General features: G+C 35.8%; 3 protein-coding genes and 1 non-coding gene across 4 annotated transcripts; all 4 read right to left on the bottom strand.

Annotated features, from left to right (window-relative positions):
• Positions 1-39771: 39771 nt before the first annotated feature.
• LOC108462802 (calcium-dependent protein kinase 2-like) lies at positions 39772-44270 on the bottom strand. The gene is made up of 6 exons (XM_017762704.1): positions 44137-44270; positions 41095-41113; positions 40365-40506; positions 40170-40285; positions 40034-40097; positions 39772-39866 (listed from the first exon to the last, which is right to left on the bottom strand). Exons 1-6 carry the CDS (start codon positions 44268-44270, stop codon positions 39772-39774), a joined length of 570 nt encoding a protein of 189 aa, XP_017618193.1.
• Positions 44271-49424: 5154 nt separating this feature from the next.
• LOC108462804 (uncharacterized) lies at positions 49425-49754 on the bottom strand. Its single transcript, XM_017762706.1, has one exon. The coding sequence runs from the start codon at positions 49752-49754 to the stop codon at positions 49425-49427; it is 330 nt and encodes a 109-aa protein (XP_017618195.1).
• Positions 49755-56259: 6505 nt separating this feature from the next.
• On the bottom strand, positions 56260-56366 carry LOC128287557 (small nucleolar RNA R71). The gene has a single exon (XR_008278257.1). It is a non-coding gene; the product is annotated as a small nucleolar RNA R71 (small nucleolar RNA).
• Positions 56367-71118: 14752 nt separating this feature from the next.
• LOC108463616 (protein PELPK1-like) lies at positions 71119-71469 on the bottom strand. The gene has a single exon (XM_017763535.2). The coding sequence runs from the start codon at positions 71467-71469 to the stop codon at positions 71119-71121; it is 351 nt and encodes a 116-aa protein (XP_017619024.2).
• Between the last annotated feature and the right edge of the window lie 620 nt (positions 71470-72089).

Here is a 72089-nt window from a genome sequence, read left to right as displayed (position 1 = left end):
TTTATTTTATTAAATTAGTTAGGCTATTTTTAGTAAATTCTATGTATATAAATAGGGGTATTTTGTTCATTGAAAATCATCTATTACTTTTGTATTCCTACTTCAATTTAGAATTGGATTATTCTTTCTTTTCCTATTTGCATTTGGAATTGAATTATTTTCTTTTCTCTTTCAATTTGACTTGGGAATTTTGTCCAATTCATTTCAATTTCTTTGTTTTTTTCTAAATTCGTCCAATTGCTTTCCAAGCCCTTTTATCCCCCAATTTATTCCATTATAACACAAATTCAATCACTTTCCACAACTTACAAGCATGAATAAATTCATGCTTCAATAAATTTTATCTTAGCTTTAGGCCGGTGTTCTTTCTGGTCGGGAATCATGAGATACGAATTCGTGCTAAAATCCGTCCAATCGGTATTCATTCTTTTCCTAAGTATCGGGATTGACAACTCATCCCTTAAGGTTAACTCCATTATAAGTCAAAAAGTGCACGTTGGGTTGGAGTCGTGTTAGCTGACAGTTGGAGGAACAAGTCAGCTGTGCTATATTCGGATCTTTGAGAACAAATCGAGGAAAAAGTGATCGGATTTAAATGACCCACGTGGTTGAGGCTATTAATTCGAGTTGGGTTCTTCAGAATGCAAGGCTGCAGAAATCTTGAATCGAAACGCGTGTATCTTAGTTAGATAATCGATAAGGGCTGGTTTGCAGGTCATATCAGAACCAACTACTTGAGGAAGAATTGGTGGTTAGGACATTCTTAACTCCTATAACCAGCTTATCATTTGGAGGAGAAGATTAATTTTTGAGGACTAATTCTTGATACAAAATTTACTAAGTCTAAGGCTAATGCTTATTTTATCTGTTGTAAAATTCTGAATTTATTTTCTAATTTATTTAATTAATTATTTATGCTGTTTCAATTATCTAGTGTCAAAACATTTCAAAAACCCCCGATTTACTTTTATTTCTAATTTTTATAGGTACGGTTGAAGTTGTGGGCATGACTCTTGGCACGACCCTTGACACGATGAATACTCTGTTCATAAGTGAACACGGAAGTTGATTACTACATCCAATCCCTGTGGACTCGACCCTACTACCACTCTTTACTACTATTTAGAGTTATTTTAGTAGGAATTATTTTTGGTCGTTTCGACACCCATCACAGAGTCATTCGACTGGGATGACGCACTATCCCCAGCTATGCTGAGGATATTAGAGAGGGTTGCTGGGCCTAATTCTGGATCTGGAGGCCGAGGGTCAGTAACTGAACGACTTCGGTCTAATGGAGCTGAGTTTTTTAGGGGTGTCACAGGAGTTGCCCCTAACGTGGTCGAGTACTGGATGGAGGCCACTGAGAGAGTTATGGATGATCTGGACTGTACCTCTGAGCAGAAATTAAAGGGTCCAGTTTCTTTGCTTCGCGACGAAGCATACCAGTGGTCGTTAACAGTTAATGAGGGCACTGAACCTGATCGTCTAACTTGGGAATTCTTTAAGATCACATTTCAGAGCAAGTATGTGGGAGCTAGCTATGTAGATACTCGCTGGTGTGAGTTTCTAAATCTCACGCAAGGTGACTGATCTGTGGTTGAGTTTTAGGCTGAATTTTTGAGGTTGAGCCACTACGCTTAAGGCATGGTGGCATCTAAGTACGAGAGATGTGTCCAGTTTGAGGGCGACTTAAGGGGAAATCAGAGGGTACTGATAGCTCCGCAGAGAGAGCGCGAGCTTTTTATTTTGGTTGAGAATGCGAAGATCACCAAATATGTTAAGCGCGCAGAGCGCCAGAATAAAGATAGGGAGAGAGATAAGAACAATAGGGATTCAGAGCCCTCGAGTTCTATGCAGAGGCCTAAGAAAAAGGCCAGATCTGATCGGCCAGTTAGAGTGGGGGCTCTTGTTGCTTCAACTCGGTTGCAACCTTGTGGTGATTATGGTAGGCGCCATCTGGGCGAGTGTTGGAGGAGGATTAGAGCCTGTCTGAGATGTGAATCTTTAGAGCTCTGTATTAGAGACTATCCACAGTGGGCAGATTAGACGCAAGCTCTGAGTTTTGTACAGTCGTAGAGGGCAATTCAGCAGCCATCTAGGGGCCGTGGTCAGGCTAGGGGTAGTAATGGTATGGGACGAGGGAAAAAAGCACTAGGCAAAGGTGCTGGTTAGACAGAGGCAAGGCAACCTACACAAGTTTATGCTGCACGACCCCAAGAGGATAAAGATGCTCCTAACATCATCATCGATACATTCTTTATTTTTGATGTACCATTCACCAATTTCATAAATATAAGGTCTACTCACTCATATATAGCCAGTTTTATTTCTAAAAACATAAGGATTTCCATTGAAAGCACTTCGAGTGGGGTTACTATACGAAGTCCGTTGGGGAAATATGTTCGGGTTAGTAAACTATATAGAGATGTTCCGTTAGTGGTGCAAGGGACTGTTTTCCTGGCTAATTTGATGGAGCTTCAATTTGGGGAGTTCGATTTAATCTTGGATGTGGGCTGGTTGGTCGAGCACCAAGTTAATCTGGATTGTATGACTAAGAGGGTCGTTCTCAAGACTATAGATGATGAAGAGATGGTAATAATTGATGAGCGTTGAGATTGTCTGTCCAATGTGATCTCCACTCTTATGGTTGAGAAACTGGTTCAGAAAGGGTATGAGACGTACTTGGCTTACATAAGTGTTTCTGATTCTGGGGACTCTTTTGTTAGAAATATCACAATAGCAAAGGATTTTCTAGACGTTTTACCTGAGGAGTTATGGGATTACCTCCTAATCGGAAAGTGGAGTTTGTGATTGAGCTTCTACTGGGTATGTCTCTGGTGTCCATTGCTTCCTACCGTATGGCACCGAAAGAGCTTACTAAGCTTAAAACTCAACTGCAAGAGCTTCTGGATTATGGTTTCATCTATTCTAGTGTGTCTCTATTGGAAGCACTAGTTCTGTTTGTTAAGAAGAATGATGATACCATGAGGATGTGCATTGATTATCGGTAGCTGAATAAGTTGACTGTGAAGAATAAGTATCCGTTTCTGAGGATCGACGACCTGTTTGATCAGTTCCGAGGGGCTTCTGTGTTCTCCAAAATTGATCTTCGATGTGGGTATCATTAGTTGAAGGTTAAGGAGACGAATGTTCATAAGACTACATTTAGGACTCATTATGGATATTACAAGTTCTTAGTTATGCCTTTTGGCCTGACGAATCCTCCGGCTGTATTTATGGATCTGATGAACCTAATGTTTCAACCTTATCTAGATCAGTTTGTTGTAGCCTTCATCGATGATATTCTTGTTTACTCTAAGATTGACGATAAACATGATGAGCATTTTAGAGTAGTGCTTTATATTCTGCATGAGAAACAGCTTTACGCTAAGTTAAGCAAGTGTGAGTTCTAGTTGCGTGAAGTAACTTTTCTGAGGCACGTGGTTTCTGCTGAGGGGATTCATGTTGATCCTCAAAAGATTGAGGCTATTCTGGATTGGAAACAACCTAAGAACATATCTAAGATCCGTAGCTTTCTGGGTTTGGCAGGATATTATAGTGGTTTGTCGAGGGGTTTTCTTTGATTATAGCTCATCTTACTAAGCTTTTGCGTAAGGGTGTCCCTTTTGTCTAGACTGATGCACAACAAGAGAGCTTTGAGAAGCTCAAGTTTGTTCTAACTCAAGCTCCTGTTCTGATATAGCATGAATCTGGTAAGGAGTTTGTGGTCTACAGTGATGCTTCACATGTTGGGTTGGGTTGCGTTCTGGTGCAGGATGGTAAGGTTGTGGCTTATGCATCATGTCAGCCTAAGAAACACGAAGGGAACTATCCAACGCATGATCTCAAGTTGGTTGTCGTGGTCTTTGCGTTGAAAATCTGGAGACATTATCTATATGGTGAAAAGTGTGTCATCTACACCAATCATAAGAGCCTCAAATATCTCCTTACTCATAAGGAGTTGAACCTTAGGCAACGACGATAGATTGAGCTACCTAAAGATTATGACTGTACCATTGAGTATCATCCCGGTAAGGCAAATGTAGTGGTCGATGCTCTTAGTCGTAGAGCGATGTTTGCTCGCCTTAGTCTTTTTGATGATGAGAGTTTGTTAGCTGAGTTGCAAGTTAAGCCAACTTGGGTTGATCGAATTTGGGATAAGCAGTTGGGGGATGAGCCTCTGAGCTTGCGGTTTCGACAGATCGAGAGTGGTACTACTGCTGATTTTGGGTTAAACAGTGATGGTGTGTTATGTTTTCGAGGACGAATCTGTGTGCCGAATGATTCTAATCTGAGGCAGTCTATTCTGAGGAAGGCGCATAGTAGCCCTTATGCTACGCACCTTGGCAGTACTAAGATGTATCGGGATCTTTGTAAACTGTATTGGTGGCCGAGTTTGAAGCATGAGGTTACTAATTTTGTGGTTCGATACCTAATGTGTCAGCAAGTTAAAGCTAAGCACCAGTTGCTTTCAGGATTGTTGCAGCCAGTCAAGATTCCCTTATAAAAATAGGAACGAGGTGACAATGGACTTTATTAGTGGCTTGCCTTTGACACCCATTAAGAAAGATTATGTTTGGGTAATTGTGGATCGATTGACCAAGTCTGCTCACTTCATTTTAGTTCGGACCAACTACTCTATACAGAAGTTGGCAAAGCTTTATATCTCCGAGATAGTTAAACTGTATGGGGTTCCTGTGTCGATTATTTCTGATAGGGATCATCACTTCACATCTCGATTTTGGAAAAATTTGTACGAGGCTCTGGGTTCGAGATTGGACTTCAGTACTGCGTTCTATCCTCAGACTGATGGTTAATCTGAGAGGGTGATTCAGATACTGGAGGATATGCTTCGAAGCTGTGTGATTGATTTTCGAGGTAGTTGGGAGGATTATCTACCACTAGCTGAGTTCGCTTATAAAAACAGTTTCCAATCTAGCTTCCAGATGGCACCTTACGAGGCTCTATATGGTCGTAAGTGTCGTACTCCGCTATGTTGGACTGAGTTGGGTGAACATCGGGTTTTGGGTCCTGAATTGGTTTCTAAGACCGATGATAATGTTAGATTGATTTGGGATCGTCTAAAGGCGGCATCTAATATGCAGAAGTCTTATGCAGATCTGAAGAGACATGACATTAAGTATTCTATGAGGGACTTTGTCTTTCTTAAGTTTCTTCGAGAAAGAAGTTTTGAGATTCGGTCGCAAAGGCAAGCTGAGCCTTAGATTTATTAGGCCATATTGGATTCTGAAGTGCGTGGGACCAGTCGCGTATCAGTTGAAGCTACCACCAGAACTGGACCATATACATGATGTTTCCATGTCTCAATACTGAGGCAGTATCAGTCTAATCCATCTCATGTTGTATCGGTTGGGGAGATTGAGGTTAGACTAGATTTGACTTTCAAGGAGGAGTTGGTTCAGTTTCTGGATCGAGATATTAAGGTACTGAGGAAATCCATTTCATTAGTGAAGGTGCTGTGGTTGAATCATAGCACTGAGGAAGCCACGTGGGAACTTGAGGACTCGATGCGTTAGCAAGATCCTCATCTGTTCTGATCAAGTAACTCTCGAGGTCAAAATTTCTTTTAGAAGGTAGAGTTGTAATGCCCCAAAATATTTGTTTAAGTTTCTGTAATTGTTTGACATAAGTGTGTATCTGCTTTAGTGGTTTTGTGTTCTGGGTGTGTGATCTGCTTTAGTGGTTATGTGTTCTGGGTGTGTGTGTGAGGTCCCAAGTTCAAGCCTTACATATGGTAAATTTTGATATTTTTCTGACATAAGCCTTACACTTGCTCAGTGGGCTTATATTAAATTATTTGCAAAACCATATCAGAATAAGCCTGCTGCTTCAAGTGGTAAGGGAGTCAGTGTGTTGGAGGTTCTGTGTTCGAATTCCCACGTTAGCGTAGGTATTTAATTTTGCTCGGTTTTTAGATAGAGTTTTGGTGGAATTAAAATGCTGAAGTGGTTGAGATTAAGGTGATAGTGGGAAGTTGAGGAATATCTAAATTGTTTAATTTAACTTAATTTATTTTTCCTAAAATTCTCTCCTCGTTTTTTACATTCTTGCTTTCCCTTTTCTCATCTTAGATTTTTCTTTCTCTTCTTTAATTCTTCATGGTGCGTAGCACACGGCCGTCTGGCGGTCGGGTGTGGACGTGTAGGGCATATAGGCTAGGCCAAGTTGGGTGTGTGGGCCATATGGGCGTGTGGGCCCAGACGGGTATTTCACACGGTCATGTGGATTTTTGGGCCAGGTTGTGTGGGCCACACTGGCAAGTCTAATCTGGGCATGTAGGCCTACACGGGCGTAGGGGCTCATTTCTCTAAATTTCTCCCTTGGGTTTCACGGGTCGTCCAAAACAACTGTGGGCCTACTATAGGTTCGATAAGGGTTAACTAAACCCTAAACGATATGATGTGGTTAACTGATATCCTATACTGAGCATGATAGTACTATGTATGTCTGATTATTGATCTATATAACTATCTATAATCTTGTTAATAGCCTGTTGAGTATATTAAATTGTATAATTGTTTCTGTATCTGTTACTATTTGGCAGCATGACTGTATTATATCTATTATGTGCCGCATCGGTACGACATGGTGTGTAGGGCTGGTTGGGTGTTTTAAACCTACATGGTGTGTAGGGATGGTTGGAGATGGTGTGTAGAAGATGGGGGTAGGATATCTGGTTTCTGTTTCTGATTTGCACATCAGTATCTATATCTGAGATGGGCTAAGGCCCGAATTTGCATCATATCAGTAATGGGCTTAATCCCGAATCTGTGTCTGACTGATTTTGATTTTTTTTGTACAAGTAATCCACAGTCTTAGGCGGATTGGTGCTGCGAAGCCCCTCGGTGTCCACATGTTTTCGAATTGATTATAGTTACGATTTAATTTTTATATTCTGGTTTATTCTAGTTTCTCTATGTAATTCGAACTTTACGGACAATTTTCATTTTAATTTGGGTTTGACTGCCATTTTATGATTTTATAATTGTAAAACGCGATATAACTCGGATTTTACCAAAAGCAAGGTTTTTTCTAAAATTTTGAACGATTTTCTAAACACAATGATTTTAAAAGCTTCCACTACAAATATGTTTTACCTCTAAACGATTAAATGAATGAGAGCTTTGAAATTGATAATAGCGATAAGGGCTAATGAACTGGTATGGTTTTAACTTAACGACAACAGGTTCCAACATCATTTCATGTGACACTTCCAGATTCGGCCATAATGTCTAGGCCGAGTTTGGGGTGTTACAAGTTTCAAATCTTATATCCCTTAAGTTGCAGTGGAGCAGATTGAAATTACTAATCTCATCTCCCTAAAGTTGTTGTGGAGTAGATTGAAGATACGAGTCTCATCTCCCTAAAGTTGCAGTGGAGCAGATTAAAGCTACAAGTCTAATCACCCTAAAGTTGTAGTGGAATAGATTGAAGCAACAAATCCTATACTTCTGAAGTTGCAGTGGGTTAGAATGAAGCTACTTGAAAACGAGGAGCACCAAAGAGGTTGAGATTCAGCGAGACCAGACGAAATTGGTTATTCTTAAAAGTCTTTACTCCATTCTCATTACACGACAACGAGTAAAGAGGGGCAGCTGTGAAAGCCCAATTTCGTTCGACCCAAGACCCAAAAATAAACAAATATAATACAAAACGAAAAATAAATAAAAAAATCCAAATATTAAAAGTCCATTTACAACAAATTATAGGCCCAAAATTACAACCCCAAATGACCCAAATACAAAAAATCCTAAAGGCCCGATAGGCCCAAATACAAAAAATCCTAAAGGCCCGATAGGCCTAACACCTAAACTATTTCAGAAAAGAAACAAAAACCCTAGCCTAAAGCCGCCGCCGCACCTTAGTGCCTGCATCCTCAACCACCACCTGCAAAAAAGGAAAAAAAGACAAACAAACACGCAAGAAACAGTAGCCAATAGAGATAAAAAGAAAAAAAAAGAGAAAGATTGTAATTTGAAAACGGTTATAAAAGCCGAATCTTTGTAAGATTTTAGGGATGATTTTTTTTTAAAGAAATACAAAAAAAAGAGCAACAAATCTAAAAACAGTGCAGTTACATTTATTTTGAAAAAAAGATATATAAAAAGGGATTTTTTTTTACCTCTTTTTGCTGCACTAACACCACTAGCGGTCTCTATCAGCTTATAAGGCCACCGAATCCCTAGGGATTCATCTAAAGGACGTGCCACAAAGAGAGAAAAATGAAATGTTTTTTTATTTTTTACCGAGTTTGATCGGACTTTTCGGGATTTTGGTCTCCAATCTACGTTCTACAAATGATGGGCTTCAAAAAGGGAAGTTTTGGGAAACTCCAACCGCCAGAGGCGATGGTCTTCATCGTCGATGGCCAGCGGCCACAGCGGAGACTCGCAGTCCTTATGGCTGAACGTAGGGAGCTCCTTTAGAGGAAAAAAAAGAGAATGAAACTTTATTTTTTTAAAAAGGTTAAAAGTGATTTTTTTCTAATTTTTTTTTACTTATATAGGCTTGCTAAACGACGCCGTTTTGGTCGGCGTTCATAATGTAACGCCCCAATTTTCGGGAATCCTGTGAATGTTGGCATAGGTTTAATTATGTTAGTGGGCCTCTAGAAGGCCCAAGCTTAAGATAGAACCCGGTAATTTTAGTTAATTTTTGTTCCATAAGAAAAAGGGAGTGAAATTATAAAATAGGACCTATGTGAAAATGTTTGAAAATGCTATAGGCTAAATTGAAGTGGCCAAATAAATAGGAGTGCAATATAAGAGGATTTGCATGACAAACCTCCCATTTTACATGAAATGGCCAGCCATCATGTTGTTGTAGACAAAATGTGCACTTGATATCCATAATTTATGGTACAAATTGATACAAATTGATAATAGGTTAGGTAAATGTTCCATGATAATGGGTTAGGTAAATGTTTCATGATAAGAATTTCATGTCTTTTGTATTAAAGAATTAAATGGATGAAATATGAAGTTTTATTAAAAGAAAAAGGGGTGAAAAGAACAAAGTTTTGTCCATCTTTGTTCATCCTAGCTGAAAGTTAGAGAAGAGAAAGGAGAGGAGAAAGCTCTTGAGTATTCGGTCATTAGGAGGAGGAAAATTGAAGGTAAGTTCTTGGTACCTTACTTCTATTTTGAGGTTCATGAGTTCTTCTTGATTCTACCTTAACTCTTGAAGTATATTTTGATTTTTAGTTGTGTTGTGAGCATTTGTTCATGAATTAAAATGAAGGAAATGGTTGTTGTTTCATGTTCTTTTGATGAAAAATGGAAGATATGTGAAGTTGAGCCAAACAAATGAGCATGCATGTGCCTTAGATGCTAAAGGGAAAAATCGGCTAACATGTTGTGCTTTAAAATGATGAAATGGAGATTATGCTTAAGTAAAAATCATAGATATGTGATGATTGATTGGTGATATACATGTTTAAATAACATGCATGCAAGATAGGTGTATGAAAGAGTGATTTGGTAATAAATCTGCTTGGGACAGCAGTAGTAACGTGAATTTGGAAAATCACCATAAATTGTGAGAGATGAATTAGAAGCTGAATAAATTATGTAATTAAAGCTTATTTAGTCTAGTTTCTAATGAAATAAACAAGAACATATTTTGAATTCTGTACAATGATAAATTTGATTCGTAATGAAGAGTGGTCAGATTAGTCAAACAGTGAAACATGGGAAACTTTAAGAAAAATCTGGTATTGATTGGCTAAACCAAAAATTCTGAAAATTTTATGGATAGAAGATATATGAGTCTATTTTCAAGGAAAATTAACGGAACTTGATTTGGAGTTTCGTAGCTCCAGTTATAAATGATTTAGTGACTGTTGCTCAAGAAGACAGCTTGCAGTGAAATTATGATTATGTGGTAAACATTGACAAAAATTTGTTAATGAGCTGCTTATTGTTTTCTTATAAGCTTACTATGATCTGTAGGTGTGGTTGGCCGAATATTGTAAGAGTTAATACGTAGTTCGTATTTGAATAGTTAGATTAATGTGTTAGTAATCCAATTGTAGGCAGTTCGTGTGTGGATCTCAAAGATATCGTCAGCAAACAGTGTGTAACTAACACCCTCTTTCTTAGTCTGGATCGGCAAAAGTCGAAAAGTCAAATGCCGAAAGCCGGTATTTTGTAGATTTGCGAGTGTGGGAATGCTTGTAAGGTAAATCGATTAATGTTTTTGGTAAGTTGCAAAATTTGGACTGCAAAGTGCATGATTTCTGTGCCCTCGATATTTTTGGGCTTAATTGGTCAAAATTGGAATGATGGGCCAATCTGCCCAATTCGGTAAGAACCGCTTCGATGCGTGATTCTGTTAGTACATGAAAAGTAGGAATATGCATGAAAAATCCTAAAATAGATAAATTACTGAAATACCTTTAAAAATGGAAAATTTACAGTTTTACCCCTAGGAGATAAATTACCGAAATACCCCTAGGGTTAAATTGACTTAAATGCATGTTTGACTGTTGTTATTTACTGCATGCCATGTTGTTATTTACTGCATGCATGGGATTGGGATATTGACGGAGGAAGTATTGAAAGTGGCTTGTCCACGTCTTGGAGGCTTTGCCTCAATTCTATCGTTAATCGAGCAACAATGTTTAGAATCGTGGAGTGTTAATGGGTGGGTTGAGCTATCCCACATGGAGTGTATGGTGGTACGGGTGGAGTGTAGTGGTTGGTGGGTTGAGTAGTCTCCCCAAATGGGCTTGCATATGTTATTGATGTTGCATGTATTTTGAAATGGGCCTATGGGCCATACTATTATCTGAATAAGGGCTAAGGCCCGGTTATTATGTCTCAAAAGGGCTCGCCCAGACCACTGCATTACTGAATGGGCTTAGGCCCAATGGGCTTGAGTGACTTAGGCTTTGAATGGGTTTTCCTTACACACCGAGTTTCCCCAAACTCACCCTTTTATTTTCATCCACACAGAAATCCCCAACCATAGTGGGTTTGGAGTGTGAGGAATTGAGTGGCCACCGCTTCGAAAGTTTGATTTTCTTCGTGAACTGGACATCCTTTTATTTACGTTTGAAGTTTTGGGCTTTTAAATGTAATAAGGCCGCTTAATTATTTTTGATGGTTTTAATATGTATTACTAAGATAGGTAATACTTATTTTAACTGTTGAAATTGGACGATTTTAGGCGCGTTTTCAAAAAAAATGAATTGATTTCAAAATAACACGAAAACAAGCAAAGCTTCCGCAATGAAGATGTTTTCCAAAATTAATCTTTTTTTTTTCCTAAAATGGACTTAATCAAATTGGTTGCCTGAAAATATACATGACGTTAAGGTGTGGCAATGGCGGTGTGCATGTCTAGGATTGGATCCGAAAGGAGCATGGTACTTAAGTAGTCGGATGGACTCACCTCCTCTTTTCCGGTTTCCTACCTGGTGCACAACTTCCATTCACCTTAACCCTTAATGAATTAATCTTTTGAACATCAAGTACGATTTTTTGGACTTAGAATGGAAATTTTTTTTAACGTTTTTTATGTGGCATGCCGGATCCGGTCATAATGTCTAGGCCGGGTTTGGGGTGCTACATTTAGTGGTATCAGAGCCTAGGTTGCAACAACTCGACTGTGGAATGGGTTTACAAAAACAAAGATTTTTGAAAGCGAAAATTTTATAAAGAATGCGAAAACTTGATTTTCAAAATTTAGATCTTTAGAAGGTGGCATTCAATCTCCTACCAAGTCTCGTAAGTATTCTAAATTTTTCGAATATTTTCCTGAATTATCTGTCTGTACTGAAACCCTATTAGGACACTCTAGATAGGATGATATTGAAACATAGGAAAATCGATAAGAGATTGAAATCGTAGCTAGACTTGATTCTGCGAAAATAAACTCGAACTCTTCGTCGATTCATAAAACATCTGTAATAAACACTGGAATATTAATTGATGCATAAAAATTCGTAATCAAGATAATACGATATGAGTACAAGAGGCCGTGGACGGAGCCAAAGAAGTGCTCGAGTGAGATCTTCGTCTTCGAGACATATGCCGGCGGTGGATGCACCGGTACCACTGACAACAGAGGTAGAGTCTCATGACCGCGGTACCGGGGATGATGCCTTGTCACAGGCGATGCCTTGTCACAGGCAATGCTTCGTGCTCTGGAAAGGGTTACCGGGGCAAGTGTGGACAATGGAGTTCGGGGATCTATTTCTGAACGACTTCGGGCTAATGGAGTGGAGATCTTTAGGGGCGTGTCTGGTATAGCCCCGAATGTGACGGAATATTGGTTGGAGGCCACAGAACGGATTATGGACGACTTGGACTGCTCTGAGGAGATTGTGAGTGGGGTATCTGTACTAAGTCCTTTGGGTCACTTTCGGTTAGGGTAGACAAAGCGTATAGGGATGTACCCTTAGAAACTCAAGGTAAGATTTTCCTGGAGATCGATGGAGTTACTGTTCGGAGTTTGATCTCATTTTGGGAATGGATGGCTTGTTAAGCATAAGCGACTCGGATTGTGCTGCTAAACGAATGGTGTTAAGGACCACAAAGGATGAGGAGGTTATGGTGATAGGTGAGCGAAGGGTTTATTTGTCCAATGTGGTGTCGGCTTTAAGAGCGAAAAGTGGATCGGAAGGTTGTGAGGCCTATTTGGCATTTGTAAGTCGGTCGAAGAGGAGGGACCGACACGGATAAGGTTAGGACCGTAAAAGAGTTCCAAGATGTTTTTCCAGAGGAGCTTCCAGGATTGTCTCCGAACCGAGAAGTTGAGTTTGGAAAAGATTTGTTGCCTGGAACGGCGCCCGTGTCCATCGCACCGTATAGGATGGCATCGAAGGAGTTAGTGGAATTAAAGACTCAAATTCAAGAGTTGTTGGATAGGGGATTCATTAGACCAAGCGTGTCTCCATGGGAAGCACCGGTGCTATTCTTGAAAAAGAAGGATGGTATGATGCGGATGTGCATTGATTATCGCTAGTTGAACAAACTGACGATTAAGAATAAGTATCCACTGCCAAGGATTGACGATCTGTTTGACCAACTTAGAGGAGCTTTTGTATTTTCCAAGATCGACCTTCAATCTGGATATCATCAGTTAAGGGTCAATGAGGCAGATATCCATAAAACAGCATTCAGGACTCGGTATGGTCATTACTAGTTTCGGTTATGCCATTTGACCCATTTAACGCTCTGCTGCACATTTATGGATTTGATGAATCGTGTGTTCCCACCATTTTTTGATCGGTTCGTAGTCGTCTTTATTGACGATATCCTAGTATATTCTGAAACTGAAGCGAAACATGATGAGCATCTCTGTATAGTGTTGCGAGTGTTAAGGGAGACGGAACTCTTTGCGAAGTTCAGCAAGTGTGAATTTTGGTTGAGGGAGGTAACCTTCTTAGGACATGTGGTCTCTGCCGAAGGGATTAAGGTGGACCCTCGAAAAATTGAAGTGGTTTTGGAGTGGAAGCCGCCTAGGTCAGTGTCGAAAATACGGAGTTTCCTAGGACTGGCAAGATACTACAGAAGGTTTGTAGAAGGTTTTTCTGTGATGGTAGCACCTCTGACAAAACTCATAAGGAAAGGAGTACCGTTTGTATGGACTAATAAGCAACAAGAAGCTTTTGAGAAGTTGAAGAAAGTTCTGACTGAAGCACTTGTGTTAATTTAGCCGGAGTCTAGGAATGATTTTATTGTGTACAGTGACGCATCACACGTGGGTTTGGGCTGTGTGTTAATGCAAGAGGGTAAGGTGGTTGCATGTGCATCACGATAGCTTAAGCCTCATGAGGGAAACTATTTGACTCATGATTTAGAGTTAGCAGCAGTGATATTTGCACTTAAGATTTGGAGACATTACTTGTACGGAGAAAGGTGTATTATATACACTGACCATAAGAGTCTTAAGTATTTGTTGACTCAGAAGGAGCTGAACCTTAGGCAAAGGAGATGGATTGAGTTGCTTAAGGATTATGACTGCTTGATCGAGTATCACCCGAGCAAGGCTAATGTGGTAGCCGATGCTCTAAGTCATAGAATCAGATCGATCCGAGAGCAATGTTTGCTCGTCTGAGTCTCAGATGATGATGGAAGTCTGCTGGTGAGTTGCAAGTGAGGCCAACCTAGGTGGATCGATTAAGGAAAAACAGTTGAACGATGAGTCTTTGGTCGCTCGTTTTCAACAAGTTAAGGAAGGAAACTTCGAGTTTGGGAGCGAAGAGACGATGCAACAACAATACCCTCATCTATTTGGATTAGGTAAATTTCGAAATTTCTTTAAGGAGGGTAGAGTTGTAACGCCTCAATTTTCGGAATCTGTGAATGTTGGCATAGGTTTAATTATGTTAGTGGGCCTCTAGAAGGCCCAAGCTTAAGATAGAACCCGTAATTTTAGTTAATTTTTGTTCCATAAGAAAAAGGGAGTGAAATTATGAAATAGGACCTATGTGAAAATGTTTGAAAATGCTATAGGCTAAATTGAAGTGGCCAAATAAATAGGAGTGCAAAATAGGACGATTTGCATGACAAACCTCCCATTTTACATGAAGTGGCCAGCCATCATGTTGTTGGAGACAAAATGTGCACTTGATATCCATAATTTATGGTACAAATTGATACAAATTGATAATAGGTTAGGTAAATGTTCCATGATAATGAGTTAGGTAAATGTTTCATGATAATGGGTTAGGTAAATGTTTCATGATATAAGAATTTCATGTCTTTTGTATTAAAGAATTAAATGGATGAAATATGAAGTTTTATTAAAAGAAAAAGGGGTGAAAAGAACAAAGTTTTGTCCATCTTTGTTCATCATAGCTGAAAGTTAGAGAAGAGAAAGGAGAGGAGAAAGCTCTTGAGTATTCGGTCATTAGGATGAGGAAAATTGAAGGTAAGTTCTTGGTACCTTGCTTCTATTTTGAGGTTCATGAGTTCTTCTTGATTCTACCTTAACTCTTGAAGTATATTTTGATTTTTAGTTGTGTTGTGAGCATTTGGTCATGAATTAAAATGAAGGAAATGGTTGTTGTTTCATGTTCTTTTGATGAAAATGGAAGATATGTGAAGTTGAGCCAAACAAATGAGCATGCATGTGCCTTAGATGCTAAAGGAAAAATCGGCTAACATGTTGTGCTTTAAAATGATGAAATGGAGATTATGCTTAAGTAAAAATCATAGATATGTGATGATTGATTGGTGATATACATGTTTAAATAACATGCATGCAAGATAAGTGTATGAAAGAGTGATTTGGTAATAAATCTGCTTGGGACAGCAGCAGTAACGTGACTTTGGAAAATCACCATAAATTGTGGGAGATGAATTAGAAGCTAAATAAATTATGTAATTAAATCTTATTGAGTCTAGTTTCTAATGAAATAAACAAGAACATATTTTGAATTCTGTACAATGAGAAATTTGATTCGTAATGAAGAGTGGTCAGATTAGTCAAACAGTGAAACATGGGAAACTTTAAGAAAAATCTGGTATTGATTGGCTAAACCAAAAATTCTGAAAATTTTATGGATAGAAGATATATGAGTCTATTTTCAAGGAAAATTAACGTAACTTGATTTGGAGTTTCGTAGCTCCAGTTATAAATGATTTAGTGACTGTTGCTCAGGAAGACAGCTTGCAGTGAAATTATGATTATGTGGTAAACATTGACAAAAATTTGTTAATGAGTTGCTTATTGTTTTCTTATAAGCTTACTATGATCTGTAGGTGTGGTTGGCCGAATATTGTAAGAGTTAATACGTAGTTCGTATTTGAATAGTTAGATTAATGTGTTAGTAATCCAATTGTAGGCAGTTCGTGTGTGGATCTCGTCAAGATATCGTCATAAATGTGTGTAACTAACACCCTCTTTCTTAGTCCGGATTGGCAAAAGTCGAAAAGTCGAAATGCGAAAACCGGTATTTTGTAGATTTGCGAGTGTCTGAATGCTCGTAAGGTAAATCGATTAATGTTTTTGGTAAGCTGCAAAATTTGGACTGCAAAGTGCATGATTTCTGTGCCCTCGATATTTTTAGGCTTAATTGGCCAAAATTGGAATGATGGGCCAACGGCCCAATTCGTAAGAACCCTCGATGCGTGATTCTGTTAGTACATGAAAAGTAGGAATATGCATGAAAAACCCTAAAATAGATAAATTACTGAAATACCTTTAAAATGGAAAATTTACGCTTTACCCCTAGGAGATAAATTATTGAAATACCCCTAGGTTAAATTGACTTAAATGCATGTTTGATCGTTGTTATTTATCGCATACCATGTTGTTATTATCGATGCATGGGATTGGATATTGACGGAGGAAGTACTGAAAGTGGCTTGTCCACGTCTTGGAGGCTTTGCCTCAATTTATCGTTAATCGAGCAGAGAATCTTTTAATCTGTGGAGTGTTGAATGGGTGGGTTGAGCTATCCCACATGGAGTGTATGGTGGTACGGTGGAGTGTAGTGGTTGGTGGGTTGAGTAGTCTCCCAAATGGGCTTGCATATGTTATTGATGTTACATGTATTTTGAAATGGGCCTATGGGCCATCTTATTATCTGAATAAGGGCTAAGGCCCGGTTTATTGTAATCTGAAAGGGCTCGCCCAAGACCATCATTACTGAATGGGCTTAGGCCCAATGGGCTTGAGTGACTTGGGCTTTGAATGGGTTTTCCTTACACATGAGTTTCCCCAAACTCACCCCTTTTATTTTCATCCACGCAGAAATCCCCAACCATAGTGGCCTTGGAGCTGTGAGGGAATTCGGAGTGGCCACCCGTTCTGAAAGTTTGATTTTCTTATGGTGAACTGGACATCCTTTTATTTACGTTTGAAGTTTTTGGACTTTTAAATGTAATAAGGCCGCTTAATTATTTTTGATGGTTTTAATATGTATTATTAAGATAGGTAATACTTATTTTAACTGTTGAAATTGGATAGTTTTAGGGCGCGTTTTCAAAAACAGTAATTGATTTCAAAATAACACGAAAACAAGCAAAGCTTCCGCAATGAAGATGTTTTCCAAAATTAATCTTTTTTTTTTCCTAAAATGGACTTAATCAAATTGGTTGCCTGAAAATATACATGACGTTAAGGTGTGGCAATGGCGGTGTGCATGTCTAGGATTGGATCCGAAAGGAGCATGGTTCTTAAGTAGTCCGATGGACTCACCTCCTCTTTTCCGGTTTCCTACCTGGTGCACAACTTCCATTCACCTTAACCCTTAATGAATTAATCTTTTGAACATCAAGTACGATTTTCTGGACTTAGAATGGAAAATTTTTTTAACGTTTTTGATGTGGCATGCCGAATCCGGCCATAACGTCTGGGCCGGGTTTGGGGTGCTACACATAAGCCCCAAAATGATACCGTTAATCGACCAGCCCGCCTCAGGATCCGCTTTTTTTTTAGAAATGGTCTATTAGCGCCTTTGGTCCTTCCGCTTTTTAATTGTTTTTCAATCCAATCCTATTTTGTTTTTTTCTCTTTTTTTTTTTAAAAATTTACTATTTAATTTTGGTTTTGTTTCATTTTAGTCCCTCATAGAATGGTGCATTCGATGGTCTGGGAATAATTTCCTAGTTGGTCCCTCATCCTTTTCGCGCGTTACAATTTATTCCGTTATTTTTATTTTATCCTGATTTGGACCTAAAATTCCACTTAAGTTTCGATTTAGTCCTTCTTATTTTTATGCATTTATTTTATTATAATTTAGGCTCTTAATTTCATTTCAATTTTGATTTAATCCTTATTTATTTAATTTTGACCCTATAGATTTTATATATATATATATTTATTACCTTTTTATACTTTCAAAATTAGATTATTTATGTGTTTTTACTTGCACCTTTATTGTTCTTGTTATTATTATTATTATTACTTAACTTTCTTCGATTATTTCTATTATTATTAGAATAATAATTATAATACAATAATTGCCATCTTCATTACAAATTGGTGTGTTATCACTATCGTAGTTACATTATTGCCATTCATTGATCCATTTTATACACTACCATTTTATTTTATTTCTTTATAATCACGTCATGAATCATGTTTAGATATATTTATCCATTGTTGTATTATACCCAAATAAGATAAATACACATTGTTTTAAGTGTTACATAATTTTTTACTCAATGCATAAAAAGGAAAATTTTAAAATTAAGGCAATGTTCCGTATTTAGAGATTCGAAAAGTCGTGCCCTAACTTACAAGGTTTGACTTTCTCTTTGAACCTAGATAACCGAGCATTCCTTTTAAAATTAAAACACATGAGATTTAAATAGTAATTAAAATAAAGAGCAAGCTTATTTTCGAGGATTCGAGATGTCGTGTCCTAACTTACGGGATATAACATTTTGGTTACCTTGAGATAAGAGGGCCTTTTACATACGTTTTAATTTATTCAAGTGATTTTAATTAAAAATAACATTATGCAAACTGGGATCGCGTTTTAAATTCTCTTCAAATTTTTTTAATTTTTGATACTAAGACATCGAGTAATCAATTAGATACCAATTTTGGGCGTAATGAGGGTGCTTATCCTTCCTCGTGTGTAACCGACTCCCAAACCATTTTTTGGATTTTGTAGACCAAAAATCATTGTTTTAGTAAATCAAGCCTTTTATTAAAACAATAAAATTACGAGGTATTCCGATCACACCTCATAAAAAAAATTGATAACGACTCTATCTTCGTTTTCAAAATATAAATCGATTTCAAAAAAAAAATTCGTCAATTTGAATCAATAATGATTAGACATAAAAAAATATAGCCTCAAATTTGAATGAGTTGAACCTAAAATAGGACAAATCCAAAAATAAGCTAAACCCTTGTGTGTTTTAAAGAATTACACATATTCCACATCATTTAGATACACCTATTAAATAATGTTTATATAGATTTAGTTTGCTATAAACAAGTAAGACTCAAAATAAGAGAATATGCATGCACCGCTGTTCAATTCCATTCAAATGGGTAAATTTTTCCAATTTTTTCATTGCTTTGATACAAGCTAAATACTGAGAGATACCTAATTCAGATCTCGGTCATTTCGAATTATTTTATTTGTCATTTCAAAATTTTTGTTTGAATCATTTCAAGTCCAAGTCAAAATTAATAAGTCTTTACGAATGTGTATGTTAACACCCAACAATTTTAAGCTCATGGCAAATTTATTTATATAATCAACCTTGGAAATACTAGTATCATAACTAACATGTTAAGTAAACAAATCCTAATTCTGTTAGATATCTGGACAACTAGCGAAAACTTTGCTAACCTGGACGATTGTTTAAGTATACTGTTTAGCTAAGTGGCTGGTTAAACTTCTATGCCAACCACAACAGCATTCCAACTGTTTTAAACTCCAATACCCATGGGAAGTTGACCTACCAAATCCTTCAATATTGACTATGTTTTCTCCATTCCAACCATACATGATCAAACATTTCCAACTCCACTGATCCAAGACCTATATAAACCCCAACACCATGCTTTCTCTCCCTCACTCCACAACTATCAAAACAAGAGCTTTCTTTCGTCTGCTTAATTGGACTCACATCTCTAGGAAAATGGCATCTTTCAATCGCTTTGTTTTAGCATTCGTGATGGTTTTGTCATTTGCCAGCATTGATGTTAGGGTAGCAGCTCGTCACCTTCTGCAGCTGCCTCAATTGCCTCCAATGCCAACTTTGCCTACAACCACACTCCCCCCCACTGCCATCTACCCCTAATCTCCCACAGCCATCCATACCAGCATTGCCACGGCCAGGGGCGCTTCCTCCACTTCCTACCATGCCTGGGTTGCCCACATTGCCAAGTGTACTAAGGGCCACACTGCCTCCTCTACCAAGCATGCCCACAATTCCAGCTGCAATCCCCTCTATTCCTTTCCTTTCTCCACCACCTTCTCCTTCTACTCCTTGAAATGCCCTTTTGTTTATCTGCTGCATACTGGATTTGTTTTAATGTGTTTTCGGTCGTCTTTGTCTCTTGATTTTGAGTATTGTCTGTTCTTTTTTTTCACCACATATATTTGTTTGTATAAATGGGAGTTTCCTAAATCCCATTATTTCTTGTGCTTGAAATTTGTTGTACTTTGATACGTTATTACTTATATGGGATATATATTTGGGTCCCAACTATAAAAAATGTTTTTTTTGGAACTCCTCATCATATTTTAAAATTCGTACAATCTTTCGTAATTCTGTCATAAAATATTCTTGGCCAGCGAAATCCTGAAAAGCAACACCAGTTCTTTCCTCCGCTCATATGTGTCGAAACCTCTGTTTTAAATGGGAGGTATTTTAAAAATGGGAGGCGTTATCAATCTTTTTAAGTGTGATTGGATTATTTTATAAAACATTTTAGTTTACGAAATTGTAAGAAAACGGGTTCGGGAGTCGGTTACGTACGAGGAAGGGTTAGCACTCTCGCAACGCCCAAAATTGGTACCAAATTGAATAGTTTTGTCTTAATGTCAAAATTTTGAAAGAATTTAGAAATAAGATTTCTTTTTAAAATCGTAATAATTTGAGTTGAAAATTAAGATTCCTTTGCTTCGAAAGAGTATGAACATCATATCCAGCATGATTGGACACGATATTCCTAAACTTTCGTAACTGAAATCATCTTGTGATTTACAAAATTTATTTAAAAGGATGCTTTTAGACATTTAGACAAACGGGAAATTGCAACCCAACATGTTAGGGCACTACTTCCCGAATTCCTAAATACCAAAAAAACATTGCCTTACTTTTTAAAATTCTTTTGGATTAAATGAAATATGAATTTTATGACAATGATGTATTTAACATATTACAAGGTATCGATACTAAATAATATAAACTATATGATACATATTTTAACAATTCATGCAAGCATAACATAGAAAATGATAAATAATGACATAGATTTCATAATATGCATTACCATTTCATGCCGATATAATCATAGAAAATAATGAACATAACAATATAAATTACAATACATAACAATATTTTATACAAATATAACTTAAAATAACACAAATAATCAACTTTTATGCAAATATGATAAACAATAAATAACATAAAAATAACAAATAGTTGGTGAAATAACATTAGCATACTAAAACAATATTAAATAAATATAACAAGATACAAAAATAATAAACAAAATATGAACATATAAATCAAAAATAAAGATAAGAACAAATATAGTTTAAAAAAAGATGAAGTGTTTAAAAATAATATTTAAAACAATGTATGAATGATAAAGTAGAGTTTTTAGAGATGATTAATATATATAAAAACACTACATGATATAATAACTTAATATATAAAAATAATAATGTGTTAAATAGTAACAAAATTTTATAGTAAATTTAAAAATATTAAATATTTAATAACAATATATGTATTATTTAATAATAATTTACAAAATTTAAAATTTTACGTAATTAATGAATAGTAAAATAAAATATAATTTATAATAAAATAAAATGAAAGGAATAATATTTATAGTAAAATATATAACATATAATAAAATTTATAAATAAAATGTATAATAATATAAATAATAATGTATAAATAATGTAAAATAATATATAAATATTATTTTTAATATAACTAACGTTTATAAAAATAAATAATACATGTAGTATTTAAAATAAATTAAATATATAAAAGGACTAAAATTGAATTTAATTAAAAATCTAGGGTTAATTACAAATAAATAAAAATTTTGGGCCTAATTGAAATGCTCACTATAATCTGAGGGACTCACTGAGCAATTAGCCCTAATCCCAAAAACGACGTCGTTTTCAGAATAGGCTTTATAATGGCCATTGGGACTAAATTGAAATAAATGTAAAATATTTGGGCCAAATTAAAATAAAAATAAAATGAAATTATAAACAATAAAAAAGCAGAAGGATCAATTGGGAAATTAGCCCTTTAAACAAAAACGTGAGGATCCTACCCGGGTCTCAGGTCAATGCGCGGATCCTAAGCTTTGAAACGACACCGTTTTGGTCGCTAAACGGTCATCCCAAAACGACGTCGTATGGGTCGTTTATAAATACAAAAAAAAACTTGAAAATTCATTTTAGCTCCAGGTTTTAAAAAAACAGAAAAAATCCTCTGAAAAGGAGGAGAGAAGAAACCCTCCGAGCACCAGCCTCCGTCGGGCTAGGCTCCGGTCATCGGGCACATGCGCCCACGTGCAGCCGTCAACCTCGCCGATCACGGTGGCCGGAAGTTGAAAAGCTTCCGTTTTTTAGCGCGAATTCAATCGGTAAATCTCTCTTTTATTTTTAGTGACATTTGTATATATTCACAACAAAAACAAAAAATAAAATAAAAGTAAATCACCTCTGTTTCTTGATTTTTATCGTATATATTTCTGTAAAAAAAACCTCAGCATCCTTGATAAACTGTTGTATTTTATTGTATGTGTGTATGAAAAAACCGTAGTCTTACATCATTCTTGATTCGGGCTTTTATAGCCACTGAAAATACATTTACAATCTTTGATTTTATTTCTTGCTATATTTGCATTTGTTTCTGTTGTTCTTCCTTCTCTTTTTGCAGGTACCAGCGAGAAATCTGGCGGTGAATGCGCTTATTGGCGTTGATTCGTTTTGCGCCGATTACGGCGCGATATGGAGCCGGAGTCAAGGCACCGATGGAGGCGTCGATGAAGGGTCACTGGAACGGCGCTAGACGAAGGGGCATGACGATTGGGGTGTTTGCGGCGCGAAGCTTCTGGAAACCCTAGGGTTTCCTGATTCAGTTTAGGGATTGGGCCTTGCTGGGCTTTACTGATTTGGGTCTAGTTCGGGTAAATGGGCTAAGGGTTTTTTAGGTGTAACCGAGTATAGGGTTAATGGGTATTCTGGTTTAGACTAGTTGGGTTACAAGTATAGCCGAGTTTTGGGCTATCAGGCCTTTAGGCCTGTTTATTGTAAATGGACTGTAAATGAACTTTTATTATTTCCTTAATTTTTATTTTTGTTTTTATTTATTTATTTTATGGGCCCGGGCAAATTTGGGCTATTACAGCTGCCCCTCTTTGCTTATTACTGTGTAATAGGAATAGAACAAAGATTATAAAAGGACCAAATATGCTCGACCTGGCCAAGTCTCGAAATCTTGATCCTCATCTTCCTCAAAGGTATTCTGATAGCTTTAAACTTGCTTCACCGTAACTCAGGAATGTCAAATCTACTATCTTCAACCTGCTCCCTACAAACTCAGGAACACCAAGCCGAAATCTTTGATCTACTCCTTGCCTAATACGGAGAGGCCAAATCTGTCATCTTCAATCTGCTTCAATACAAGCATACAAATGTCAGATCTGCTATCTTCGATCTGCTCTCTGTCAATACAGAAACACCAAATCTGTTATCTTCGATCTGCTCTCTACCAATACAGAGACGCCAAATCTGCTATCTTTGATCTGCTTTCTGTCAATACAGAAATGCCAAGCCAAAATCTTCGATCTGCTCTCTGACAATACAGAGACGCCAAATCTGCTATCTTCGATCTGCTCTCTGACAATACAGAGACGCCAAATCGGCTATCTTCGATCTGCTCTCTGTCAATACAGAGGCGCCAAATCTGTCATCTTCGATCTGTTTTCTGTCAATACAGAGACGCCAAATTTGTCATCTTCGATCTGCTCTCTGTCAATACAGAGACGCCAAATCTGTTATCTTTGATCTGCTCTCTCACAATACAGAAAGCCAAATCTGTCATATTTGATCTGCTCTCTGTCAATACAGAGACACCAAATCTGTTATCTTCGATCTGCTCTCTGATAATACAGAGACGCCAAATCTGCTATCGGTGATCTACATTGTCCCTTAAAGGGCGTAACCTGTAGAATGAATATGTGCTCATGGCCAATGACTAAGGTGACATGATCAAAATAAGTCAAATGCTCCTAAATAGATATATTATGATGCAAAATGTTATGAAAATGATTCCTATTTTGGACGTCTTTACTCATTCATCCATCAAAGTTCCACCTTTATTTTACTCAAAGTATCAATTATACTCTACTCATGTGTTTTGAATCAGATTGATCCTATTGTACTATTCTCCGAACGTTACGACCTGCTGGAGACGATCCTCTCCTAAGATTGAATCATTTGAATTATCCAATTATCCTTTGAACTGAAGAAATTTTTTTTAATACCTCTGACCTTCACTCATGGGAATTCTTCAAACAATTGTTCTGTTTTAGTGTCTTGTATTCTCTAGAGATTTCCAGAGTAATATGGAAAACTTCGTTTGTAAAAATATTTAGTTCATCAATCATTATTTCAATGCAACACACTTTATGAATAATGGAAGACAAATAATTTAATCTTGAGAATAGTTAGATAAATCCTCAGAATACAATAGGAAATTAATCTGAAAACATATCTTTGAGAAGAAAAAGAATCCAAAGATAGTAAACTAGACAAAAATCAGATGTCCAACATATCACAGCTTGGGCTTCTATATACAAATTCCATGAAGACTGTTTTGAGTTTAACATGTGTTTAGAAGATCTAAAGTATTTTGTTGGTGCCCCGGTACGTAACAGACTCCATTTCTTGTCAAATCTTGGTATAGCAAGGTCACTGCATGCTTTTTGAAATTTGAACAGCCCTTTCGAGTTTTCAACTCAAAACCCTTTTGGTCTCAGGGCGCCCTTTACGGGTTTTCACCTTGGCCTCTCCTTTTTTTTTTAGAAAAACTCAAAGCGCCCTTTGCGAGTTTTCACCTTGGTTTCCCTTCTCTTTAGACAAAATACTTCTTGACTGAGTCTGAATTCACTGGATTGGGTAAACTTTTCCCATCCTCTGTCAAAATCAGTGCACCACCAGAGAAAGCCTTCTTCACAACATACGGCCCTTCCCAATTCTGCATCCATTTTCCTCTAAAGTCCTTCTATATAGGAAGAATCTTTTTTAATACCAGGTCCCCTTCATGGAATCCTCTTGGACAAACTTTCTTGTCATAAGCTCGCATCATTCGCTTCTGATACATCTGACCATGACGAATAGCCCTTAGCCTCTTTTCTTCAATAAAGTTTAATTGGTCATACCAAGATTGAATCCATTTTGCTTCATCCAGCTTTATCTCTGACAAAATTCGAAGAGAAGGTATTTCCATTTCAATGGGTAAGACTGCCTCCATCCTATAAACCAATAAGAAAGGAGTTGCCCCAGTAGAGGTTCTGACAGACGTTCGATAGGCAAAGAGTGCAAATGGTAATTTCTCCTGCCAATCTCTGTAGGTCTCAGTCATTTTCCCCACTATCTTCTTGATGTTTTTGTTGGCAGCTTCCACTGCCCCATTCATTTTTGGGTGATATGGAGATGAATTATGATGTTTGATCTTGAATTGGCTATAAATTTCAGCAATCATGCTGTTATTCAAGTTCAACGCATTATCTGATATAATCCTCTCAGGCATTCCATACCGACAAATAATCTCCTTTTTCAAGAATCAACTTACCGCCGACTTGGTAACACTGGTATATGAAGCTGCCTCTACCCATTTCGTAAAGTAGTCGATGACACGAAAATGAAATGATGCCCATTCGAAGCTTTTGGTGATATTGGCCCAATGACATCCATCCCCCACATGGAAAAGGGCCATGGAGAAGTCATAACATGTAAGGTTGAAGGTGGCACATGAATCTTATCCCCATATATCTGACATTTATGACATTTCTTGGCATAGTTGATACAATCTCCTTCCATAGTAGACCAATAGTATCCAAACCTCATGATCTGCCTTGCCATTGTAAAGCCATTGGCATGTGTCCCACAAACGCCTTCATGTACTTTTTCCAAAATTTGTCTAGCTTTCACGGCATCGACGCATCTCAAAAGTACTTGATATTTCCTTCTTTTATAGAAGATGTCCCCATCTAGTACATATTCGCAGGCTGACCTCCTCAAAGTTCTTTTATCATTCTCAGTTGCCTGTTCCAGATATTCACGATTTCTCACATATCGTAATATATCTTGATACCAAGGATGATCATCCTTTTCCTCTTCTTCGATGTTACAGCAATGAGCTGGAACCTCCGAAACACTCATCTGAATTGGTCTAACATCCTCGTTTTTATTTACTTTAATCATGGAAGCCAGTGTTGCTAAAACATCTGCCATCTGATTTTCGTCTCTTGGGAGATAATTGAAGATGATGTTATCAAACTCCTTAAGTAACTCCAAAACCACCTTTCGATAATAATCAATTTGGGGTCCCTTGTCTCCCATTCACCCCTAAGCTGATAAATTACCAACGCAGAGTCCCCATATACTTCCAGGGTTCTAATTTTTCGCTCTTTGGCTGCCCGAATTCCCATAATGCATGCTTCATACTCGGCCATATTGTCCGTGTAGTCAAAATCTAATTTACATGTAAATGGATAATGATCACCATTTGGGGATACTAAGATTGCCCCAATTCCATTTCCTACCGCATTGGACGCGCCGTCAAAGTTCAACTTCCATGGATATTCTTCAATAGTTGCCACATTCATTAACTCCTCATTAGGGAAATCAAAGCTCAATGGATCATAATTTTCTAGAGCTTTGCTAGCCAAAAATTCTGCTATCGCTCTCCCTTTTATAGCCTTTTGACTCACATAGACTATATCAAACTCTGAAAGTAGTATTTGCCACTTTGCCATTCTTTCATTTAGGGCTGTTGACTCCATCATGTACTTTAATGGGTCAATTTTCGAAATTAGCCCAGTCGTATGATATAGCATTTATTGCCTTAACCTTCGAGTCGTCCAGATTAAAGCACAACACAACTTCTCAATTGGCGAATATCTCATCTCACACTCTGTGAATTTCTTGCTGAGGTAATATATCGCCTTCTCTTTTCTTCCTGACTCGTCATGCTGACCAAGCACACATCCCATAGAATTACTAAACACTGATAAGTATAGAATTAATGGTCTATCTGGACTGGACGGAGATAACACTGGAGCGTTTAACAAGTATTGTTTGACTTTATCAAAAGCATTCTGGCATTCCTAATCCCAAGTACCTTGATTGTGTTTTCTAAGGAGGCGAAATATAGGATCACATTTCTCGGTTAATTGTGAAATAAATCGAGCAATATAATTCAGCCTTCCAAGAAAACCCCAAACTTCCTTCTTGGTACGTGGTGGAGGCAATTCTCGTATGGCTCTAACTTTGTCTGAGTCAACTTCTATTCCCTTTTCGCTGACTACAAAGCCCAATAACTTCCCCGACCTAGCTCTGAAGATGCAATTTACCGGATTAAGCTTCAACTAAAATTTCCTCAATCTCAGGAACAACTTCCTCAAGACTTCAATATGCTCTATCTCTGTTCGAGATTTGGCAATCATGTCATCAACATACACCTCAATCTCCTTATGCATCATATTGTGAAATAAGGTCACCATAGCCCTTTGGTATGTTTCCCCTGCATTCTTTAGCCCGAAGGGCATTACCTTGTAACAAAAGGTGACCCACAATGGTATAAAGGTAGTTTTACCCATGTCCTTAGGATGCATATTTATTTGATTGTACCCTGAGAAGCCATCCATGAAAGAAACAACGAATATCCTGCTGTATTATCCACTAAAGTGTCGATGTGTGGTAAAGGAAAGTTGTTCTTTGGGCTAGCTTTATTCAGATCTCTGTAATCAACACACATTCGTACCTTCCAATCCTTCTTAGGGACAGACACAATGTTAGCCAACCATTCTAAATACTTAACCTCTTGTAGGAATCCAGCATCAAATTGCTTCTTGACTTCATCTTTTATTTTCAGCACAATATCAGGCCTTATCCTTCGTAATTTTTGTTGGACTGGCTTGCAATCTTGTCTTATGGGGAGACGATGTACCACGATATCAGCATTCAAACCCGGCATATCCTCATATGACCATGTAAAGATTTCTTTGAATTCACGTAGTAGCTCAACAAGACCCTGTCTCGTTTCCTTTTCAATATGTGTCCCTATTTTCACCTTTTTTCCTTCCTCCAAGACTACATTCTCTATTGCATCTTTCTCACGGGGTAGGATTTGTTTCTCCTCTTGTTTCACCATTCTCAACAGATCTGGAGACACATCACAATTCCCCTCATCTTCAAAATCCTGAAGTTTTTCTACACACATGTCTTGCTCAAAAGAGAATTCAGGATTTGTAGTATCAGTGCTCATGTCATTGATATCTAGGGACCTACGGGGTACGAAAGAATGTACAAAGAAGGAATGAATTTTAAGAATGTTTATTTATGTGTTATGTATGAAAAATTTGAAAGAATTTAAAAAGGTCAAAAGAATATTCACTTGGATTGATAACAAAAGTCATGTTTTATTGAAATGTAAATATCTGAACATGAGCCTATTTTACAAACGAAATCTTATTACTCCTAGGCTCTAGAGCAACAAGAGTGTTCTGAAAATTACTCTGAAAAGTCTTTAAAAACTACAGGAAGTTCTTCTGCAATCCAATTGTTTAAAGAGCTTCCCGGTTCGTAAGGGCGAATGCCCTCAAGGTTTCTTCGTCTAGATTTTTCACTATGTACAGCATTAATGTGATAGCTTCCTTTTTCGAGCAACCCTCTCTCAGGGTGAATTATCCCTCCTGATATAAAAGTTTGGGATATATGAGGGAACGTCATCAATTCCCATTCTACTTCTCTTCCACTGAAACGCGCCTTTCTTCTTTCTTGACGCTTCTCTATTTTTTTCCTCATCTGCTTGTGATCTGACCTGTAACCTAAGCCAAAACGGTCTCTCTTCTCCTTTAATTCTGGAATCTGAATCCTTCCTTGAAGATATCTTCCCAATCCTTTTCCTGGCAAGGCTCATTTACCCATTGTCATCTGTAAACCCATTCTTGTGGTTCTGGATATCCTGGGTATCAGCACCTTATTCTCCTCTGAAATGAATGTTGCATTAACGAATTCTAAGGAACAAAAAGAGCACTCAATGGCCTCCTCATTTGCTTCTACATAGGGTGCGTCACTGGTAACTGTCGCTATGATGTCTTCCTCTGTATTTATGGTGACCAGCAGCCCATCTATTACTAACTTCAATTTCTGGTGCAAAGATGAGGGCACCGCTCCTACGGAATGTATCCAAGGCCTCCCCAACAAGCAATTATAAGATGGCTTGATGTTCATCACTAAAAAGTCTACCTCATATGTGTTTGGCCCAATCATCAAAGGGATATCAATTCTTCCAATGACCTTTCTTTCCGTGCCATCAAATGCTCTCACTACATTATGGCATGTTTTCATGTGAGAACTGTCTATAGGCAATCTGTTCAATGTGGATAATGGCAAGACATTTAAGGCTGATCCATTATTAATAAACACACTCGACAACGTATACCCCTTACAGCGAGTGGTGATGTGTAAAGTTTTAGTCGATCCCATGCCACCAGGTGGGATTTCATCATCATTGAAATAGATAAAATTGTCAGCACTTATGTTACTGACCAATCGATCCAACTTGTTGACGGATATATCATTAGTAACATAAGTCTCATTGAGCACCTTCATTAACGCCTCACGATGTACCTCTAAACTCAGAAGCAAAGCCAATACTGATATACGAGCTGGTTATTTGAGCAATTGCTCAACCACACTGTACTCACTGTGTTTTAGGAATTTTAGAAACTCTCTAGCTTCTTCTTCCTTCACTGGCTCATTAACAAGTACCTCAGCCCTATTCTCCTTCTCAACATCAAAGGCTTTCACTTTCGTAGGCTCAATTCTGATGCCTTTTGCATCATAACGCTTCCCACTACGTGTGTAGGATCCTTCAACTTGAGCCTCTTTAGAAGTATTAGCTACATCTTTTTTTCTCCGGTATTGTCACATTGCAGTCATAATTCCAGGGTACCCTCTTGTTGTCCTTATAAAGAAAGGAAATAAGTTTGTGAATAATGACTTTTGGTGCTGTTGGTGTCTCAACTTCATTATTCCTTGGAATAGAAATAATGATCCTTGGCCGGTTAATTCTTTGATTCTTTGGTTCACCTTCCAATGCACATACATGACCCTCATCTGAGTTAACTTCATAAAATTCCAGCTCCTTATTATTTATAAGGCTTTGTACAAAAGCCTTAAACTCGTCACATTCCTAGATCTCGTGTCCCTTTTCTGCATGGAACTCGCAGTAGTCCCTCGCTCCTTTATTTCCTTCTTTAGAGATTATCATATCTCTTTTCACCATTTCTTCTTAGACTATTTTCATCGGTGTTCTTACCTCAGTCACATCCTCTTTAATCCTTCTTATACTAATGTCCCTAATTGCGTTTACCCCTTGATCACCATGGTTTGGCAACGGGTTCTCTGTACTAGGGGTGTCGTCAAATTTTACGACCCCTATCTTGATTAGTCTTTCTACTGCCTTTTAAAAACCAGTGCAATTTTCGATTCAATGCCCTGATATCCCTACATGGTATTCACATTTGGCATTTACATCATTCTATTTAGGATATGGAGGTTGTAATGGTTTCAAATGAAAAGAAGCTATTGCATATGCATTAAATAAACTTTGATAAAGCTCCCGATACGTCACCGGGATAGGCGTAAATGAGACCTTTTCAGAATTTTGTCTCGAACCAGATCCTTGTTTTTGGGAATCCTGTTGCCCAACTGTAGTTGCTCTGGGCTGACTAACCGCAATTGCCTTTGAATTATAACTATTTGTATTGTTTACCTCATTATCTTTCCTTTTTGAGGCTGATCTTTTAGCCGTTTCCCCCTCTATCTTACCACCATTTATAGCGTTCTCAATTATTTCTCCTGCTATAACTATATCAGCAAAGCTTTTGGTGGTACTTCCGATCATATGAGTAATGAATGGGGCCTTCAAGGTGTTAATGAATAGCATGGCACTCTCTTTCTCTAAAAGCGATGGTTGAACTTGCATGGCAACCTCCCTCCATCTCTGTGCATATTGCCTAAAGCTCTCATTAGGCTTCTTTTCCATGTTCTGCAAGGTGATTTTATCAGGAGTCATGTCGGTCACATGATTATATTGTCGCATAAAGGCTTGTGCTAAGTCTCTCCAAGAACCGATCTTTGTGCGACTCAATTGATTGTACCACCTAGCCGCTACCCCAACCAAACTGTCTTGAAAACAATGGATCAATAATTGATCATTGTTTACATAGCCAGTCATCCGCCTACAGAACATGGTGATATGGGCCTCAGGGCAAGTAGTTCCATTGTACTTCTCAAATTCCGGCATCTTGAATTTATGAGGGGGCACCAAATCTGGGACCAAACTCAAGTCCTTAGCATCAATTCCCTGATGATTATCAGTGTTTTCTAATGCCTTAAATTTCTCCTCTAACCATCTGTAACGTTCCTCTAATTTCCTTGATGATTCGAGTCTCATCTCTTCCTTCTCAGCTACATCTAAATCAGGGATGACTAGATTGGTAGGATTATCTCCTGGGTTAAATCCCGAGCCAGTTTGAAAATTCATGGGTATTCTAGCATCAACCTACCCATGTTGGGACCTTATTGTGATGGACGGCCTTGGGGATATGCCTCAGGTTGAGTTTGCACATGAGGTGGAGTAAAACCCGGAGGATGATCTTCGCTATCCTCTTCAGTGATAGTCATAGGGGCCTTTCCTTTATCCGTTGCCCTTTTCAGCAACTGAGCCATTTCAGCCATCATATTCCTTTAGGCCTCCAACATTTGATCTTTCATTTCTTGCTGGATTTTTACCAATTGTTCCTGCAATTCTTCTTGCATTTCTTTCTGGATCTGCTCAAGTCTTTGATCCATATTCTTTGTCTTAGCGCGTGTACCATAAGGATATGTTACTTTCAGATTTTTTCTTCTCTTACTCTTTCTTTCTCCCTAATAATTTAACTAATTAGGGTCTTTCTATGAATTTGAATGCATCTGATGCGATGAGATGCAAATGCATGAATGCAAAAAGATATCGATTCTGATTCAGTTTCTTTTAGAAAACGTTATTTAAGAAACAAAAATCTTTACACAAAATGGATTACAAATATGCCTTCACTCTCAGGCCCAGAGTTTTAACCTTATCCAATAACAAAGCTAACTCTAGACCTCTATCTGACACTAACTCATACTTTGTGCTTAATACATTAGCTTGTGCTACCAGGTCTTGTAAATGATCAGCAACCTCTCGAATCTGTACTATAGCTTCTCCCATGAGGTAGTCCCTATCTCTGACTTGATCTTGAAAATGATGAGGCTCTCTCTTCCAATGTCCTTCTCTTGCCTCGAGCTGCTCAATTTGTAGCTCACAGTTCTACAATACTGCTTCCAACCCTCTAATATTGTGCTTCATTTCCTCGATCTTATCCAGGCTTGCCTTTAACTCGACCGCAGAGTTACGACTTCAGTGATGATGAAGAGATCGTCCAAGCTCAGTCACCTTAGTTTTTAATCCTTGATTCTCCTTCTCTATGGCCTGATTATGCGCCTGCATTTCTTGGAACTTCTTCTCCCAATACTCGGCTTTGGCTCTTTCTTCTTGAACCTCTTGTTGCCACTGCTCTGAAGACTTCCCCAATCTAGCTCTCTTCATTGATAACTGTATCCTCTTATATTGTGTCTTCAAGTTATCTTGATCTTCCTCAATCTTCCTATTTTCTTTCCTCTCTTTTTCGACCTTAATTCTATGAACGTCGACGTCTAAGCTTAGGTACATCTTCTCCTCCTCAAGCCTTCCTATCTTTCTCCCGAGCTCCAAATTTTTCTTTCAAACTCTTACTTTATGACTTCTAACTCTGATGGAATCACTCGTAAACTCTCCTCCATTGATAGGGCAGCCTCCAAACTCGGCCTAGGGATGTTATCATTGATCCTCTTGCTAAACCACTCTTTGTACCCAAGGGTAGTCGTCAGTCCTTCAGTCAGAATCTTCACACAGTAAATTTTCTTCCAAGCCTCGGAAATCTCTCGCATCTTCTTCTTATAATGATCCCCCTTATATGAGAAATCACTCTGAGCTAACACTTGTGTTGCCAGTATAAACTGCCCCGCTTTGTATTGCCTTAGGACGAGTAATGGTGCATAACCAACGATTCCCCAAATTCTAGGAAGAGGTACCCAATCAAAACTTCCACAACAATAAAGCACTTCATTAGGAGCCATCCAAGGAGCTTTCCACATACATCTTCCTCTCAGAGATTCTGAAGTATTTCCGTCCATCTTTCCTCTGTAATGTTGTCCCTTCTCGGTGTAGCTGCTGCTTCCCTTAAGGGAGAATAATCTTCAAAGAACACTCGGCAAGGAACCTTATCAACCTTCCAAAAGTGACTATGGAACCATACTAACAACAGCTATGCACATCCAATGAATCTACCTTCACCAGCTCTCTGATATGCACTCAAGGATCTAAACGTCTCGGCTAGGATTGCAGGCACAGATGTGTTTTGTTTACTAAGTCGAACGAATAAATCTGCAACTGCCTCATCTATGTGCCCTATAGCTTTTGGGAAAATCACCAAACCATACATATTTAAGGCCAAGACATCAACCCTCTTCTTCACATCTGGGTGTGCCAATATCAAATCCCTCAAACTTGTCCACGGAATGCATTTACTATCACCCTTTTGTTGGATTCGAGCTGCGGCCCACTGTTCACTCACCCCTGTATTCATCATTAATTTCTTCACGAAAGTTGGGAGATTAGCAGCCCTAACATAAGCTTTGTTACCTTGAATTTTTGGACAGCGGAGCAAGGTTGTATACTCTTCCAAAGTAGGTACTAAGTCTACCTCTCCAAATGTAAAACAACTATAAGCAGGGTTCCAAAATTGTACCATAGCTCGAAACAGATGCTTATCCACCTTGATGTCTAGCAAATAGGGAAGATCTCCATAATTCTGGTAGAATAGCTGCTTAGCCTCGTCATCCCATTGGGCCCAAATGTCCTTCAACTCCTGAATCTCATTCTGTGTCGAATTGATACGAGTGAAGTCCCACAACTCTGACGTATATCCTTTGGTAACACTATCTCATTTCTCCAACTGGGTTTTCTCTGACCATGCACAAACAGAAGCGTTGTCCTCCACTTTATCAAGATATTCGTTCCTCATTACAAAACTTTCTAATCTAGAAATCGAACCGTGAATCGATACCTTTAAATGTTGAGTGACATGCAATGATAATAAAATAAAATAAGTCAGTATCATATATAAAAGTATAATAAACAAGCACTTATAAGGGTAGCTTACTAAAGGCTATCACTATATTCCCTAGGGCAAGCACTTAAAGTTTATTATATGCGTTTCAGTTCTAAAGCGAGGGTACCTGAACCAGTAGATTCCTCGGTCCTTACCAATTATAGACTCATATGGACCAAGTTCGGTTCAAGGGAACACATTTCCCTATGGCCATACGGAGATGAAAATCTCACGAAGACATACGTACGGATATATCCCGGAAGCAATCCACTAGCCCATACGGAGGTGAAAACTTCACGAAAGCATAGCTTCTCACTCCCACTTAAGGGTGCGACCACAGCGGTCATGAAAATGAAATGTGTGTGGAAACAAGATAACAAATATATGCAGCAAACACATGTAAAAAGATCAATATATTTAAAATTTTCCAAACTTCCGACATTAAGACAGAAAATAATCAATTTCTTGGCTTGACTCTCTTATTAGTCCCCAGTGGAGTTGCCAAGATGTCGAAACCTTTGTTTTAAAAGGGAGGTATTTTGAAAACGGGAGTCGCCACCAACCTTTTTAACTGTGATTGGATCACCTAATAAAACATTTTGGTCTACGAAATTGTAAGAAAACGAGTTCGGGAGTCAGTTACGTACGAGGAAGGGTTAGCACCCTCGCAACGCCCAAAATTGGTACCAAATTGAATAGTTTTGTCTTAATGTCAAAAGTTTGAAAGAATTTAGAAATAAGATTTCTTTTTAAAACCATAATAATTTGAGTTGAAAATTAAGATTCCTTTGCTTCGAAAGAGTACGAACATCACATCCAGCATGATTGGACACGATATTCCTAAACTTTCGTAACTGAAATCATCTTGTAATTTACAAAATTTATTTAAAAGAATGCTTTTAGACATTTAGACAAACGGGAAATTGCAACCCAGCATGTTAGGGCACTACTTCCCGAATTCCTAAATACCAAAAAAATATTGCCTTACTTTTTAAAATTCTTTTGGATTAAATGAAATATGAATTTTATGACAATGATGTATTTAACATATTACAAGGTATCGATACTAAATAATATAAACTATATGATACATACTTTAACAATTCATGCAAGTATAACATAGAAAATGATAAATAATGACATAGATTTCATAATATGCATTATCATTTCATGCCGATATAATCATAGAAAATAATGAACATAACAATATAAATTACAATACATAACAATATTTTATGCAAATGTAACTTAAAATAACACAAATAATCAACTTTTATGCAAATATGATAAACAATAAATAACATAAAAATAACAAATAGTTGGTGAAATAACATTAGCATACTAAAACAATATTAAATAAATACAACAAGATACAAAAATAATAAACAAAATATGAACATATAAATCAAAAATCAAGATAAGAACAAATATAATTTAAAAAAATGAAGTGTTTAAAAATAATATTTAAAACAATGTATGAATGATAAAGGAGAGTTTTTTAGAGATGATTAATATATATAAAAACACTACATGATATAATAACTTAATATATAAAAATAATAATGTGTTAAATAGTAACAAAATTTTATAGTAAATTTAAAAATATTAAATATTTAATAACGATATATGTATTATTTAATAATAATTTACAAAATTTTAAAATTTTACGTAATTAATGAATAATAAAATAAAATATAATTTATAATAAAATAAAAATGTAAGGAATAATATTTATAGTAAAATATATAACATATAATAAAATTTATAAATAAAATGTATAATAATATAAATAATAATGTATAAATAATGTAAAAATAATATATATTATTTTATTATAACTAACGTTTATAAAACTAAATAATACATGTAGTATTTAAAATAAATTAAATATATAAAAGGACTAAAATTTAATTTAATTAAAAAATCTAGGGTTAATTACAAATAAATAAAAATTTTGGGCCTAATTGAAATGCTCACTATAATCTGAGGGACTCACTGAGCAATTAGCCCTAATCCCAAAAACGACGCCGTTTTCAGAATAGGCTTTATAATGGCCATTGGACTAAATTGAAATAAATGTAAAATATTTGGGCCAAATTAAAATAAAAATAAAATGAAATTATAAACAATAAAAAAACGGAAGGATCAATTGGGAAATTAGCCCTTTAAACAAAAACGCGCGGATCCTACCCGGGTCTCGGGTCAACGCGCGGATCCTAAGCTTTGAAACGACACCATTTTGGTCACTAAACGGTCATCCCACAACGACGTAGTATGGGTCGTTTATAAATACAAAAAAAAAACTTGAAAATTCATTTTAGCTCTAGGTTTTAAAAAAAAAACAGAAATAATCCTCTGAAAATGAGGAGAGAAGAAACCCTCCGAGCACCGGCCTCCGTCAGGCCAGGCTCCGGTCATCGGGCACACGCGCCCAGGCGCCGCCATCGACACCGCCGATCACGGTGGCCGAAAGTTGAAAAGCTTCCGTTTTTTAGCGCGAATTCAATCAGTAAATCTCCTTTCTTTTATTTTTTGTGACATTTGTATATATTCACAACAAAAACAAAAAATAAAATAAAAGTAAATCACCTCTGTTTCTTGATTTTTATCGTATATATTTCTGTAAAAAAAACCTCAGTATCCTTGATAAACTGCTGTATTTTATTGTATGTGTGTATGAAAAAACCGTAGTCTTACATCGTTCTTGATTCGGGCTTTTATAGCCACTGAAAATACATTTACAATCTTTGATTTTATTTCTTGCTATATTTGCATTTGTTTCTGCTATTCTTCCTTCTCTTTTTGCAGGTACCAGCGAGAAATCCGTTGGTGAATGCGCTGGCGTCGATTCGTGCGCTGATTACGGCGCGAGATAGAGCTGGAGTCAAGGTGCCGATGGAGGCATCGATGAAGGGTCACTGAAACGGCGCAAGACGAAGGGGCATGACGATTGGGGTGTTTGCGGTGCGAAGCTTCTAGAAACCCTAGGGTTTCCTAATTCAGTTTAGGGATTGGGCCTTACTGGGCTTTACTGATTTGGGTCTAGTTCGGGTAAATGGGCTAAGGGTTGTTTAGGTGTAACCGGGTATAGGATTAATAGGTATTCTGGTTTAGACCAGTTGGGTTACAAGTATAGCCGAGTTTTGGGCTATTAGGCCTTTAGGCCTGCTTATTGTAAATGGACTGTAAATGAACTTTTATTATTTCCTTAATTTTTATTTTTGTTTTTATTTATTTATTTTACGGGCCCGGGCAAATTTGGGCTATTACAATATGAATCTTGAGAAAAACTGGTTAAAGGCAAAAAAGTTAGAGGCTGGTAGAATGATTTTGTTATCAAACACCCAAAACTACCTTCACCACATTATCACATAAACTCATTCCAACCCAACAATAAAAACCTTATGGAAAGAACGTATCCATTACGAAATATTCGTCAAACAACTGAATGTGAAGTGATAATTAATATGTTTAAATTTTTATTTAAATAATTATTTTATTTTATTCTAATTAATAATTGTAAATTATAACTATAATTATCACATTTTTCCTTATATTTTATATGTAAAGTTCTATTTAAGTAATAACTCTATTTTAAAATTAGCACAACTAAATATATTTAAATGTGTAATTATCACAACTTTTATTAAATTATAATTATTTTAAATATATCACTTCTATTTTATTTCAACTTTTGTAAGTAATAATACTAAATTAAATATTATAATTATTTTTAATTGTGAATTTAATAATATGATAGAAAATAAAAAAATATTCTCATCAATTAAAAGTAAATTTCAAACTGAGTACTTTAATATATATTATAGATTAATAATATGTGAAGTATACTTCGACAAACCTCCATGTTAACAAAGTTTCCCTGAAACTATGTAATCTACACACTTTCTTATAGACCTTTCCTACTATGTCCCCTAATCAATTATATACATATATGTTAGAGTGAATTTATCAAAAATGCTGATTTTTAAAAAAAATTATTAGATTAGGATGATTTTTAAAAAAAAATCATCATTAGGCTGAAAATACGAAAATGCTTCCTACTGAAAATATTTTCAGCGGATTTACAGAAAAACGCTTCCAACTAGACACACTTTTTGTCACATCCACTGAAAACACTTCCAACTGAAGGAGTTTTCCTTCTGGATTTAGGGTTTTTTTAGGGCAAGGGTTTTGGTTTTTGTTAAAGTAGGGTTAGTGTTAGCATTTTGTAGGTCTTAGTGTTTTATAGTTTAGGGGTTTAGGGGTTAAGTTTTTTTTTTTAAAGTTTTTTCTATTTTCTTTATACTTTTATACTTTTTTGAGTTGTAAAGTTAATATTTATTTAATTTGATATTTTCAATAATCGTATATTCAAATAATTCGAATTGTAAAATTTAATTCGATTCAAAATTGAAACTCGAATTACTCTATTCGGTTCACTCTTAGTTTGTAATTTTTTCAAATACAATTGAGATTTGATCATCTATATCTTATGGGAGGTTGAGCTCGATCAGATTTATTCAGAAAATATTATCCCGGGAATCCTAGACATCTGATGGGTGAATGGGAAATTAGAGGAGTTGAAAGTGGTAAAGGGAAAACGCTCTACATAGGACATGTTTTCAATGCATTGTCAGAAAAATGCACATCCAGCACATCTAGCACATCAAATTTAACTCGTAGTCGAATTGCTAAAAAACTAGCAGTACGTTTGGTTCACTATAATGGAATAGGGTTGTAATTGAATAGAGTTGTAATGGAATAAAGCTGTAATCAGTAAGTCAACTGTTTGGTTGAATGGAATGGAATAGAACTGTAATAGTATTCTTGTGTTTGGTTGAATGGAATGATGTTGTAATAGCATAAAGAAAAAAAACTAAAATGACCAAAATACCCTTAGTAGAAATTTTTTTTAGGTAGATGATTATTGGTATTGTTATTAAATTTTAATAAAATTATTATTAAAAATAATTTAATAAAAATAATAAATAATTTAACTATATTTTAACATAATTATTATTAAATATAACTTAATAAAATAATATATAATTTAATAAAATTCTTAATATAATTATTATTATATAAATTAAAAAATCATAATTATTATTATGTTTTTATCCGTTTTTTGTGTCGTTTGTATTTCAATTATTTTTCCTGCCCTCTCTTAACTATGTGTCATTTGATTAGAATTCATATTGTTGCAAGAGTAAGAGAATGTGAATTGTCTAGATTGTAGGAGAACGTGAATTGCATAGAATGTGTTTATCTTTGTATTTAATAGTAAAAAAAGATTATGAATAATTCTATAAGATATATTCACATAATTTATTACTGATAAATCCCAACCAAAATAACTGAAATTGAATTTCAGCAACAACATGGAGGCCATGACAGTTTTGGTCAAATAGTCATAGCCCAAATACAAAATATAATGAACAAATTCACATGCATGTAGAAAGATCATTAGCTACTGGTCAAATACAAAATATAATGACAGCTTTGGTCAAATAGTCATAGCCCAAATATAAAATACAAAATAATACTAATTATCACCATAGAATCTTTAGCAGCAGAAAGATCATTAGCTACTGGACCTTTTTATTTAGCTAAACTTCTAGAATTTGCAATCAGGCCAGAATGCCTCCTGCGTGTAGGATCTGCTAAAGACCAACTAGAAGGTCTGGTCTCTTCACCTGTGGAAAATCTACCATATCATCATGTTGCTCCAGATAGACCATGGGGCATTATCTAAAAATACTATGTGACTGAATATGCATAAATAAAAGAAATAATCAAGAAAAAAATAAACTATCGCAATATATGACCAGACAAAATCAGGAGCAAGAAAAATAGAACATGCCTGACTGACTATCAGCAATTGCACCTGCAGGAGGTAAGTCAGAGCTAGTTCCAGCACCAGGGCCCTGGAAAACATTTAAAAATGCAACATACAATCAATAAAAACTAGTCAAAGGTGGTGCAAAGTGGATTATTACCCTTAGAGCTCTCTTCTTCAGCTTGTTCATTATAGAAAATTGTTTGAGCCTAGCTTTTACAGTATCACCCAACAGAATGTTGAGTGCTTTATTGGCATTTTGTAGCCATGGATGTTCTGCATACAATAGTTGGGATGATTTTTCATGCATAGAAAATATATATCAACATAAATAAAGCATGCAACAGAAGGTTACCAAGGACTTCCTGTATTGTAAGATGCTGCTTTGGATCAGGATTAAGCATTTTCTTTACAAGGTCCTTTGCATTGTCCGAAACCTTAGGCCATGGGTCCCTCTTAAAGTCAATAGCAGAGCGAATAATTGCTTGTGTCACCCCCTACTCAGTTTCTATATGCAAACACTACTAGCCAATTTAGACATAAGAATACCTCTAAAATGGCATGAAATTCTTCCTTGGCTATTCCAATTTTATCAGTGTCACTTGAATCAACAACATAAATTATTGCTTGTGTATTTGGGAAATAGCATCTCCAATATGGCTTGTAAAAGATGTAGATTAAAAAAAAAGTGGAAGACGAGTGTTGGACGATAGTGAAGTCAATCGGCGTGTTCAACAAGCAGCAAATTGCTCGATGAAAGGACTAAAATCATCATAAAGAAAGTAAATTGGCAATGAAAAATTCCAAAAAACAAAACTCCTTCCTGAGTAAAAAAATGAAAAATGATGAATCTTCTTTCATCTCACCTTATTGTCCATCTAAAGAGCAGCCAGAAAAATCCACAAGATATCCCCATATCAGAATTAAATAAATAGAGGAAGTAAAGTAACTTAGAGGTTGCATCTCCATTAGTTAGAAGACACACCACAACAGTTAAAGCTACTTTAACAAATCAATTGAAAATCTCATCTGTACCAAAAGTATTGGGATGTTTCCTTGAGAACACATAGCTTAAAAACAAGTACCTGATGCTTGTCTGACCACCTGCAAAAAAACAAAACTACATTTGATTTAAACTGGAACAAAGAGTTAAATGAATGTTACAACTTTATAGAATCTCACAGCTGATAAGCAAAACGAAGCTACATGTTTAAACACAACAACTGAAACAATTTCTCTGTAAATTCAAGCTACAAAAGTTTCTGCTGATATAATCTTATACAATTCAAACTGTAACTAAAATTCCCAAAGGCCTTGTGGCGAATGACAAAGCAAGCAGGCAACCAGATAACTATAAGATCAAAAATGAAATTCAATGATTCAATTTTAAGTAAAAGAATTAAGGTAAATTTCAATGATTCGATAAATTAAATTGAACTCCATTTGTATAAACTACATTAGGTGCTATTTCAGATTTATTAACTTTAACTTACCTAAATCCCATACTTGAAACTTGATGTTGTTGTATTGTACAGCTCTACATTAAACCTTAAACCCAATCGCTGCAAAAAAAGAGTTAAAAAAAATGGCGCATCGAAGCTATCAGTCATTTAGAAAAAAAAAATGAAGACCCAAAACAAGAATGATAAAGAAGAATTGAGAGAGTAGCCGGCAAAGGCAAACCTACTTGGAATTGTAGAGACTACCTCACCCATCTTAAGTCGATCTGTTGGAAGATGATCAAAATAATAATTAAAAAAATAGAATATGGCATAACCTGAGAGGGCGAATGCGTCGATAAAGCTTCAAATGTGAGGAAGGGAAAAGTTAGTGAAGAGGCTAGAAGGAAATAGGAAAAAGAAAAAAAAAAAAGAGGTTTCAGACGTGAGGAAGGGAGAAGGGTAAAGTTGAAACTGAGACGTGAGGAATGGCTATTCTGTGGGTAGGGTGCCGAATGCTATTCAGCATGTTTAGTGGGAATAGAGGAGGGATTGAATGAGGCTGTAATAGGCATTACAGCCAACCAAACATTGGTTTGGTGGTGGGCCCATTGAATTGGGCTGTAATCTATTCTTATTACACCTAACCAAACATAATGTAACATTCTAAAATCGAAGTTATGTTGAAGAACCTTCGACACCAAACCTTTAAATTAAACTTACTGGCCAATAAATTAAGCTACAAAGGACAAGTCAGACTTGTACAGAATCAGTGTAACGTAACATAACACAAAAAGAAAGGAACTTAAAACGGTGAAACCCTTTCAATAAAGAAGGAAACAAAAAGGTCACGTATATAGACGCTTAACCATTGAACCAGTAGGCTTATTCTTGATATCAATTGACTAAGTTTAACTTATAAACCAACATTCAAAGGTAAGGGTTTAAGCAAAATGAAAAAATTTCCAGAAACATGATTCGAACCCAAAACCTCACACACATACTCAGAACACTTGACCACTGAACCAAACCAATTTACTTGTCAAGAATTTCCAAAGTCTAAACTCAAATCGAGGGATAACCTCTTTTGGTTTTACAACGCGATTTCTTCTAAGTCGGTTTTTGGGATGTTACAGTTCAAACTGTATACCAACCTTTCCGTCTTCATCGTTACGTCTACACTCACGTATAGGTTGTACTCTCAGCCTTTCATCTTCTTCGCCTTTATCCGTGGTTGATTGTAGAGTGCTTATCGATTGCCATCATATATCCTCCGCTCTAGGAATAGGTGGTTGCAAAGATGGGTGTTTGTGACACCACCGGCGTATGTATATAACTATATTGTGTTCCATACACTGATGATAGAATAATCAAACTTTTAGTTGGTGCCCCAAACATAAATAGCCTATATGTCATCGTCGAAATCATCGTCGTTTGAAATGTCGATTGCATCGGTGTGTAATATGTTGAAGATGGAAGTGGTGGTCCAAAAATAAAACCTGGCATCGATGTAGAAATAGACAAATGTGGTGCAAGATGTGGTGCTTGTGTAAAATTGAAGGGGTTAGTGAAGCACTAGAATAAGTCAAACCATATTGATCAGGGGTGGTGCGACCATCAGTGTCAGTTCTTGCGTTGGTATGGATGATGGACCCGCCTTGGAAGCTGTTCCAGACCTTGGATGCCAAGGTACCCATCCTGGCCTCCTTGTATAACGTTGTCTACCCCTCACCTCTTTCACTAGTAGATATGGCTTGCCATGGTGTCTAAACCATGGCATGTACTCCGGATCGCAGGCTAACTTTAGAGCGATAATAGCCTCACGAGTAGGTAAAAAGTCGTATCTATTGTTCCAAAGGTTGATATATTCAGTGTGGAATGTAGGCTAATTTTTATCTGTTCTCCTCCACAAGTCGATATAGTGCAAATCTTTGATGTCTTGGAGTGTCAGCAGAATCGTTTGCCTAAACCCGAACTGTTGCATAAATTTATCTGATTCATGCTTCTTTACCATAGCGTACACTACCAATGGCACCTTCACATGCCAGATGTTGGGATTCACCAAGAATTCGAACGGGATGCATTCAAACTATATTAAAATAAAAAAAAATTAATTATATATAAACTATTAATTTTTAAATAAACTATGTTAATATTATATAATTCAAATTTAAAAAATACATACCTCCGCTTCCTATTGTTGATCTAACAAAAGTCGTATATCTTAAAGCTCCTTCGGTAGTCCCACATAACTTGGCCCATAGTTCCACCTATTAAAATAATATGTTAACACAATAATTTAAATTTTAAATAATTTTATTATGATAAATATATTATCCAATGAATTTTACCTTGTTACGAGTGGGCATGTATAAGGGTAGTCCGCTCAAGGACGTAAAAATGGCAATTGATACTACGCCCATGATTGTAGTAGTAGCATGCAACCATCGATTTTAATTTTCTAAGGTTTCATGGCCTGACACATCTCCCATTATAGGGTCGCCAACATGGCTAACCCCAACTGAGTTCGCCCATTTCTCTAAAGTCCACGAGTTTTAGTAACCACCTTAAATGGAAAAGATTTCGTGATTTATTGGGCATTAGGAGACCCCCGATGATTTATGGTGATTTATGGAGCCCGAGCGTGTTGTTCTCTTTGGACTTCACTGGATTCCACATCGAGCTCACCAAAATTTTCTTTTCAACCAATTCACATCTATCCGGGCTCCATAAATCATGTCTGGAACACTCTCCAGGAGTTGCTCGCATACATCTCTCCAATCTGCTGTGACAACTGACCCAGTCACTACCCACCCACCCATCGATAACTCGAGTTGTAACTGCACATCCTTAAGTGTGATAGTGCACTTGCCGTATGGAAGATGGAATGTGTGCGTCTCGGGTCTCCACCTTTCCACCAACACGCTTACAAGTGTGGGGTCCAATTTAAACCCCTTACCCATACGAGCCACGTGCAAAAATCCTGTATTTCTCAAGTATGGAAGAGCAGGTAGATTACGAATATATGTCTTCAAAATTCAATCTTCTGACTATATATAAAAAAATACAAAATATTAAATTTCAGTATAACAAGAAATTATTTAAATTTAAATTAGATTAAATATAATACATTTGCAATTGATTGACCGAAATGTGCTTGTCATCCAAACGAATTAGAGATTTTTCCATTACTAATTTTGAAAAATACAAAATAATTTGTAATTGAAAAAAACAAATTTAAAAAACATTAATACAATTTTAATAAAAAGAAGAGTTGAGAGAAGAATAAAAATTGAGTGAGAAATTAAGAGGGAATTGAGAGAAATTTGAGAGAGGTTTGAGAATGCGAGAGAGATGACTTGAGATTGAATTGAAGAAAATAAAAGAATTAGGGGTTTATATAGGAAAAAAAATAGTCATTAGTTCAGGGGGTTCAACGGCTATTTAAATAGCTGTTGGGGTGAGGAAACTGTTTTGGGGGGGGGTAAACCGTTGTGGAAAGCGTTCCATCTGGAAAAGTTTTCATCATTTTGGCCTAGTCCCATAATTTTTCCAAAAACTAACCTAATCCAATAATTTTTTTTTTAAAATTTGGCATTTTTAAGTATTTCATCCTATATGTTATTCGTTTTTCTATGTTATATATAATTTGAAATTTCAACTAATTATCTTCTTTTTTTTTTTCTTATGAAAATTACCCAAAATAAATCCTATCAAAAGTTGAATTGGGTTGAGTTGAGTTGGTTAGCCCCTAAATTCGGCCTTGTATACTTATAAATAGAATGAGTTGGGTTGATTTTGGATAGGATGGATATGAATGGTTAAAACTTCAAGAAGCACACTTATTGGAGAATTTTATCTTAAAATGCTCTCAATCTCAGACAAAGAAACATTATGTAGAAACATCAAGATGATAGAATTTGGGTTCCTTAACTCCAATTTGATTTTTATACACGCGTGATTTTATTTATTCTCAAAACCAAAATAAATCCTTAACTTGTTTCATGCGAAAATTTAACATAATGTCTTATCAACAAATTATAAGGGCTCCTTTGGATGTCATTAGAGGTCTGGCCCATTGACATCTTTAGACAAAATTGAACCCCAACTAATTAAAACACAAGCTCATTGGTGAGTGTTTTTAATTTTTCAATCACTAGTCTATTAATTAAAATTTTATTATATTTCACAAATTTATCATAGATAAATATCAAAACTATATATAAATTTTGATTTATTTTATCTGATTTTATACATAAAATTTTAATTTGGTTTAATTTTCTAAAATTACTAACAACATTATTGAATTAGCACCATTTTACGTTGGTTATTACATAAGTAAATAATTACATTAATCTAATATGAAAATAAATATTATTTAAATATATACAATTGAATCAAAATCTAAGTTTCATATATACATATTAACAACAATACAAGTTTTATATGTATAATTGTACCAAATAAAAGATCATGTATCAAATTGCACATTGAAACAAAGTTAATGTATAAATTTGCTATTCATCTCAATTAATTATTATTTTAATGTAATAATGATATTAATTATTATTTAATATAACATTTTAATATATTATTTAACTTAAATATAATAGTGTATTTTATAAATTTAATTTTTAATTATAGTTTTAAATATAACTTGTATATGTATTTTGTTATTTAATGTATTATATATGTCTATACTTCAATTTAATATTTTATAATCATTTTCAATTCTGATGCCATTGCTTTGTGGTGTTGTATCATAATTAATTTATTTTATCTTATATTTATTATTTCATTGCTTTCTTCATTTGCTAAATTCGTATGTTAACAATGTAAAGATTATAAATAAGCAGAAAAACGTATCAAAGTACACCAAATAATGGGAACGCCCATTTTTACAAACAAATCCTATATGTGGTGAAAATAAACAAACAATAGTTCTCAAAAATCAAACATACAAAGATGGCTCAAATCTTGTAAGATCTTCGGAGAGAAAGTAACTGTATATGCTGATTAAAAACTCGAGTCTGTAACTACCACTTTCAACCCTGAATGAGATGAGAACAGTAGTAGCATGTCCCAACTCTGGACTGGGTCCCATAAGCCAAAAGGGATTTTTAAGGGGTAGAAGGAGAAGGTAGTGGAGAAAGGAAAGGAATAGAGGGAATTGTAGGTTGGATTGTGGGGATTGAGGGTATGCTTGGCAGAGGAGGCAGTGTGGCCCTTGGTACACTTGGCAATGTGGGTAACCCAGGCATGGTAGGAAGTGGAGGAAGTGCCCCAGGCCATGGGAAAGATGGTATGGATGGCTGTGGGAGATTAGGGATAGATGGGAGTGGTGGGAGTGTGGTTGTAGGCAATGTTGGCATCGGAGGCAGTTGCTAAAGGTGACGAGCTGCTAGGCCAACGTCAATGCTTGAAAACGACAAAGCCACGAAGAATGCCAAAGCAAAGCAATTGAAAGATGCCATTTCTGTTAAACAGATGAAACAAAGTCTTTTTATCTTAATAGCTACTTTTGAGTGAGGAAGAGAAAGCATGGTGTAAGGGGTTTATATAGGGTCTTGGAGCAGTGGGAATAGGCCACCGAAGTTGGTGATATTTGATCATACATGGTTGAGAAAGGAGAAAGCTTGGTCAATATTAAAGATATTTGGTAGGTCATCTTCTAATGGATATTGGAGTTTAAAACTGATGAAATGCAGTTGTTGTCGTTGGCATGGAAGCGACCTCATGTAATAAGTTAGCCTCTTAAGTAAGCTAAGCCTCTTAAGTAGGCTGATCAAATTAATCCTCCAGGTTACCCCGACATAGGGCTGTTTACTTAACTATGTAAAATATTTTAAAAGATGATTACATGAATTAACTCTTTGGACATTAATCTAGATAACCTTTTAGTTGTACATATTTATTTGATTTTTGGATCAAGTTAATTTAAATCAAGTTAATTAATATTTTAAAATTTTCGAGTTATTTCGAGTTTGGATTAATTTCTAAGTTTAATTTGCTTCAAGTCATTTATGTAAGAGGTTTAGTTTTTAGTTAAGTCATTATAGGTCTGGATTGTTTTGAGTTATGGTCCTTTCAATTTTGAGTTATTCTAAGTTATTTGTTCTATTTATTTCGAGCTCTAATCATTTTAAATTTAAGTTATTTAGAATTAAATTATTTCAAATGTAAATTGTTTTGAATTCAAATCAATTGAAATTTAGGTTGAATAAATTAACATTTGTTAAACTTTTATGGTGAAGTCGGATAGGATCAAAGTCAAAATTGGCATGTTTACCTTCATGTTAAACTTACCATTGGTATTGGGCTGCCTACAAGCCCAAAAAAAAATTTGAAATTTAGAACTCCCAATTGAAGTAGTAGCAGTTGAAAACACAAGTTAAAACTTTGGAACACTTATTACAGAGTTTTTTTTTCTTAAAACTCCCTTAAACCAAAATAATATTAGTTAGAAACAACAAATAAGATAATATTGGTGAGTTTTTATTGGTCTAAGATCCAATTTGATTTTTATATATTCCTGATTTTATCTAACTTTTAATTCATATTTCAAAAGTAAAATAAATTTTAACTTGTTTCTTCCAAAATTTTACTCAATTATTAAATTTGATTTGTCATTATAGATATTTTTATACCAACATTAACAAAATGTATTGATATAGGCTAATCATATATTAACAGATAAGTAAAATATTGGTATAGACTAGTGTTGTTTGAACTGGACTGGCCAATTGGACTAGGAATTGATTTAGAGATCGATCTGGAGAGTGACATTAAACCAGTTAAATCGGGAATCAATACGAACTGATTGAACTAGTTAAAAAATTGGTCAAACCGGAGTTTAAAAAAATTAATTTTAATTTTTAATCAATTTTTAATCGGATTGATTGAACCGATCGAACTGACTAAAATGGTGGTCTAATCGGTTCGATCATCAATCTGATTTAAGAAAACATTGATATAAACCGATTTATACTTATGGAATTAGATCTTTGATAAAAATATGCATTGGTATATGACAATTTATTTATAACGTAATGATTTTCATTATGATTTAATATAATATATTTTCATATATTATTTAATTTAAATACAATATAAGTATTTTATAAATTTAATGTTTAATTATAGTTTAACTCAAATATAATTTTAATTAATTAATTATTTTATATATATATATATTTTAATTTAACATCCTTAATAGTAATTTTCAATTTTAATCTCACTAATAGTGTTTCGTTTGAATTTAAATATATACTATAAGATTAATTTTAATTTCACTACTACAATAATCAATTTCATTCCTGTTATTATTTTTAGTCTTAATGAAACCAAATTCACAGTTGATCTCCATAGACCCACTCTTACAAAAATTGTTAATAAGCTATTGCCTAATGACAAAGCTCCTATAAGCATCAAGGTTCAAATCTAATAAAAAACTCATCCTCTTTAACATTGAAAAATGTAAACTAATTTAATCTCAAATTATAATTTATTTATTGGCCAAATGTTTATCTTCTCAAAATATAATTTAGGTTAGTTTAACCTCGAAAAAATTTGAGTTAGTTTAATATCAAATTGTAGCTTATTAATCAAGTGTTTACTTTCTCCTAGATTAATTTAGATTTGGTTCACCGTTGTAAAAAATATAAACTAATTGCAGGTGAAGCATTAGTAAACTAAAACTTTGTATCATAATTAATTTATTTTGTCTATATTTATTGTTTCATTCTTATCTTACTTTTATAAACTCGTGTTACCAATGGATTCAATAATTAATTAGTTAAAGAAAACAATGTATAATAAATATATAATCCAATAATAAGCAAAATAAGTATCAAAGTACAGCAAATCATGGGAATTGGGGAAACTCCCATTTATACAAATTAAAGCAATGTAAGTGGTGGACAAAAAAATAAGACTTTGGATTGGAATAGCCACCCATCACCTATCGAAAGGGATTTTTAAGGACTAGAAGGAGAAGGTGGTGGAGAGAAGAATGGAATAGAGGGAATTGTAGTTGGGATCGTGGGAATGGAAGGCATGCTTGGTAGAGGGGGCAATGTAGGCAAAGCAGGCATGGTAGGAAGTGGAGGAAGCGCCCCAAGCCTTGGGAAAGATGGTATGGATGGCTGTGGGAGATTAGAGATAGATGGGAGTGGTGGGAGTGTGGTTGTAGGCAATGTTGGCATCGGAGGCAGTTGCTGAAACTGACGAGCTGCTAGGCCAACGTCAATGCTTGAAAACGACAAAGCCACGAAGAATGCCAAAGCAAAGCAATTGAAAGATGCCATTTCTGTTAAGCAGATTAAACAAAGTCTTTTTATCTTAATAGCTACTTTTGAGTGAGGAAGAGAAAGCATGGTGTAAGGGGTTTATATAGGGTCTTGAAGCACTGGGAATAGGCCACTGGAGTTGGTGACATTTGATCGTATATGGTTGAAAAGGAGAAAGCTTGGTCAATATTAAAGGTATTTGGTAGGTCATCTTCTAATGGATATTGGAGTTTAAAACTGGTGAAATGCAGTTGTGGTTGGCATGGAAGCTACCTCATGTAATAAGTTAGCCTCTTAATTAAATTAATGACTTTTTAAGTTAGCTGATCAAATTGATCCTCCAGGTTACCAATGTTTCAGTCAATTGCCTGTTATGTAGTCCGACATAGGTTGTTTACTTAACTATGTAAAATATTTTGAAAGGTGATTACATGAATTAACTTGTTGGACATTAATATAGATGACCTTTTAGTTGTGCATATTTATTTGGTTTTGAATTAGTTTAATTTAAATCAAGTTAATTAAGATTTTAAAATTTTCAAGTTACTTTGGGTTTGGGTCAATTTCAAGTTTAGTTTGCATTAAGTCATTTCAGTAAGAGGCTCAATTTTTTAGTTAAGTCATTCGAAGTCTAGATTGTTTTGAGTTATTCTAAGTTACTTATTCTATTTATTTCTAGCTCTAATCATTTTAAATTTAGGATATTTAGAATTAAATCATTTCAAATTTAGATTGTTTTAAATTCAAATCAATTGAAATTTAAGTTGAAGAAGTTAAAATTATTAAGCTTTTATGGTGAAATCAGATTGGATCAAAGTCAAAATTGGCATGTTTACCTTCATGTTAAACTTACCATTAGTATTGGGCTGCCTACAAGCAATTTATTTTTATTTTTTTGAAAGTTAGAACTCTCAATTGAAGTAGTAGTAGTTGAAAACACAAGTTAAAACTTTGAAACTGTTATGAATATCTTATTAAGTGGATGTCCATCATGATCAAGATAAAGTTTTGATGTACATTAAATTCTAATAGTTATTGATAAACCATAAAAGTAACATGTTTTTAATCCCATTCTTGATGTATTTTTGGATGATTTTTTATGTAAATTAGTGAATTTGATGCTCCCAATCCTTTAAATTCATGTTTCTATACTTAGGTGAGCATAGGAGAGCGAAAGGAGTGAAAAACAAGCCAAAATCGAGCAAAAAGAGCTATTTTTAGCATCCACACTGGCTAGCCACACGCCCATGTGCCAGCCCGTGTCGATTTCGCAACATGCTTCCCTAACAGCGGGAAAAAAAACCCAATTTTTAAGCTTTTTGAGCATTCTAAAGTCTATGAATAACAATTAGAAGAAGACCTAAGGGAGCACGCAGAGAAGATTGAAGAAATTACTTGAAGAACACCATCGGAGCCAACTCAGAAGCGGATCTCCTTCAAGATTGAAGATTTCCTTTTAACTTCTTTTGAAGTTTATTTGAATTTCTTTATGTCTTGTAGTTTTTCTGACTTTGAGATGTTTTCTTTTTAGATTATGAACTAAATTCCTTAGATACCTAGGGAAGATGAAACCTATGATGAATCTTATTATTTGATTGATGAATTACATGATAAATACTTGATTCTTGTTCTCAATTATGTATACTTATTTCATGTTTTAATATTTTAGGGATATTAATTCATGTTTCATGTTCTTATTTCAGTGGAGCAAAAGTCCCTGTTTAAGAGTAGATCTAGCATAATTGAGTGGAGTTGCATGTAATTCTAGAAATAGGATGACATAAATCTACCAAATTAGAGTCAAATCTAATAGGGGAATCCATAGATCAAGTTAATGCGACAATAGGGGTTTTAATTAGAAAGAGATTTCAATTAATCAACCTAGAGTCAGTTGTTCTTACTCTCGAAAGAGATGTTAACATAATTTAGGGATTTCTACGGATCAAGACACAAGTCAATAAATTGTTTAATTTAGATTCAAAATAATAGGTGAAGCCTAGGTGGATTATCTTCTGGGTATTGTCTTTCTCATTAGTTGTCTTTAGTTATTTTTCCCAATTCATTCTCTGTTGCATTCGTAGTTAAATTAGATTAAAAACAATCACTTCAATTTATCGGCTAAATAATAGAAAAACAGTAACTACTATTACTTTTAGCCCTCGTTGATACAATATTCCTTACTCACCATAGCTATTCTATTGCTCAATAGGTGCGCTTGCCTTTGTCATAATTATAGTTAGTTTAGTGATCATTAAGTTTTTGGCGCCGTTGCCAGGGACTAAAATATTAGGAACACTTGATTTTTATTAATTTAGCCATTTATTTTTATTTTTAGTTTAATATTTGTTTTCTAATTTTTCTTTTATTTTCTTCTGGCAGGTTTATTTAGTTTGTGATTAGAAGAAACCCGTTGGGACCATTAGTATTTGATAGTGAGATTGAAAGTACAACTCGCAGAAACCGTAGAGAAGCAAGGTAGAGTAGTGGAAGAGCAAGAGGATGTTATTATTGTTACTGAGGAGATGGTTGATAATTAGAATAATTAGTTACCTCCTGTGGTTGCTGCGGATCCTGTAAATCCGAATCATGCTCCTCGTACTATGTATGATTATGCCAAGCTCACTCTAACTAGGGGTGAATCGAGTATTGCGGACCCACCATTACTGCGAATAATTTCAAACTGAAGCCGAACACCATTCGGATATTCAATAGCTTGTTCAGTTTGATGGTTTGCAAGACAAGATCCAAACACTCATTTGGCTAATTTTCTGGAAGTCTGTGACACTTTCAAGATAAATGACATTTTTTACAATGCCAATCGCCTACGGTTGTTTCCCTTCTCATTGAGGAATAAAGCTAAACAGTGGTTGAACTCTCTACCACGAGGTTCGATCACTATATGTGTAACACCCCCACCCGTATCCATTGCCGAAATAGGTACGAGGCATTACTGGAGTTTACTGAAATTTTCAGATAATTCTGTGTCATTTATTATTCATATTTTGAAGATAATCATAACGTCTCTCTATTGGGCCCTCGAAGCCCCAAACATACATTAAAAACCAACCGGAATTAAATCGGGATCATAAAAAATTTCGCAAAATCTTAAATTTTATTTTCATCTAAGTACTTACCATTTTAATGCTTCTTATAATTAAACATGTTACCATTCAATCAATAGCTTGACACTTGTCTAAGCGTCAAACAACATCATTGTTAGTATACTTGCACATATTTCATATAAATGCAATATTGATATACTTATTTTCTCGACATGTCACACTTGAGTTTAATAATTGTCTTTACTTACATAATTTCCTTGTATCAACATATCAAAGATAATCATATATGTACATGTCATGAAACATATCATTCTCTTACCGTTTCTTCATAAGTATATATCAATCATTTCATTATATCAATATTTCATGCTCCATCATTTTCATATATTTTATGTACATTTATTCCGGTAAAGTTTATATCAAATTTAACATAATTTATATTCCATGTACTTATTCTTATTTCGTTTATCTATCTTCATAATTATTTCATACAACTATTTTGTACATATATTTCCATATGACCATTTCTTGTAAACATTTCACACAACCATTTCATATAACCATTCGTCATCTGATACATATTACCTGAATATCAATTGTTCAATAGATGTCATCGCGTCTCCCATCCACGGTCTTATTTATCTTTGACATGATGGCATAGTGTTTTTCAACTATGGTCTTACTCATTTTCTGTCATGTTGCCATGGTATCTTTCGACCATGGTCTTATTCATTTCATGTCACGCTGCCATGGTATCTTTCAACCATGGTCTTATTCATTTCCCGTCATGTTGCCATGGTATCTTTCAACCATGGTCTTATTCATTTCATATCACGTTGCCATGGTATCTTTCAACCATGGTCTTACACATTTCATATCAGGTTGCCGTGGTATCTTTCAACCATGGTCTTACACATTTCATATCAGGTTGCCATGGTATCTTTCAACCATGGTCTTATACATTTCATATCAGGTTGCCATGGTATCTTTCAACCATGCTCTTACACATTTCATATCAGGTTGCCATGGTATCTTTCAACCATGGTCTTACACATTTCATATCAGAGAGCACACTCCCGCGAACCTCATCCTTACAGTGAGATTACCAGTCCAGGCTAAATCCCCTATAATATAAACTCATGGAGTATTGTTGGGATTACCAGTCCAGGCTAAATCCCTTGCAACAATAATTATTCTAATGAGCTTGGATCTGAATTACCAGTCCAGGCTAAATTCAGACCCTAATTCCGATTACTCGTCCAGGCTAAATCCATTTACACGTATTCTTCGGGAGGGATATATCAGGATAGGATCACCCGTCTGGGCTAGATCCTTTTTACCGTCAATTCCTTTTTAGAGATCCATCGAATTTTCCTTTCATTCAACCGGGATTTCTTCCCTTTTTTATTAAATATGTTAATGTTTCATCAATTTTCATACAATAAACATTCAAATCATATTCATATCAAAAACATACATTTCAAGCATTTAAGAATATAATTCAAGTTATACGAACTTACCTAGCGAAATTGCAGAAATATCAAGATTTAAGGACATTTTGGTAATTTACCATTTTCCCAATTTTCACCTGACCTTAAATTGACAATTTCATTCAATTTATTAATTTAGATAATAAAACAATTCATTCCCTTCAATTTGGTCATTTTGAAATTTTTATAAAATTGCCCCCTGAAGTTTTTCTTTTATTCAATTTAGTCCTTAAGCCTAAAACATACAAATTAGTCATGCTAGCTGAATATTCATATATATTTTCCTCCTCCTCCTCTCCATTCCACATCCTTAATGTATATAACACACTTGTAAGTAACATTATCTATAATCTTTATTATTTACTTTTATGAATATTCAAGTTGTCCATATGTGTCATAGTCACTAAATTATTTATATCTGGTGCTATAGAACTTCAAATTAATATCCAATAATTTTCCCTGAAACTAGACTCATATATATTCTTACCATAAAATTTTTAGAATTTTTGGTTTAGCCAATAAGTACAATTTATTCTTTAAATTTAACCCTATTCTGCTGTCTGAAAGTTCTGACCCTTCTTCACTAAAAATTAATTATCTCCTCGTACAAAATTCTAATGATATTTCTGTTTATTTCTCTTGAAAATATAAATTTAAGCCCATAATTATTTTTATCCAATTTTTGATGATTTTCCAAAGTCAGAATAGGGGAACCCGAAATTATTCTGACCTTGTCTCACAAAATTTCTTATATCTCATGATTTACAATACCATTGCTTAAATAATTTATTTTATTAGAAACTAGACCAATAATATTTAATTTCATATTTTATTCATCCTATAATTCGATTTTTACAATTTTTGGTGATTTTTCAAAGTTAGACTACTGCTGCTGTCCAGAACTGTTTTAGTGCAAGATATTAATTATCATGTTTATAACACCCTTATTTTCTTTTTTACACTATTTCTCATCACTTTCTCTTATTTTCTCTTCACTAACATGACAAGAACATAAGACTTTATATAAGAAAACTCTAAATCAACATCAATTCCATGCTTTTTCAACAATATTAAACTTAAAATTATATTGAAATCTTGATGTTCTTACCTTTTCTTATTGACTTCAATCTTTAACTTGATTTTTCTCTCTCCTCCAGCTTCTATTTCTTGAATCCAACTTGATATTCTTGCTCCCCATCATTTCCTTGCTATCTTTCTCTCTTGATAGCTATGGAAATTCTTTCAATTTTTAGGTGAAAATAATGAATTTTTTGTAGAAGGACTAAATTGTAAAGAAAGAAAACTTCTTTTCTTCTTCTTCTCTTACGTGGGTTTGCATGGGAAAGGAAAGGTAATGATAATTCTTCATCTTTTCTTCCTTTTATACTAAATAAATAATAATATAATAATAAATATCTCATAAAAATATTAATAAAATAATATTTATCTAATTAATTAATTTAAAATATCATCAACATAATCATTACATTCTAGAATTCTCTCTCTGACTAATTGACCATTTTGCCCTTCATGATCTTTTAGAATTCCATCATTGAGTCATCACTTAATTTGGTAAAATTACGATTTAGTCCCTCATAATTTTTCACCTATTCAATTTGGCCCTAATTCATCAATTTTTCTTGGTTTCTAGATCATTCCACCCTTAAAATATTTGCACCATTAGTCCTTCAAATTTTTTATATTTACACTTCAACCCCTTAAATTTTGAGTATTTACTCTTGTGCAAGAAGACTTTTCTCATCTTTGCAATTTAGTCATTTCTTGAATTAATATATCATAATATACTTCCTAATATTGACATAACTCAAAATTTCCCTTTTTGTCACTTGATTTCCTTATTTTACTATATTACGGATAATATTTTACTATAAAAATTTTCGGGGTATTACAACATGGGACCAAATGACCGAAAAATTCTTACTAAAGTACTTTTCATCTGCTAAGACAGCTAAGCTAAGGAATGATATCTGTTCCTTCGTGTAGATTGACTTAGAGACTCTATATGATGTATGGGAGAGGTATAAGGATTTATTAAGAAGATGCCCTCACCATGGGTTACCTCTATGGCTACAGGTTCAAACCTTCTACAACGGCTTGAATCCCTCAACTAGGCAGCTAATCGATGCAGTAGCCGGTGGTACGTTGAACAATAAGACACTTGAAGTAGCTTACGAGTTTGTAAAAGAGATGTCACTGAATAATTATCAATGGCAAGTCATGAGGATGAAACCTAATAGAGCAGCCGGTGTTTTCAATCTAGATACAATCACCATGTTATCAAATCAGGTAGAACAATTAAATAAGAAAATTGATGGTTTATGTGTTTCTATGCAGGTACATCCGGTGATGTAATGCAATGCAAATGGAGGAGGAATGAGCAATCTAGAATATTTACCCTACGATCCTATCACAGAGAACGAACAAATCAACTATATGGGTAATAATTCTAGACTTTAGAATAATCCTTATAGTAGCACTTATAATGCAGGTTGGAGAAACCATCCCAATTTCTCTTAGGGTGATCAAGGAAACTAAAGACCACAACCCCCTCCAGGCTTTCAACCACCTTACCAACAAGAGAAAAAGCCAAACCTTGAGGAGATGTTGATGAAGTTTATTTCGGTGTCAAAAACCTGCTTCCAAAACACCGAAACAACACTTAAAAATCAACAAGCGTCAATTTAAGGGCTCAAGAACCAAATCAGTCAACTTGCGAAATTGATTTTAGAATGACCACAATGTAGCTTGCCTAGTAATACCAAATGTAACACCCCTTACCCAAGTTCAAGGCTGAGACTGGGCACGAGGTATTACTTGAGTTAAACACATGCATACAATCATTTCTGAGTCATAAAAACTAGATCAAATTTAAAACTTTTCACTCTTATTCTAGAAATTCTTAATATGGGCCTACAAGGCCCAAATCCCTCTTTGGAAACGATCCGGGATTAATCCGAACATTTTTGAAAACTTTAAAAAAATGTCACTTGAAATAGGGGCACACGCTCGTGTGGAAAGGTGACACGTCCGTGTGGCCATTTTGGACATGACCGTGTTCAAGGCCTGTGTGGTTCACACGGCCTAAGCACAAGGGAACACGCCCGTGCCCTAAACTTGTGTGAATTTAATTCTAAATTCGAACCTACAGGGGCTTTCACAAGGCTGGGCACACGCCCGTCTCTATAGCCCGTGTTCCTTACACGACCATGACATGCCCGTGTCGCAGCCCGTGTGTAAAAACCTTGACATTCTATTTCTAACGTCAGCAACAAATTAGGGGCACACGGCTAAGGCACACTTCCGTAGCCAGGGGCCATGTTCTCCACATGACTGAGACACACGATCGTGTCTCTGCCCGTGTGTTTACTACCATGCATATTGACTTACAAATTCAAGGTGTAGGAGACATACGCCTATGGGGCTAGCAGTGTGTCGCACACGGCCTAGACACACGCCAGTGTGTCTATCGGTGTGGACAAAAATAAGGCTATCTACCAAGCCTTTTTGCCACCCTTACTTGCACTAACTTATACCTCATCAATATTACCAATTCCATGCATCAACATAAGACCAATTCGCCCATAACATGATAATTAAAAAAAAAAAACGACCTTCATCAAACTATAACAATCCAAGCATGCACTTATTCCTTCATGCAATTTTCCCATCTATGAAACATCTTCAATTGCATATCATAGATAAATATTAGCCATTATTTGTGGCCTTATAAAAAATGAAGGGTTTCGTCCCAAGCCAACATATTCGGCCAAATAACAAAGACACAAAATCCAAAAGACAAAGCCCTATACCTGCCATAATCAAAATAAAAGAACTAACTATACCAAGTGCTTCAAATGATAGTGTGAACGAGGCCTCTGACTGTATCTGATCCACGGGCAAATTGGGCGGCACTACAAAGAAAATGGAAAGGAAAAGGGGTAAGCATAAAGCTTAGTAAGTCGTATGTAAATAATGAAATAACTACAAGTTACCATAAGAGATCATACTCTCAATATAACTCAATTTGCGCACGAAAGTGAGGATTCACAAATATTAATTGTTCAAATTCATCTCTCACCAAGCATACAACTTTGGTTGAATTCATAATTCATACTTTATGTGAAATACACTAATGGTCATAAGCATAACTTACTCATTTTCCTTCCTTACTAAACATACAATGTAAATGAAGCTCATATTTCGTAATTCTCATTTAAGTACCTGTACCACTCACCACATGGTCATTAGTTCTCTCATATCGATATAAACCATAAATCTCCCGTTGAACCATTTGGAATACTATAGGATATTCAATAGCCCCAAACATGGGATAAGATGCCGACGCCATGTCCCATACATGGTCTTACACTGGCTAGCATATCAAAGTCGATGTCATGTCCCAGATAGGTCTTACACTGACTTTCATATATAGAGGCCGATGCCGTGTCCCAGACAGGTCTTACACTAGCTTTCATCTATCGGTGCCGATGCCATGTCCCATACTGGTCTTACACTAGCTTGTATATCTCGAGGCCAATGCATGTCCCAGACATGTCTTACACTAGCTCTCGTCTCAATGCCGATGTAGGTCCCAGACATGTCTTACACTGGCTTGTAATATCTCAAGGCTGATGTATGTCCCAGACATGTCTTACACTGACTCTCAGAATGTGGCTGATACATGTCCCAGACATGTCTTACACTAGCACACATATCACCCAATATCATGACATGAATATCTAAATCTATTCCTAATGTTCAACTGGAAGTCTTTGTTACATTAATTCTCATAATTCACATTCCTAACACAACTCAACAATTCATGCCAAACTAATTGTATGATACATGATAACATTTAATTTGTATTATTTACGTACAACGTACCTCAATATACAAAAGTAGGTGACTAGATCGAGTTATTCAACTAGCTTGGTCTTTCCCCGGTCTAGGTCCAGATTGCGTCTTTCTTATCTAAAATGACAAAATTTACTAATTTAATCACCATAATAATTAACACACTCCAAAATTCATACTTTGGCAAAATGACCATTTTGCCCTTAGACTTTACAAAGATTACGATTTTGCCCTTAGGCTCGTAAATTGATTTTTATCAAAATTTCACGTTAACCAAGCCTAGCCAAAACTAATTCATAATTATAGCAACTCACAATTTCAAACATTTATCACACTTACACTCTATTTTTACAAGTTTCACAAAATGGCCCCTATAGGTGTTTTTCATGAACACCTCTTCACAAAAGTTGTTTATTCAACAACCAAGATTTATTTTCTTCCATAAAAACTCAACAACATTACAAATCCTTTCATGGAAAATCCATAGACTATCAACCATTTCACAAAATAGTCCCCCATTAGCTAGCTCATGCTACAAGGGTTCCAAAAGTACAAAAATTAGCAAAAATAGGCATCTAAATCACTTACTTGCAAGAAGATAGCTTGGCTGAAATTTTAAAGCTTCAAAACCCTTACTTTTGCTGAAAATTTCAGTGAAGAAGAAGATGAGAAAGAGATGATATCATTCTTTGTTTATTTTATTTTATTTCTATTCAATTTGGTTACCAAAATTCACCTTACCATTTGACTATTTTAATTCCTTGTCTCATGGCGGGCCATTCACTCATTTAAAGACCTAATTTCACTTTAAAGACCCTCAATTTTGGTTCTCTAGCTATTTGGTATATCTATCTAGTAAAATAAAACTTTTGCCCTTTTTGGGATTTAGTAAAATAAACCCTACAATTAATTCATCAAATTTTTCATGCACTCATATAATCATGCTATAACACCAATTTAATAATAAATTAATTTCTCCAACTTCAGATTTTTGGTCCCGAAACCATTGTTCCGATTATGCCTAAAATCGGGTTGTTACACCAAAACTAACCCAATGTAGCAACTTCATGCAATTGCTATGCGAGATGGAGAAAGGTTAGTTGAATCTGAACCAGAACTAAGGCAAGAAAGTGTTGTAAGTAAAGGTAAGGTAAAGGTAAGCCAGAATGAACAAAAGTCGATTGGTAAGGAATATAAATCTCGAGTTCCATATCCGAATGCAATGAAGAAAGACCACACTAACGAACAATTTGGTAAATTTCTTAAACTTCTGACAAAGTTGCATATTAACTTACCATTTATTGAAACTTTTTCGTAGATGCTCAATTTCGTAAAATTTTTAAAGGAGCTTTTGACAAACAAATAGAAGTTAGATGATTCGTCACACGTGGAGCTAAACGCAGTTTGCTCAGCTATTTTGCAAAATAAACTACCCAACAAATTGAAAGATCCAGGGGGTTTTACTATTCCTTGTTTAATTGGTAGTTTAAATGTTAATAATACTTTAGCTAATTTAGAAGTTAGAATTAATGCCATGCCCTATAAAATGTTTAAATAATTAGGTCTTGGGAAACCCAAACAAACTAGGATGAGTATTCAATTAGCAGATAGAACCATTAGATTTCCTAGGGGTATTATTGAAGATGTACTTGTGAAAATTGATAAATTCATATTCCTTGTTGATTTTGTTGTTTTAGACATGGATGAGGATAGTAACGTACCTTTCATTTTAGGACGACCCTTTTTAGGAACTGCCTGGACTATTATTGATGTTGGTATAGGTGAACTAATACTTCGTGTAGGTGATGACAAGATTACTCTCCAAGCTTGTCATTCTGCTAAGATATCTAGTGATTGAGATGATTATACGAGTTCTGTTAATATGAATAGCATTGTGGCCCAAAATGTTTTTCAGGAAACCCCTCGGAAGAATGTGATGAAGCCATGTTCCAGTCCATGCGGGAAAAACCAGAACGACTCATAAAAAACGAATGCTATAGATTGATGAACTAGACGAATGGAGGACAAATGTCAAAGAGAAACCGAGAATACACGATGCAGAACCAAAGCTACACCATAATAAACATGTGGATGGAACACACAAAATTAAGGTTGGGGACAAGGTACTACTAGATAACACAGATCCACGTATTGCCACTCCAAAACTTAATGCAAACGGAGCAACTCCTTTTACGGTACTAAATGTCTTCCCATACAGTACAGTCAAGGTAAATCATTTTGAATTCGGCACCTTTAAAGTAAATAGTACTCTACTCAAACCTTATTTTGATAATAGAATTGACAGTGAGAAAGAAGAGTTTCGACTCTGCGAACCACCCTGACCATGTGAATATGAGGTAAGTCTAGCTTAGACTTTAAATAAGCGCTTTTCAGGAGGCAACCCGGGTGTTAACACTACTAATTTTCTTAATTTTATCTCATGATGTTTTTAAAATAAATTAATTTTCAAAATAAAGAAAAGGTTTTTTGACACACACGGGCGTGTCCCAGGCCGTGTGCTCAAAAAGGGGTTCGATAGTAAGTTGCACGACTTGGCGACATGGCCATGTGACCCACACGGCCTGGACACATGGGCGTGTCATGGGCCATGTGGATCTTGGGACTTAATTTTTCCAAAAATCGATAAAGACATGGCTTGAAATAATTCACACGGGCATGTGATGTAACACCCTACACCCGTACCCCACGCCGAGGCGGAGTACAAGGCATTACCTAACTCAATCTTGTACTTACAACCAATCTCAAGTCACTAAGACTCGGCCCAAATTAAAAATTTTTCTATTTCTACTTTAAAATTCTTATTATAAGCCTACGAGCCACAAATCAATCATTGAAAACTATTCGGAACCATTCTGGGTCCTTAAGCCAACCTTAAGAAATTTTTCTTTAAAATAGGACACATGCCCGTGTGGAAGGATAACATGCCTATGTGACCATTTTGACATGGTCGTGCTGATGGCCGGTGTGGCTCACACGGCCTAAGCACCCTGGGACATGCTCGTGTCCCACACCCGTGTAGAATTAATTTCTAATCTACACACTGCTAGACACACGCCCGTGTCAATGGCCCGTGTCCCTTACATGGCCATGATACGCTCGTGTCCTAGCCCGTGTACGAAAACATGGACATTTTGTTTCTGACGTCAGCATGCTCAAAATGTCACACGGCCAAGGCACATGCCCGTGTGCTGGGCCGTGTCCTTCACACGGCTGAGGCACACGGCCGTGTCTCTGCCCGTGTGTTTATTACCATGCATGCTAACTTGAAATTTTTACGTGCAGGGGACACACGGCTAGACAACACACCCATGGTGCTGACCGTGTGTCACACACGGCCTAGACACACGCTCGTGTATCTACCCGTATGGGCAAAATCAAGTTATTTACCAAGCCTCTTTGCCATTCTTACTTACACAAAAACAACCAAAACCAGTACAAAACTATTACATACAATAAAATCAGCCACAATAGACAACATCTCATTGTGCATTTTTCTCATTTATGAACAAACAACATTTGCCTATATCAAAATGAATATTTGCCATCGTTCAAAGCTTAATACAACGTAAGGAACTTATCCCAAGCCAACACATTTGGCCAAATTAATAACAACACAAAACACAAGTCTAGTTCTCTATACATGCCATGTTCAAAAATATGAATCAAACTATACTGAATGCTTCAATTAATAGTGTGATCGATATCTCTGACTTTTGGTGATCCTTGAGCTAGATAGGCTATACTGAAAGGAAATGGAAGGGAAAGGGATAATCATAAAAGCTTAGTAAGTTGCATATAAATAAATATACAACAACAATAATCTATCAATAATACACATGCTCATAATACCAAGGTAGGCATAAGCATAACTTACTCATTACCATCCATACGAGTCACATATTATAAAATGAGCTCAATATCTCATACGTACCAATTAGATACCTGTACCATTTATATCATGGTTATACTTTCCTCATTAGCTTAAAAACATAATGTTCACCGTTGAACCACTTGAAACACTATCGGATATTTATTAAGCCTCAAACGTGGGTAAAGTGCCGATACCATGTCCCAAACACGGTCTTACACTGGCTCATATCTCAAGTCAATGCCATGTCCCAAACATGGTCTTACGATGGCTATCATCTCGTAGTCGATGCATGTCCCAGACATGTCTTACACTGGCTTATGTCTCGAGGCCGATGCATGTCCCAGACATGTCTTACACTAGCCCCTGTCTCCATGCCGATGCCATGTCTCAGACATGTCTTACACTAGCCCCCATCTCCATGCCGATGCCATGTCCCAGACATGGTTTTACACTGGCTCTCATAATGTGGCTGATGCATGTCCCAGACATGTCTTACACTAGCTCACACACGAATAACCTAAATGTCATGGCAGGAATATCCGATTTACTTCCTAAAGTTCCAACGGAAATTCTACTATCTCATTTATCATTATACATTCTCAATTTCACAATCAAGCAATTTATGGTATAATAACTCAAGCACATATAATTAATAATGTAGTTGTATTATTTACCGACAACTTACCTCGGATTTCAAAATGTAGAGACTATATGGTTTAGTCGATTTGCTTGGCTTTTCCCCGGTCTAGGTTTGGATTTGGCAATTTTTGATCTAAAATAGAAAAACGCACTTATTTAATCGTTAAATAAAATTAAGAAATTAAAAATTCAAATATTTGGTAAGATGACCATTTTGCCCCTAGACTTTGACAAAATGACCATTTTACCCCTATGCTCGAAAATTGATTTTTCTCGAATTTCTTTGCATCCTAAGCTCAGTTGAAATCTTTTTACTCTTATGAAAACTCCAAATTCTCACTATTTTACACATGTAACATATATTTTACAACTTATGCACATTAGTCCTATTAGGTGTTTTCATGCTAACACCTTTCACAAAAGTTGTCTATTACACAACTAAGACTCATATTCTTCCATAAAATTTCAGAAAACACCCTAAATGCTCTTATCACAAGACCCTAGACCTTCAACCATTTTGCAAGATATATCCCTCATTTGAAAAGCTCATGCTTTAAGGGTCTCAAAAATACAAAAATCATCAACAAATGACATGGAAATCACTTACTTGTGAGTGCTTCAAGTTGCTGAAAATTTTTAAGCTCTCAAATCCCCTTAAATGGAAAATTTCAGTGGAGAAAAAAGATGATAAAGGGATGATATCGTCCTTCTTGTATTTATTTCTATTTTAGTCAAAATTGGCCACCTAACCCAACAAATTTTGAAAATTTTGTCTCCCATTTGACTCTTGGCATTTATGCTATCATAATAGGGTCTAATTTCCCTTTAAAGGCCTTAAATTTTTATTCTCTAGCTATTTGACACCTTTAGCCATCAATTTAAGATTTTTTCACTTTACACGATTTAGTCCTTTTTTACAATTGGGCTCACAAACGTTAAAATTAACTCACCAAATTTTTCATGTACTAATATAAACATGCTATGAATCCAAAATAATAATAAAATAATTTCTCCAACTTCAAATTTTTAGTCCTGAGACCACTATTCTGACTAGCCCCAAAATTGGGCTGTTACATGTGACACAGCCGTGTGAAACCTCGAGCTAATTTTTTTTCATTTTTAAATCAAGTTAGAGAGTTACACGAGCATGATACATGGCTGTGTGCAAGACATGGTTGAGCCACATAGGCGTGGGAGAAGTGAAGGAGGTTGTACACGGCCATGCGGCATTGCCGTGTGGCCTGGATAAACGGGCGTGTCTAAGGCCGCGTGAAGACTGGGTTAAAAATTTTTATCGACACGGGCTGGGAAGAGCCACACGGACATGTGACACGGCCGTGTGGCCCAACACAGGCCTCATACGACCGCGTCACCCTTTTAAAAAACCCTAATCCTCTTTTTAGTTTTTACTTTGTCTTCTTCATCCCCCATCACCCTACCCGCCGCCGTTCATCTCTCCTTTGCAAATTCGAAAACCATCATCGCCCTTTTCCCTCTCCTCCCCCCTTCCTCTCCCTTCCAACGCCCATCCCCAACAATACACCCCTCTCCTCTATCACCTCTCTCTTACTCACTCCGTCACCCCCGACCTCCCTTCTTCCCTAACCACCACCCTTACTCTTCCCCTCACCCCATCGCACAACAACCACTATCAAAACCAACCACGTCACAACCCACCTCGTTGCCTCACCAAATGCCTGTAGCCCGTCGTGCCCTTGACCCCCACCAAGCCCCTCGACCTTCACCAATCACCGCCGCTGGCACCAGTCGTCGTGCACACCAACTCCATTATAGTTAGTTTTTCCTTTTTCCCAATTTTCTTTATTTATTTTATTTTAATTTAATTTATTTTATTTATTTATTTATTTATTATTATTATTAAGTATTCTTGTTTTTTTATTTTTTATTATTGTTATTATTATTATTCTTTTTATTAATATGTTTCTACTTTTGTTTATCAATATCCTTTTACCATTGTTAAACACTGTTTAGATTTTTGTTGATTAAGTATCTTGCTATGTTGGTTTCTCTCATTCATCAGTCCTTTTGGTATTTTTGTGGATTTGATTAGTCGTCGATTCTATTCAGGTTTTCTTTATTATTTATTTATTTATTATTTGCATATTAGTTTTTAAGCATCATAGTCAAGTTAATGGATTTTTTCTGTTTTGGTATTAGTTCTTTATTATTTTAGGATACATTTCCCATTTAGGAAGCTTTAATTTTGTCAGAAGGCTTGCTCGTCCAATATTCCATCCTACTTTATCAGCCATTTATTTCTTTCCTTGTTGTTTTATTATTTTGTTGCTTTTCTAATCTTAGATTATTTTCTTCTTTAGGTCCACCACGACGAACACTCATAGCAAGTCCAAAGTCGCCATCCCCGCTTCGAAAAAGTGAAAGACGCCTGGTGTGAACTCCTCCTCGAGCGCTTCTGTTGAGGCTCGCCACCCTTATCTCTGATTTTCTGTAGGTCCCAAGGTAAAATTATTTTAGTATTATGACCACCCGGCCTAGGCCGATATCTTGATTGGGCCGCTTTGGAGGAGGTCCACCTAGCTGTTCACGTGCGTGCTTTTATTACTACAACCCCATAGGACCAATTTTTCTCCATCATCGAGCCAACATACATAGAGCTTACTTTGGAGTTTTGTTCTACATTTATTCTATAGTAGGTCATGACGAATCATGATGAACCAGGCACCATTACTTTAAAACTTAGTGGTTTGGTACCCCATATGAGTGTCCCAAGTTCGACGCGACTATGGGACTCTACATTGAGGAATTTATGAGTGCCGAAAACTTCCTCCGCCTATATTGGCACATCCATTACTCGCCATCTCTTTGTTGGGCAAAGCTTACGATGAGTAGAACACTTTATAACGCGAGTCACTCAAAGGTGACTTCTCTCTCTCCGGCTTTATGGTATCTTCATGCCCTGTTAGCTCACACTTTGACAGGTAGGAGAGAGAGCACCGGAGTCGCCAATACTACTGACGCTCATTTTCTATGGAGCATGGCCACCGGGTATATCTTTGATTTGGCATACTTTATCACCTTAGCCTTCCACCATCAGATTGACCACCACAGGAAGGGTTCCATCTATTTAGACCCTTACGTGACTCGACTTACTCGACACTTCAATTTTCTCAACACACCAGAGCAATCCTCTACACTTACACTCGTTGGCCAGATGTCCCTATAAAGAATCTTAAGCATGATCCACATAAGAATGATCGAGCAGAGTTGTAGAGTGGATCCTCTTCAGTATCGATTATTTCATTCTGATGCTTAGTGTAACGCCCTAAATTTCTTATGTTTGCTTCTATAAATCTTTGACACAAATGTATATCTGCTTCAGTGGTTAAGTGTTCTGGGAGTGTCTTAGAGGTCTTGGGTTCAAGCCCTACCTTTAGCAAATTTTGTTATCTTTGGAGTAAAGCCATATCTATGTTCAGTGAGTTTATATTAAATTATTTGTAAAACCATATCAGAATAAGCCTACTGGTTCGAGTGGTAAAGGAGTCTATGCATTGTGTGGAGGTTCTGTGTTCGAATCCCTGCGTGAGCATGGGAATGTATTTTTGCTAATTTGACTAAGAGAGTTTCGGTCAAACAAGAATTTTGAGAAAGTTATCAGTAGTGGGGTAGTGGAGTGAATTAGGGGATTTAGGGATAATTCAGTTTATTCTTTTTTTTCAAAATTATTTCTAGGAAAAAAATAACTTCTTTCTTTTCTCACTGCTGAAATTCTGTCTCCCCCTTCTCCACTTATTTTCTTTTCAATTTCTTTTCTGAATTTGTATCATTCTTTTTGTGTAACGTTGGGTTGTGTTCATTTGGTAAGTTTTATTTTTGTTAAGTCTTAATGTTATTCGACTTAGTGATTGATGAAGAGTTTGCTTTGTTACTCTCGATTTAGGTGAAGGGCAAGATTTAGCTGGGGTTCCTAGAACGATTTAAGTGTTTGGGGTTCTGTTCGATAGCGATAAGTTTTCTCTCATATCAGAATGGGCCTGCTGGTCTGGTGGTTAGGTGGAGTATTGGTATATTGGGGGTCTTGAGTTCGAATCCCTGCAAGGGAGGTTATTTTTGCTCAGATACATGTAAGAGTTTTAGTCAAACAAAAATTCTGTGGAAGTTGTTGAGTAGTGGGTTTGAGGGAGAGAATTAAGGGATGTGTATGACATCTTCTTTTTCTCTTTTTCCCAAAATTTCGGTTCTCTCCCTTTTTCCTCACAAAATTTTGATGTTCATTTTTTCCCTCTTCTTCGTTTTCTTTTATTTTCCCGTTAATATTGATACTTTTGACTTGGATTTCATCTTGTGGTAAGTGTTATTTATCGAGTGGAGAGTAGGTTTCGTTTAGCGCCATTCTAGTGTTAATGGTTTATTTTCGTTAGTCTAATTGTGGGGTTTTGACAGCAACCAATCGGCAAGAAAATGGCTCTTCTTCTGCTGAAGTATAGCCGAAACTGTTCGGAGTTCGAGGTAAGTAATAAATAGCGAATTGGATCTTTTTTTTGTTTGTGGTTTCAATTTAGTCGTGTTTTAAGCATGTTTCTGAACGATTGGTATGTCAATTTTTAGGTTCTGAAATGTTCGTAGTTGCGGTAGTATCGAAATTGTACCAGGTGTGTACCCGAAGACACAAAAAATAAGGTTTTGACGATAGTTGAAAACCCTACTGTCGACGCTACACTAGCATATAGTCGCCCATATGGTAGGCCGTGTGCCATAACACGGGCGTGTGATCGACGAGGATAGGCCTGCGCGCAAGACATGGCCGTGTGATGGACAGGTAGGCCGTGTGGGAGATACGGGCTAGACTAATATGGGCAGTATGGGCCACACGAGCATGCGGGCCCACACGGGCAGTCCACATGGGCGTGTGAGATTTTGGGCCAAACGTGTAGGTCCACATGGGTAAGCCACATGGGCATGTGAGCCCATTTATCTGAAATGATTCCTAGGCTTGTACGGGTCGCCCAAGTCGACTGTGAAACTACTGTAGGGTCGGTAAGCGTTACCTAGACCCCTAAATATATGATCTGAGTGTATGTGATACATGATAAATTATGCATGATTATTGATATATATATGTATACATATGACTGATGGTTGCATAAAAGCATGACATATTGTATGTTTGCATTGCATTAGGTTGGGATGATGATATTTAGAGGAAGTGTACTGAAAGGCTTTAAGCCAATTTATCCGGCAGCTTAGTTGCAATATATTGAATATGTGCCGCATTTGGTACTACTTGGAGTGTAGGGATGGACGAAGATGGTGTGTAGAGGCTGGTGGGTAGGACTCTGTTACTGATTACTGTTTGCATTATTGTTACTGTGATTTGCTTAAGCACTAATGCATATCAAATACAAAACTGAAATAGGCTAATGCCTAAACTACTACTGAGAGTGTAATGGGCTTAGGCCCTAAACTGCCTTTGACTGTTTACTATTGATTGACTGTATGTATGTTTTCTGTGGGGATTACACACTGAGTTTACGTAAACTCACTCCTTCTGTTTAATGTGATCAGGTAATCCTCAAGTTTAGACGGAACGGTGCGACAGAGGACTCAGCGGTGACCACGGTTAATAAAACTTTCTGTTTTGATTTCTAGTTATATTACTTTTACTATTATTGTTGGGTAAATTTTTCTTGATGTAATTTGGGATTTTCTTTGGACTTTTACTTTATTGTGATTTTCATGGATTTTATAACTGCACAAACGCAACGAACAAACGGTTTTCTCTAAAACCAAGGGGTTTTTCTAAAATGGACGGTTTTACTTAATTAACTCAGTTTTTCATAAAATAAATGATTGTTTAAATCTTTCGCAATGAGTCACGTTTTAAACAATTGATTAAATGAGTAAAACAAATTTTGTAACTAATAAGAGATAAGAAAAAGTAATTAAATGGAAACAATTTTATCGCGATGACATGGTTTTCAAACACCCTACCATGTGATATCATCAGATTCGACCATAACTTCTAGTCCAGGTTTGGGGTGTTACACATATCTCAAAAGTAAATTAAATTGTTAACTTGTTTCTTCCAAAAATTTTATTCAATTATTAAATTTGATTCTCATTATAGATATTTTTATACCAACACTAACAAAATGTATTGATATAGGCTCATCATATATTAACAGATAAGTAAAATGTTGGTATATACCAGTGTTGTTTGAACTGGACTGGTTGATTGGACTGGCAATTGATCGGGAGATCGATCCAGAGACTACCTTTGAATTGGTTAGATCGAGAACCGGTACGAACCGATTGAATTGGCTAAAAAACTAGTTGAACCGGAGTTTAAAAAATTATTTTTAATTTTTAATCATTTTTTAATCGGATCGGTTGAGCATGTCGGATTGACCGAAATGGTGGTCTAATCGGTTCGATCATTGATCTGATTTAAGAAAACATTGATATAAACCTATTTATACTTACGGAATTAGATCTTCAATAAAAGTACGCATTGGTATATGGTAATTTATTTATAATGTAATGATCTTCATTATGATTTAATATAATATATTTTCTTATATTATTTAATTTAAATATAATATAAGTATTTTTATAAATTTAATGTTTAATTATAGTTTAACTCAAATATAATTTAATTAATTTTTATTTATTTATTTTTCATATATATATATATATATATTTCAATTTAACATCCTTAATAGTAATTTTTTATTTTGATCTCACTATTAGTATTGCGCTTGAATCTAAATATATACTATAGGGTTGATTTTAATTTCACTACTATAATAACTAATCTAATTACCACTATTATTTTTAGTCTTAGTGAAATCAACTTCACAGTTAATCTCGACGGACCCACTCTTACAAAAATTGTCAATAAGCTATTGCCTAGTGACTGAGCTCCAGTAAGCATCAAGGTTCAAATCTAATAAAAAAACTCATCATCTTTAACGTTGAAAAATGTAAATTAGTTTAACCTCAAATTGTAGTTTATTGGCTTGATGTTTATCTTCTTTAAGAATAATTTAGGTTAGTTTAACCTCGTGATAATTTGAATTAGTTTAACTTCAAATTGTGACTTATTAGTCAAATGTTTACTTTTTCAAAGAATAATTTAAATTTAATTTAGCGTTGCATCATAATTAATTTATTTTGTCTATATTTATTGTTTCATTCTTATCTTAATTTGGTAAATTCGTGTGTTAACAATAGATTCAGTAATTAATTAGTTAATGAAAACATTATATATATATATATATATATAATAAGTATATAATCCAACAATAAGCAAAATAAGTATCAAAGTACAGAAAATCATGGGAATTGGGGAAACTCCCATTTATACAATGCAATATAAGTGGTGGACAAAAAAATAAGACTCTGGATTGGAATAGCCACCCATCACCTAGCGAAAGGGATTTTTAAGGACTAGGAGAAGGTGGTGGAGAGAAGAATGGAATAGAGGGAATTGTAGTTGGGATTGTGGGAATCGAAGGCATGCTTGGTAGAGGGGGCAATGTGGCCCTTGGTACACTAGGCAATGTGGGCAAAGCAGGCATGGCAGGAAGTGGAGGAAGCGCCCCAGGCCTTGGGAAAGATGGTATGGATGGCTGTGGGAGATTAGGGATAGATGGGAATGGTGGGAGTGTGGTTGTAGGCAATGTTGGCATTGGAGGCAGTTGCTGAAGGTGACGAGCTGCAACCCCAACATCAATGCTTGCAAGCGACAGAGCCACGAAGAATCCCAAAGCAAAGCAATTGAAATAACCCATTTTGTCCAGAGATTTTGAAACTAATTATAAGCTGATGACAGAAAGATTTTGAGTGAGGAAGAGAAAGCATGGTGTTGGGGTTTATAAAGGCCCTGGAGCAGTGGGAATAGGCCACTGGAATTGGTAATATTTGATCATGTATGTTTGGAATGGAGACTCAGTCAATATTGAAGGTATTGGTAGGTCATCTTCTCATGGGATTTTGGAGTTTAAAATAGGTGAAATGCAGTAGTTGTGGTTGGCATGGAAGCTACCTCATGTAATGAAGTCAGCCTCTTAATAAAATTAAGAATATGTCAAATAGTATACTTCGACTAACCTCTAAGTTAGCAAAGTTTCCCAAGCACGTTAGGCATGAGACGATAACTTTCAAAGTTGATTATATATATATATATATATATAGAATTAGAGTTAGAGTATTCTCTATACCCTTTTACAGTTTATAAAAATTAATTTTTTTGGGATTCATAGATATTTTTCTCAACAATATTATCTCTATTATTCGAGTTGATTATATAAAGAAACTATGTATACACCCCTCAACTATACATGTAAATTGAATGAGTTGAGTTAGATTTGAAATGGATTGATATGGACTAGATGAATTCTATTTTAAAATT

This window comes from Gossypium arboreum, chromosome 13, assembly GCF_025698485.1.
Source record: "Gossypium arboreum isolate Shixiya-1 chromosome 13, ASM2569848v2, whole genome shotgun sequence".
NCBI classification, from domain to species: domain Eukaryota; kingdom Viridiplantae; phylum Streptophyta; class Magnoliopsida; order Malvales; family Malvaceae; genus Gossypium; species Gossypium arboreum.
Note: the sequence above shows the minus strand (reverse complement) of the source record. Positions and strands in the feature narration are given on the sequence as shown.

Bases quoted from the DNA above. Each gene is read 5' to 3' on its own strand.
- LOC108462802 (XM_017762704.1), bottom strand. From the start codon at position 44,270: ATGGGTGGGTGGGTAGTGACTGGGTCAGTTGTCACAGCAGATTGGAGA. The intron at 40,286-40,364 runs GTAACCTTCTGT...TATTGTATGCAG, and splicing joins TACAATACAGGAAGTCCTTG to AACATCCATGGCTACAAAAT. The intron at 39,867-40,033 runs GCATGTTCTATT...GATTTTCCACAG, and splicing joins AATTGCTGATAGTCAGTCAG to GTGAAGAGACCAGACCTTCT.
- LOC108462804 (XM_017762706.1), bottom strand. From the start codon at position 49,754: ATGGCATCTTTCAATTGCTTTGCTTTGGCATTCTTCGTGGCTTTGTCG.
- LOC108463616 (XM_017763535.2), bottom strand. From the start codon at position 71,469: ATGGGTTATTTCAATTGCTTTGCTTTGGGATTCTTCGTGGCTCTGTCG.